The sequence below is a fragment of the Lepisma saccharinum genome, chromosome 20 (genome assembly GCF_977018435.1).
Source record: "Lepisma saccharinum chromosome 20, izLepSacc3.1, whole genome shotgun sequence".
Taxonomy (NCBI): Eukaryota; Metazoa; Arthropoda; class Insecta; order Zygentoma; family Lepismatidae; genus Lepisma; species Lepisma saccharinum.
The window spans coordinates 38,392,913-38,465,001 of record NC_139248.1 but is presented as its reverse complement, the minus strand read 5'-3'; positions in this window follow the sequence as shown (position 1 = coordinate 38,465,001).

The following is a 72,089-nucleotide window of genomic DNA, read 5'->3' as shown; positions in this document are numbered from 1 at the left end:
CATGGTGGTATTAGTCCTTCTCCACATAGTCACCATGCTTGGTGACACATTTCTGCCAGCGGTCTTTAACCGTGCGTAAGCTGTTTTTATAGAACACTGCATTTCAGGCCTGAATCCATTGTTCCACCTCAGAAATGACATCATCCCTCGTGTCAAAGTGGCGTCCTTTGAGTGGACGCTTCATTTCCGGAAAGAGGAAGAAGTCACTCGGTGCTAGGTCTGGGGAATGTGGAGGGTGGGGCAAAATTTCGTATCCTAATTGAACTGTTTTCGAAATGGATGCATGGGCAGAATGGACTGGTGCGTTGTCTGCCAATAGCAGCACTTTGTGAGCTTTCCTCGCCTTTTCACCGTCAATTTTAACGTAACCGAGCTAGGAGATCACAATAATAGTCACTTGTGATTGTGTGAGCCTGTGGCAGGTAGTCCGTCACGATGACTCCCTCACAGTCCCAGAAAACGGACAGCATCACCTTAGAGGCTGACTTTTGCACTCTTGCCTTTTTGGAGGGTGGTGAGGAGCTGTGTTTCCACTGCTTGCTCATCTCCATTGTTTCTGGGTCATAAAGGTAGATCCAGCTTTCGTCCATTGTAACCAGTCTGCTGAGAAAATCCTCTTCATCCAGCTCAAAGCGGCCTAACATCTCTAGTGCTGCTTCCTCTCTAGTCCTCTTCTGGAAAAGAGTGAGCAATCGTGGCATCCACCGTGCTGACACTTGATGAAGGTGCAGCTGGTGATGGATAATATTCCAGATGGACCCATAACTAACACCGATTACAGACATCACACTTTCAATGGTGATCCTCCTGTCTTCCATTATCATCTTCTCCACTTTCTCCATCAATGTGGCATCATTTGTGAAGGACGGTCTCCCTGTACTAGGGGCATCGGAAATTAGCAAGTGACCGGTTCGGAACTGCCGTTTCCAGTTGAAAACCATCTCATAGGATGGGCTTTCTTACCCGTACACTGCTTTCATCTCATCGTAAATTTTCTTCGCTGCTTTACCCTGGAGATGCAGGAATTTGATGACGCTCCGTGCCTCAATTTTGTCAATCATGACACCTTCCTTTATTCACCTGTTAAAAAAGGATAGCAATGAACATCCAAAACAGAGAAAAATGTGTGTGCTTAACCTAGAAGTACCATTGTACAGTACACATATCCGAGAGGTTTCTAGTTTGTTTCCTTCCAGGAGATTGCACGAACTTTTTGATACCCCGTCGTACATACATCCATTTTTATATATATATAGATAACGTTAGAGCTCAAATGTTTCTTGTTACATGCAAAATGGTGTTGTAGTTAACATAAAATATTATTAAACTAACTTTCATTAACAAACACAAGCTCCTTTCATAAGTGGAAATTAAATCCAATCTATCTAATTATTTTCACCGAAAACACAAAACAGCTTACAGGAATTGATTTTTGTTTCTTAGGAATATTTGGATATTTGCTTACCCCAAACAGATATTTAAATACTGTAGCATCTAATTATTATTTCTACGTGCTCAAATGTATTTCAAACATTCATGATTATGAATAATGAATTAAACTTGAAGGAATATTTATTTACATATATTTTTACATATATTTACTTATATAGACAATAGAAACATCAACTTTACACCATGATTGTTAATACTTGTTACAATATATTATGTGATTATATATATTTGAACTTACCTTTTTAAAAATTTATAAGTTCGATGTCGAAACTGAGTTGAATGTCATTAACTTAACACAATCACCCCAAAATTATTATTAGATAGTAAGGTTCCTGATGACAAGGGACTATGATAACAAGAAGAAATGCGCTTCTAATATGTTCCTGAAATATACATGGAAATGTATCCATCGTTTAATCAAAAATTGATATCTCTCTGCTATACCTAAGTCAATGCAGTGATTATCTATTCGATATTGAAAATTGATATAGGAAATAGTAAGTTTCTATTCATAGAGATGTAGACATAATATTATGGGTAATTATCCTATATATACTTTGTACTACACGTTAACAACGATAGAAGTTATACCTCCCTCCCCGCACACACATACACATTTGTCGTTGTTGAATATAGTCGCAGGAAATGTTCGAATTTAAGTTCAGGATACGAGGAAATTTCTGTCTTGTGAATTTGCTTTCTCAGGTTCCAAATCAAATTCGTTACAAACTGGGAAATAAATTTTCTTCCTTTGATAATATATGCTCTCTTATTCTTATTTTCTAATGATTCATGAATAAAATGTAATTTTAAGCAGTAAACCTGTCAAGTGTACGACTGACATGGTAATTTTGAATCCTCGAACGTTAAGCACATTTCCTTAAATAGAGAAACTAGTTGCAGTTTAATTTATACTATTACCACAGAGAAGATAATTCTCTGTGCTATTACTAGTATCACAGTAAAATAAAACAATTGGTATGAATGTACAATACCGGAAGTATCTCCAATTGCTTTCAAATTCGGTATACTCACTAATTTTGACCTCGTAATCACGAATCTGCAGTTAAAAATTGGCGGTACATCTAGAAATTGCAAAATAAGCTTGTCAATTACCGCTATGAGTCTCCATACACTAGAAACCATGTTTTCTGATATGAGGACGTCTTCCTTTCCGCACAACGGTCTTGCTACCGTAGTCATAATACAACGTTTCTCAAGTGTTGTGCAATAAGTGAGACCCGTTTGCCCCACGAACCATACATGGTAAGGTTAGGTTAGGCAAGCATATTTAAAATTTAGGGTGATCGTAAACATAGTTATGAAACCTTCTCTTTGGTAGATTTTAACACTCAAGCCATTCGTAAATTATACAATAAGAAAGAAAACATGAAAGATCAGACGAAATATCAATTTTCTTGACTTCCAATTAACCGGCAAGAAAAAAAAATGTGTGAAAATCAGGATGTATCGAATAAGAACATTAGCGAAAACCTGAATATTTGGCGACAAAAGGTGTTTTTATTGTAGAATATACGTAGCTCATAATTACCAGATAAAAGTTTAATCCAACAACATGTACGTTATGGTGTGTAAAATAGTTTTCAGAATATTTTTCTTAAAATGAATGTAAATTTACGTCAAATGAGGAACTGTGGAATATTATAAACCAACAGCCTAATTGAAGAACGAGAAAAGGTGATAATATTTTTTTGGCCTGAACACACTTTAAGGAAACCCATTGTACTATTCGAAGAATAAAGGTATTATTCTGAAGCTCTCTTTCGATTTTGAAAATAACGAGACTGAAGAGAAGGACATCCTCTGAGCAGAGGTGGAAGGAATGGCCCTTGGCAATATCTGGGTTAGGCTTATAACAGTTACCCTATATCAGCACAGGCAAAGCCACCTCAAAATTAGAAATGTTCATATTGAATTGAATTGGTTTATCATACTTCGCGTTTCTGCCAGTTTGGGCTAGTTGCGAAAATGAGGATAATAATAATAATAATTATAATAATAATAAATTTTCTTTATTAAGCGGACGAGGTTCAACCTAGGGTTGTTCTGCCACCTAACCCTTGTCAATGTTGATACGCTTTGTTAATTTTGGCCATATGTAAGTAGAGTAGTGTCCCCGGTTCGCAAACCGAAAATGGGGCTCGGTGGGGCTCGCCTTAATGGATTTCTCTCGTAAGGCATGAGCCCCATTTTCTCGCAGTGTTGCCAGCTCACCCCAAGAATATTCCACCATGATATTTTACAAGCGAAGCTAACCTACGAATGGGAGTTGGCAACACTGGCAACATCAATTGCGGTTCAATATTGCCAACTCACCCTAAGAATATTTCACCATGATATTTTACAGGCGAAGCTAACCTACGAATGGGCAACACTGACTAGTGGAGGTGGCCGGGTTCTGCAATATTAATTGCGGTTCAACATTGCCAACTCACCTTAAGAATATTCCACTATATGATATTTTACAGGCGAAGCTAACCTACGAATAGGAGTTGGCAACACTGGCAACATCAATTGCGGCTCAATATTGCCAACTCACCTTAAGAATATTTCACCATATGATATTTTACAGACGAAACTAACCTACGAATGGGAGTTGGCAACACTGGCAACATCAATTGCGGTTCAATATTGCCAACTCACTCTAAGAATATTTTACCATGATATTTTACAGGCGAAGCTAACCTGCGAATGGACAACACTGACTAGTGGAGGTGGCCGGGTTCTGCAACATTAATTGCCAGTGTTGCCAACTCACTTTAAGAATATTTTACCATGATATTTTACAGGCGAAGCTAACCTACGAATGGGAGTTGGCAATACTGGCAACATCAATTACGGTTCAGTATTGCCAACTCACCTTAAGAATATTTTACCATGATATTTTACAAGCGAAGCTAACCTACGAATGGGCAACACTGATTAGTGGAGGTGCACGGGTTCAAGGACATCAATTGCCAGTGTTGCCAACTCACTCTAAGAATATTTTACCATGATATTTTACAGACGAAGCTAACCTACGAATGGGCAACACTGACTAGTGGAGGTGGCCGGGTTCTGCAACATCAATTGCCAGTGTTGCCAACTCACCCTAAGAATATTTTACCATGATATTTTACAAGCGAAGCTAACCTACGAATGGGCAACACTGACTAGTGGAGGTGGCCGGGGTTGCGTCCGAATCAGCAGCAGATGTCACCTGCACCGTTACATCCGGGGACTCAGCCAATCTCTGTTGTCCGAATTTGCGGTAGACGTGGAGTCGGAGGGAAGAGCAGAGAGGCGCGACAGATGCACGCTGGCGCTGTGACGCTGCGCTTGGCAGCCATATTCTAATTTTTATTTTGTACAGGCAATATTTACTGATTAGAGGATGTAAAACTCAGTTATATTTTAATATTTTATCGATAATGAATGCAGAAAAATTGTAAATGATGAAATAGCGTGTTATATTTTTAATATGAGTAGTTAGGTGGAAATTATTTGTTTGTTTGCGCCCCACGCGGTGGGTGAAGTTCGGGCTGTCACCTGGCGGGAAAAGTGACAGGCGTACTACAAGGGGGACATGCAGATTCGGACGACTTGGACGTGACTTTGACGGCACGCGAGAGCAATGGGGAGAGAACGGGATGGAGCGCTTGCCAATCCGGACACGGCTTTTGTAAACTTCTCTCGGGGGCGATGTGCTGCACATGCATACGTGCGCGTGCCTGTATTGTGACGCAAGCAAACAAACAAAATAATAATAATTGTTTTTTAGGATTCCTGGCCCCTAACCCCGCCAGGGTGCGTGGTGCCCAACCCAAAAAGGTTCTAACGGCTGCGGTTCTAGATAACCGCACCTCTGTAGAGTTTCACGTGTTTTTTTTTTCCCCCAAACTTCCATGAAACTCTACAGAGGACCTCCGTAATGCATGCAACGTGTACTAACGACTCTAGTGTTATTTGATGTTGTAATATTTTGGATATAGAGTTTTATTGTGTGATAGATAAAAATAATTATGTTTATTATAATATTTTCTTGATGAAGATGGAGAATATATGTGTGTGTGTTACAAATAAAGTTGCATGCTTATTTTTTAGTGTCTTTGTATGTGTATGTGTTTTTGATGTTTCGACAGCATCTAAAACGATAAAAAAGAATTTTATTGTTAATTTTCTCGTGTAAAAACAATAACAAATTTTTTTGTGCAAATTTTCTGATTTGTCTCTTGTGCTATAGTGCAAAAAAAGATATTGTAACTGATAAGTGATGAAATTGATATTGTAACTGATCTTGAACTAGTGAAATTTTTCGTATTGTGCCATTGAAACTGATTGTGCTAGTACAAAAATTTCTTATTGTGCAAGAAAAAATGTTAAAAACTTGTTAAAACTGCTCTGTGACCCTCTCGTTCTTCACGTCGTGGACGAAGGACTTCTCGGCGACCAGGATCACACTGCATACGGTGTCCTCGGGCAACGGGCTGTTGAACTCGCAGACGACCTTGATGTTGGTGCGATCGTTGACCACCACCTGCTTCCTCTTCGTGGTATTGATGACGGACATGGGTCTGTGGGTTATGAATTCGCTGGGCGTGTAGTACATGTCCACGTTTCCCTCGGTCACGCGTTTGAAAGAGGTGTAAGCTTCGTAAAGTTTTAGGTAATCGTTTTTGGTCATGTCGAGGTTGTAATTCTCGCGCGGGAACACTTCGTTTCTTCCATTCTTCAGATAAATATTCTTGATCTTGCAGTTGTCGAATTTGCTGGAATTTTTTTCCTGGTTGTTATCGCGCCCGGTCTGAAAAAGCACCACGACGAAATCTGGCATGTCGAACTGTATGTTGTTGAACTGCGTCGTCACGTCGAATTCCATGTGACTTCCCGACGCCATCTTTTGCACGCACTGGTAACCGTGAAAGTGAATCGGCACCTGCGGACTCTTCAAGATCTCCGCTTTGTACTTGAGGGCGTAGTTTGTTTCGTATTCCACGATCGGCATTCTCAACTCCATGCTCCGGATGACGCACTTGGCCGCTTCGGGTAAAGTGTTGGCTATCGGCGTGCCGTCGGCGTTCAAGTTGGTGTATCGCATCAGTGCGTCGTTGTCGTTGGCTGCTCTTCGAAACGTGACGCGCAATCCTCCCTTCCACATGATCTCCTTGTAGTCCGAGAAGAATCCCGGCAGCAGACGCATGGGAAAAAGCACCGTGTGACTTCTAGTCGATATTTTGGTCCCTGCTTCGAATCCTCCTGCTTGATAGTATGTTGCGTCTGTTTTGGATAATTTCAATGTTCCCACTGCCGTCGACGTGATGCCTGGATAGTCTATTCTGTCTATGACGGTGTTGTGTTTCCTCACCTCCACCTGCGAAAACAGGTGAGGCACGAAGTTGTCCACGAGTATCAAATTTGCATTGGGCGGAAACGCGTCTCCGCTTTCCTTCTTCACCACGTCGAATTGAAGGTAGAGGTCCGCTCTGTGAGGATGAACGAAGCCGTCGCCTACGTCCACGTCGTATTCAATCTCCCTGTTCGCTTCGTTGAGATTGGCGAACGTGCGACGGTTGGGAGGAAAAGATTGCAATTCGTAACTTTCGATTTGCTCCATTTTCACTATGCGTGTTATTTATTATACGTTGATCTCCACGATGGCCGTCGTAGTGGCACCTGCGAAATCCACCACGTCTCCTTTCTCGTTTGTCACCACCAACTCTATGTCGTCTATGCGGTTGCGGCATACTGGAAAATAGATCGGCGAAGAGGGTGTGTAGATGATCGGTTCCATGAATTCGGAACTTGGTTTAAACGTGGCTATGATTCCCGTCTGCTTGTGACTTCCTAACAATCTGTCCGAAGATTTTGTGATCATGCCTTCCGCCACGTTGCAGTGAACGTTTAGAGTCTCTATGGCCAGAAATTTAGGAATGTTTGCTGCCGTGTGCTTGATGCCAGCTTCGAGTTTGGTGTTGTTCTTGAAACCTAAAAGTTCTCCTATGGTACCCAGGTCAACGGTCTCCGTCGCCGACACGATTTCCACTCTGTGCGTGACCGAATTTTGAGAAAGGTACGTGCCCTTGGGTAATTGAGCTTGCAAAGTGGAAAGATTGTATTGGCCTGGCGTGACGACGATGTGTTCGCTTCCGACGCTAATTTTGTTGTTGTGCTGCGTGACGTTAGGTATGAGGTACATGCTGTACCTCATACCTAGAATGCACGCAGAGCTACGGATTTAGGATAGACGATGTCGTCGTGCAGCGTGAGTTTCAAGATTGAAGATTCGCTCGTGAGATGAAACACGCCCATCGTGTTTAAGATTCCACAATGCTTTCTGAAAATGTTCCACCGACGGGTTATTTATTTTAGACATGTATGCGAGAACGGAAAGGCATAGGTGGCCGCAGTTAACATCGGTGAAACCCTGGATGCGTTTGTCATTGTAGTAGAGGTTGGCAACACTGAGATACTTCACCAACCTGGCAGGTGGTGTGCCACCGAACGAATCGAAAACAAATGCATTGTTATCGTCAATTTTGAGGTAGCATATCCAATGTGTACCAGAATTTTTGTAACTATCCAGGTTGACCACGCCATACTCTTTTTTCTTCACAGCAGAGGGTAGAGAATCGGACATGAAAACACCCCTGAAGTTTTTTATTCCCAACAGTTCGATCAGAGATTCAATATCGAAGTTGGACAGGGCTTCTTCTTTTTTTTATATTTTTTCAAAGCATCGAGGTTGCTTTTTTGTTTTTTGGTTATACCTTTCCCCTTCTTCTCCATAGCCAGGTTGTGACGTTTCTGTTCTTCCAATTCTGCCTTGTTCTTCTTCGAGTCGATGACTGTTTTCGCGATGGCGCTACCGCCGGCCAAACTTCCAACGGCCCCCAATGCTGCCAGGATGGCTGGGATGCTGAATATGAAACCTCCGATTTTTTGCTGTTTCCGCGAACGCTGCAAGCGTCTCAATTGAGGTGTGCTGAGAAGTAATTTCATTCCGTGTCCTTTCGTCAAGCAAGAACGTTTCTTCTCGCGTTGTTTCTTGGTGAGTAAACCATCGAGGGCACCTAGATTTTTCAGATTGGAGTATGGTATCTGGTACACGACACCTTTGGGCTTCATGTTGATGCTCTATATGTTATTTTCACGGTATGTTATTTATATATATGTTTTGAGATTTTTTTTGTTTTGTGTAATTTTTTTTCGGTATGTTATTTATATATAAATGTTCTGAGATTTTTTTGTTCTGTGTAATTTTTTTTCAAGGATATACTCCGCGCAGAACCGTTACACAAATTCTATTACGTGCTTTGTTTTCTTACCAAGAAGTTCCTTTGTACCCTTGTACACGATTTGAGTTTTGTTCTCGATTAAAATAGCTAGCTTCTCGTCAGATAACATGTTAGCGTATCGATCTGGTAAAAATAGACTGTATTGTGCGTTGAGCAACAGACGCGCCTTGGGACCATACTGGGTAGAAACAATTGAACCGGAAGTTATCGTGTAAGGTTTGTCCACTTCCAATTCCTGAATTTTTACATATTCGACTGATGAATTTAGCATTTGTTTTAATGCTTGGGCGTCTAGTGATTGTTTACTCATTTTTATAAGATGACAAACACAATTGGAGTTTTTTTTTTATGTAGTGTTATTTATATGCCGAAGAAATTTTTTTCACGGTTCGAGAAATTTTTTTATTTCTACACACCCCATCCAAATTTTTGTTTTGTGTTCATGGCTATGGTGGTGCCCAGTGCTGCAACTCTTTCTCCCAGCGAAGCGTCTCTGCTAACGAATCTTTCGAAAGCTGCGTGCTCTAACTTTCTGTCTGCTTCGTGACGTGCATCCAGATCGGTGCGAGTGGTGTTGTAGGCAATGTCGTGATCTTTGCATGCGGCGTCCAACGGATTCACACCTTTGTCTCCTCTCTCCAATCTTTTCTTGAGTTTGGTACCCGGTCCGCAGAACTGGTAGCCGGGTAAATGCATCTCGAAAGGTAACTTGTTGATGATGTCGTTCACGAGTCCTTTTCCTTCGGCCACGTTCCAGAATCTCGGAGGCAGCGTGTTGATAATTTTAATGAGGTGACCTATGCCCTTGTCGTCGTTCACGATGAAGTTGGAAAGTTTGGTGCTGATCATGTCCACAATTCCTACCTTCTCGTTGTAGAAATTACGATTGCCTGCATTCTCCTCTCCTGCAATAACCAACAATCGGTCTATGAGCTTGCGCACATCGTCCACCCACACAAACTCTTTGGGCAGGGTGTTGTAGAGTTTGACGCCGCTGCCTGTTTTCACCTGGTTCCATATCGGTTTGATGAGATTTCTGTACTTCTCGCCGCTGCTCGATTTCACCCTATTCTGCGTAGCGTCGTTGTTCTGGTACAAGGCATCCGTCATGATCAAAATTTCCTTGTAACTCTGGTAATCTTCGTCGGTGTAATCTTTCGGCTGCTTTTTGGCAACGAGTTCCCACAGTCCCACCGTACCCGGATACCTGTTCCAACTATCCTTCTCGCCTAAATTAACTTTAATGTCGTTGCCTTCGAAGCTCACCTTCGATTTTCCAATCTTCCAAACCACACCGCCGCCTTCGTTGCTCTCCATGCTTGGATACAATCCGAACACTTCATCTTTGTCGAATTTCCCCGTGCTCAGGTAGTCTCGTGCCAAAGGTCCCAACTCGATCTTATCCAAAGACGACGGCGTGCTACCTATGGCTCGACGTCGTGGCGGTACGTCCTTCAGTTCGAACGGCGTGGAAGGAATGCTTGAAATGGGCGTGGGTACGGTGTAACTTTTAGCTGCAAGTGGTACGAGTTCGTTGATCAAATTTTTATTTTGTTCCGTCACGCCTTTAATTTCTTTACCTAGATCGCTGATGGCGTCGATCACAGGTTGATCTTGACGTTTCTTCTCTTCGTAGAATCCGCGATTCTCGGATTTCCAACCTTTGAAGCGTTTCGCGAGGTAATCACGAAGCTTGAGATTTTCGTCTTCAATTTTTCGTTTCGTCATAACGTTATTTATACACGTCGTTTCTCACAACGTTGCAACGTTTAGAAAGTCGTTGATTTTGTTTCTGTATTTTCCGTCGTTGGGTTTTCTCGTCATGTCGATCGTCGCGAATCCGAAATCGTCACTGTTCCAACAGTGGGAGCAGCAGCGTTCCGAAAATTGATTGTAGTTCATGTCTCCGCCTACGTAGTCATCATACGCGTGCTTGAGGTTGGTGTGATCTTGACGAAACAAACATATGAAATTAGCGTTGTCGCGTACTAACTGTTTTGGAATTTTGGAAAACGTTTGAGCTAGGAAGAAGCAATCTATTCCTTTGTGACGAGCTTGCGTGAAAAAATTGCGAATTTCATTTTGATTTTCCAGGATGACATCGTCGAACACAACGACTGAATTTTCACGACAATCGTCGAGTGGTTTTATTTCCGAAGAGAACGTTGCAATGTCCAGACCATCGTACAGTTTTATCAGTTGCTGGTATTTCGCTTGCTCCAAACTTTTCGAGAACACGTAGAGGTGCCTGTTCTTCCAATCTAACCAATTCGGTGCGAGGAGAAAATTGTCCACGAGCAGTGTTGTTTTCCCACACCCTGAAGGACCTACGATTAGACAGCGGATGCTGTCGGGAAGCAACTCGCCGTTCTTTTTTTTTGTTTGACTTTCCGAATCCGGTAGACGCTTCACCACGTTCCACGTACTCACAAGATCACTTCGTTCGCGTCGATCCAACTCTTTTCCGGAAGTCCCAGCCATTTGACAAACAGTTTGTCGCCTTTCCTACGCAATACTTTCTCGATGAGGTACGTGTCGGGATGTTTTGTTTTAGAGAGTTCCTCTTCGTAAAATCTTCCTTTCAAAATCTCACCGCTACTATCTTTTATTATATACGTGTGTCGGTTTCCGGGTAAAACTCGAACCACCGTAAAAAGTTCCGTGCTCCAATTTTTTGTGAACCCCTTCTCGAAGGTGCGTTTGAATTTGCTGATCCTCACCTGGTCTCCAATTTTGAATTTTGATTTCTTGGTAGTCGTGGGAGTATACTTTGGACAGTAAACTGTAGAAATTAAACGTTGCTCGTCAGATTTCGTAACATCAGCTGGCTTCATGCCTATCGTTCTGTGTACCGTATCATTATAGGTGTCGACGAGTTCCGGCAGTATGTCGACCCATTTGTAATTTCCTCGAAGCGTGAATCGTTTCCACATGTGTGTTTTCAAGGTTCGATTGAATCTTTCCACGATGCTGGCTTTGATGTGACTGAAGGTTGAATAATGTCGAATGTCATGTTTTTGAATAAACTTTTGGAATACGTCATTGTAAAATTCCTTCCCCTTGTCTGTTTGCAAAAACCGAGGTCGTCTGTTGCTTTCGCAAAAAATTGCCTTGAATGCTTCCGTGACGCATGTCCCCGTTTTGGCTTTCAAAGGTAGAGCCCATGCGAATTTCGAAAACGTGTCTATGACGGTGAGGAGATACTTGTTGCCTTTGTTCAATTTATGTACATTTTTTAGATTGCCGCTACTCATCTCCACGAGGTCACTTTGCCAGAGGTCATCGATTCCCTTGGTTACCACAGCTAAACGTTTGTAGTTGCGGCGTGCAGGTTTATGCAATTCTTCGACGATGGCTTGCCTAGACATTTTTTAGAGATTACGTTTGAAGAAAAGCACCAGCGTGATGGGATTCAAAGAGGGTGGCACTTCGCTCGTGTTTTGAATGATCAGCTTATCGCCGGCACTCACGTCAAAAACGGTGAGATCTTCGTCTTCGTGTATTTCATATATGTTGCGCGTTTCGTTCCAACGTGCCAGAGGAATGTTTCCTGCTTTCTGGACACCACGATTCGATATCAAGGTCATGGTGGGAACGCTAGCTTTTCTGCCGTGAGACCAGTACGAAAATTCATTTATCTGAATCGTGCCATCGAGGAGAAACTTGTAGTACGGATGATAAGGATGTAACATGTACAGTTTGTTACCTTCGACGAACGTGGAGATTCTCTGTTGATTGGGTACGCTGTTGATTTCGATGGCTTGCAGAGAATGCAGTTTAGCGAATTTAGTATCGACGCTAACGAGGTTGCTGTGAAGCTGTCCCAGTGTATTTTGTACGGGCAACAAATGTTCGACGATGGTATCCGTTACTGTAGAAAATGACGGCTTGATTTTCACTTCCACGTTCAACTGCTTGAAGTTTTCGTTGAGTTCTTGTAATTTGGCACCGAAAGAGGCCAGCGTCGATTCCTGCGTGGATTCCAGCACTCCAACTTGATCTCTGATGTTAACGACAATACTCTGAAGGTTCTCGACTTGATTCAATTTCGAGCTCTTCTCGGTAAGATCGTTCACGATGCTTCGCATCTCGGTAAACTGCGTGTGAAGGTCGGCGACGCTCTGCGAAGTGGGCAGCGTCGACACCAGCGAACTGATTTCGTCTCGAATCTGTTCCACGTTTGCCGTTTCCGTTTCCAGTCGTTTCAGCATACGTGATATGCTCCTTTTCAAAGCGTGTAATTCTTTTGAGGTGGGGAGATTGGCCACCCTACTCTCGAGATCGCTTAATGAACTTTTGATGTCGCTCGAATCGGATAGTGCCGTCACCGCCGTTTTCAATTTTTCCAAATCTTCGCTCGAAGGTACGCTCGTCCGTAACGATTCCAAGTCACCCTGTATGTTGTCCAGTACGTGATGAAAATGAGCAAGGTTCGATTCGACCTTCAAATTTTCTAAATATTCGATCTTCTGCTGAACCGTGCTCAACGTGTCTTGTATGCTCGTCAACGCACTTGCTTCAGCGTGAATATTTTTAATTTCTTCGTTGATCAACTCCAGAGACGCCTGAAGCGTAGCGATGGTGGTTTGAATGTGTTCGAAATCTTGATAAGCCTCCAATTGAATTTTTATGTTCGCGACGCTTTTGCCGATGACCTGCAGTTCGTCTGACGATGGTAGGTTCGTCATGGTATCTTCCAAAGTCTGTAACTTGGATTTAATTTCTTCCAACGTGCCGGCGAATTCTTCTTGTAATTTGGAAACAACAACATGCAAGCGTTCTACATCAATATCTTTCACGACGGTTTGAAGTTCAGAGAAATTCTTTTCGATTGCCGAAGTTCGTTCTTCGATTTCGAGTTTCAATTTTTCCAAATCTTCATTTTTCGATTGAAATTGCTGCAATTTGGCCAAATCATTTTGAAGCTTATCCACGCTCAACTGTATATTTTGAACGTTGTCGTAAGAAGGTACGTCGACATAATTTTTTATGAGCGTTTTCAGTTCGGAATCGATTTTCAGAATGGGGTCGAGACATTGCGTTTGGAGCGTAGCGATCTCCGACTCTAAACTTTTGTTTAAGGTCTCCTGCAAAGCGATCAAATCGCTCCTCAACTTTTTAATTCTGACGTCCAACATGAGAATCTCTTCTGCGTGGTCTACACGCTTAGTGTTGCCGAAAATGTCGTTAGGCATTTTGGTTAACGGTTATTTATAATAGGATAGACGATTCGTAATTCTACGAAGAGAGGAATGAGTTTGTCGTAATCTCCTAGGAGTTCCACGTATAAACAATCTCCTGCAGAAACATCGTACGTAATGTTAGAAAGCATCTTGTCATGCTTGATTCGAAAAATGTTCTTGCCGGTAGATATTTTGATTTCGCCTACGTTTTCCGGATTCACGGTGATTTGAAGTTTTCCATCGATCGGAATTTTGTAAAAATGTAAATTGTTGTTGAAGACGTAAAACATCTTGCCCACATCGTCATCCAATTTCGTCCAAATGCTGTTAAGGTGAAGAATCAGTAGACCATTGAGTTTAGTTAACATGGAAGGTAGAAATTCATGATCTGTCGTCGTGCGGTGTACAGTCTCCATGTTGGTTTGTTTTCGGAAACCAAAGAGATTCATAGGTATGCTGGTTATTTAAAATACGGTCAGAGTTTTTTTGTAATAACAGTCAGTGTTTTTTTTTGTAATAACTAACAAAATGATTTTTTTGTTTTTTTTTTTGTTTTGTTTTATGAATCTTCTGTTGAAGATGGGCATATGTTGCAGGTTTTGCTTTCTGCTAAGCGATAGTGCCCCCACGGCAGTGTGTGGATTCCACATTGGAGAACGCACCTCTTGTCGTCGTTGGGATCCAGGGCAATCTTCCTCACTTTGTTGGTGGTCAACACATGGTCGACGCTCTGGATGCGCTGTTCTGCTCTTAGAACCGACGACCTGGTCTTGAGGCAATCCACGAAGTCCTCGAATGTGAGATGCCCCCGAACCACCTGTCTGCCGACACCCTTGGCCTTCTTGGTAACGCCGCCCTCGGCTTTGATGGTATAGGCCTTGGCGCGAAGACCTGCAAACTCGAGAATCACGTCTCCGTCCTTCTCATCTTTGAGTTTGCCAGGCACCTTCTTGTTGCTGGCCAGGATATCGTACTGGTTCGGCTGGGGATAGCCCGAGGTGTCAAAGAGGTTAACCAAAGATGGAACTGTGGCTATATCCCCGTATGCGTCGGCTGTGCGAACGTGGTACACCAAGCTGTCCGTGTCCGTGTAGAGAAGCGAGATGTTGTGGCCGTAGTGTGGGCGTAATATGCCGTAGTACGTCTCGAACATGTGGAGCTTGCTCAGATCCAGAACTGTGGCTCCAACGTAGATGGGCTTGGTGAGCCTCACCACACCTTGCCTCATGTGAATCAGAGCCAGCTGCTCGTTATAGATTGTTCGAGACTTGAACAATGGACTCGCGACAAGCTGACGACATCGCTCTTTCCTCGTCACCAATTTTATGTCCACGCGATTCCGTACATTCTCCATGGTCTTGCCAAACACTGCATTATTCATGAGCTTGAAGAAATCCTTATCAAGCTCGGACGTGGCTGCGGTACGGTGTTCAGTGTTGACTTTAATATATGGACACAACCATGGAGAATGCTCGAACTTGAGGATGCGGTGAACTGCGTGGACCGTGACCCCTTGCTGCATCAACCACCGGAGATTCTGGTAGTGTAGGACGTAATTCTTCTTGGGTTCGAAATCCATGACGAGCTTCTTCTGGTTGGAATCGGGTGGACACTTGAACTCGGGTGCAGGGGGAAGATCGCAGAACAAATCCTGCAGCTTCTCGGAGAACTCAAGGTCCACCTCGGCAAAAAACCCATGTTTCGAATCGTCGAAGCTTTCGATGTCGAATTTGGAAGGATCAGCCCACTCAAACCCTCTAAAGGGGAGTTTTTGCATCATGGAGTGCCCGTACAAGTTATTCACGTCCGTGTGCATGATGTAGCTCGACGGTTGGGTGGAGTCGTAGCCAGTAGCCATGTGATGGTTGTTGGCGCGCGCGTGCCGTTGCGACACCTGGACCATGCCACCCCGCACGGCACGTTCCACAAACAGCATCATGTCCACGTCCGAAAGAAGCTCCAGCTTGATTTTCGTCACCAGAAGCATGGCTGACCACGCCAGTCCGGGGGGACTATAGAAGTAGGCGGGATCCAGGTGGTAGATGTTCATTGCAGTCGCCCGGAACGTCTGGAACACGTCGGCGAGGAGCGTCACATCAAGTCTGAGGTAGGCGTCGTGGTAGTCTCCGAGAGTTCGACAACCTAGCTCGCGCCACATGGACTGGGCGTGATGATATTCTTCGTCGGTGATGTTCGAGCCTCGTAGCTGACTGTAGAACTTCGCCTGGGGAGGTAGCGACGTCTCCGCAAACTTGGTAGAGTCGGTGACGTATTCGTAGGGGTAGACCCCCTTACGCCTGAAGAGACCGGCGTCCAAGTTTGGAAAGTTTGTAGAGGTAATGAGCATTTGTTCGTTGCTCAGCTTCCCTGCAAGAGCATCGAGGCTGGCCGGGAGGAACCTCAGGGAGTCGAGGAAGCGAAGCTCGATGCTCCTGCTTTTTGAGTTGGGGATCGGCACCCACTTGCTGACGCTAATATAACGCTCCTCGTTTTGTGCCAGGACATTGATTCTTGCATTGTCGTATCCAAGATGCTTGATCAGGTGGTGAAAGTCGTACCCCGAGCCATTGTGAAAAAACACAGGGATGAAGCGCGGGTCCCGGGCCAAGCGGTTGCAGTCGTTGCACCAAGAACCAACGTACCTACCGTTAAAGTGATCGTGGTGATGGACTTTACGGTTGTCGATGCTAAACTCACAGGTGCACACAGGACAGGTAGTAGCCTCCTCGTGTCTATGTTGATCGTCGGTGGACAGTGGGAGCATAGACTTGGGGGTCAACAGAAACTTCCCTATCTCGATGGCCTCGTCAACCATTTTCTCGAGGAAGTGTTTGGCTGCGTCGGGACCACGGTACACGTAGGGCTCGGGGGCGATGTGTTGATCTCGTCGCACCACAACATATGCAAAACTGGATGCCTCGTGGAGTTGGTAAGGGGTGGTGGAAGAAACTTCAGGATTGGGATCGCAAGTGGACAGGGGTTTGAGGAAGGCCTCGAAATCCGCGATGATGATAGCAGGGTGTTTCACCGTGGCACCGTGCATGTGGAAACGCTCCACGGTGCCAGGTTTGGGCAAGTCTGCCACCCCCGGTTCGTTGGCATTGCAGTAGAGCTTGTGGTTAGCGAGCTTCTCGGCAGCGATGTTGGGACCTCTGATGCGTTGATAATCCTGCCGTTCTCGATTACGAAATATAGACAAGCACCTGGGACAAACTTCTATGTGGTGACTGTCTTTGCTTGTTTGGCTCGAAACAAGCCGAGAGAGGGAACGGATGAGGGCGTAATGGTGATGGGTCTCGTTCTTGATGAGCAGAAGATGAATTTCCTGCACACCATCGTCGTCTACGTCGCTCACCCGGATAGGGTACACCACATTTTCGCCAGTGAGGCCATAAACATTGATGGCCAACCGGGGGTTATGTGTACGGGCCTCGAACTTGCGAATATTCGAGACCTCCACCGGGTAGTCAATCCCAGCAATGGCATCTTCCAGCTCTGGCTCGTAGGGTAGGTAGTGGTTAACTCGGCGTGGTTGTTTTTTCCAGTGAACAGGGTGCAACGCTGCAAGCACCGACCAGAGAAAGCACTTGGCGTCACTGTTTTGAATGTTCAGGACGGCCATCTTTGCCGCGATGGCAGATGGTAGGGGGACGTAGCTGGAGGCGGAGAGAGGCACAAACTTGCAAAGTTTGACGCGCAGTTCGTGAGGCTCGCCACACAGCGAACCCCCCGAGCCCTTGGCTTGATGTTCTTCTTGCTTTGTCAGCAGCTCCTCGACAAACTTGTTGTAGATGACCTCGAGGTTGTCGACATCCGCCAGATGCAGCGTCTTCGCCTTGGTGTTGTGGCAGAAGCTGTAAATTTCATCAGACGGCTTCTTGTACCAGCAACGTAGCGATGCGTAGAATTTAGTGGAGGAGTGCGTAGCCAGTGCATTACTAAAAATAGAAACTATCTCTGCTCGCTTCTCCTCTAAAAAGCTACGCACGTCGCAAGAGCCATCCGACAATTGAACGTAATCTCCTAATATTCCCCCGAAAGCAGACCGGTCTGCTTTTATCGCAGGCTTGACGCGTTTAGCGGGTGGTGCATTGATGGAGGCTGCTTCTGCCTTCCTCTTGGTGGAGGTCGAAGGCTGGGACCCAGATGTATTTTTGCTTAGACAAGTAAGCTTATGCTTCTTGACATACGCAATTGTAATGTGTTTATTGCATCCCGAACACAGTTCGGTGGCAGCCAAATGCTTGCCTGGCACGCAGGTGCGATAATGTCTTGCAAAATGTTTGCTTGATATAGTTTTTTTGCACACAGGGCAACTTTTCATGGAGCGCATTTTTTCGGGGTATGTTTATTTATATGTGATCTGTTGGTGGTAGAGTGTTTACAAAACAAAAAATGCCTTATGAGAAAAATTTTGTAAGCTAATTCTAATTGGTGTTAGTTTGAGGGGTTTATTTATATATGGGTAGTGTTGTCTTCCTCAAATATGTGCTTTAATCAACCCTATAAAAAAAATTTTAAAAAATATATAAGAAAAATATGATTGTAGATAGAAAAATAAATAAATATTGTATGCATGTGTAATTCTATTTAGCTTATTTTTTGCTAGACACAAATCTTCTTCAGATTTTATTGCCCACTAATATATTTTTCTACCAATCTAGTAGATTGCACAAAAAAAAATTGTTGTTGTTTTTACACGAGAAAATTAACAATAAAATTCTTTTTTATCGTTTCACACACTAGAAAAAAAAAACATGCAACTTTATTTGTAACACACACATACATTCTCCATCTTCATCAAAAAAATATTATAATAAACATAATATTTTTATCTATCACACAATAAAACTCTATATCCAAAATATTACAACATCAAATAACACTAGAGTCGTTAGTACACGTTGCATGCATTACGGAGGTCCTCTGTAGAGTTTCATGGAAGTTTGGGGGAAAAAAAAACACGTGAAACTCTACAGAGGTGCGGTTATCTAGAACCGCAGTCGTTAGAACCTTTTTGGGTTGGGCACCACGCACCCTGGCGGGGTTAGGGGCCAGGAATCCTAAAAAACAATTATTATTATTTTGTTTGTTTGCTTGCGTCACAATACAGGCACGCGCACGCGCACGTATGCATGTGCAGCACATCGCCCCCGAGAGAGGTTTACAAAAGCCGTGTCCGGATTGGCAAGCGCTCCATCCCGTTCTCTCCCCATTGCTCTCGCGTGCCGTCGAAGTCACGTCCAAGTCGTCCGAATCTGCATGTCCCCCTTGTAGAACGCCTGTCACTTTTCCCGCCAGGTGACAGCCCGAACTTCACCCACCGCGTGGGGCGCAAACAAACAAATAATTTCCACCTAACTACTCATATTAAAAATATAACACGCTATTTCATCATTTACAATTTTTCTGCATTCATTATCGATAAAATATTAAAATATAACTGAGTTTTACATCCTCTAATCAGTAAATATTGCCTGTACAAAATAAAAATTAGAATATGGCTGCCAAGCGCAGCGTCACAGCGCCAGCGTGCATCTGTCGCGCCTCTCTGCTCTTCCCTCCGACTCCACGTCTACCGCAAATTCGGACAACAGAGATTGGCTGAGTCCCCGGATGTAACGGTGCAGGTGACATCTGCTGCTGATTCGGACGCAACCCCGGCCACCTCCACTAGTCAGTGTTGCCCATTCGTAGGTTAGCTTCGCTTGTAAAATATCATGGTAAAATATTCTTAGGGTGAGTTGGCAACACTGGCAATTGATGTTGCAGAACCCGGCCACCTCCACTAGTCAGTGTTGCCCATTCGTAGGTTAGCTTCGTCTGTAAAATATCATGGTAAAATATTCTTAGAGTGAGTTGGCAACACTGGCAATTGATGTCCTTGAACCCGTGCACCTCCACTAATCAGTGTTGCCCATTCGTAGGTTAGTTTCGCTTGTAAAATATCATGGTAAAATATTCTTAAGGTGAGTTGGCAACACTGAACCGTAATTGATGTTGCCAGTATTGCCAACTCCCATTCGTAGGTTAGCTTCGCCTGTAAAATATCATGGTAAAATATTCTTAAAGTGAGTTGGCAACACTGGCAATTAATGTTGCAGAACCCGGCCACCTCCACTAGTCAGTGTTGTCCATTCGTAGGTTAGCTTCGCCTGTAAAATATCATGGTAAAATATTCTTAGAGTGAGTTGGCAATATTGAACCGCAATTGATGTTGCCAGTGTTGCCAACTCCCATTCGTAGGTTAGTTTCGTCTGTAAAATATCATATGGTGAAATATTCTTAAGGTGAGTTGGCAATATTGAGCCGCAATTGATGTTGCCAGTGTTGCCAACTCCTATTCGTAGGTTAGCTTCGCCTGTAAAATATCATATAGTGGAATATTCTTAAGGTGAGTTGGCAATATTGAACCGCAATTAATATTGCAGAACCCGGCCACCTCCACTAGTCAGTGTTGCCCATTCGTAGGTTAGCTTCGCCTGTAAAATATCATGGTGAAATATTCTTAGGGTGAGTTGGCAATATTGAACCGCAATTGATGTTGCCAGTGTTGCCAACTCCCATTCGTAGGTTAGCTTCGCTTGTAAAATATCATGGTGGAATATTCTTGGGGTGAGCTGGCAACACTGCGAGAAAATGGGGCTCATGCCTTACGAGAGAAATCCATTAAGGCGAGCCCCACCGAGTCCCATTTTCGGTTTGCGAACCGGGGACACTACTCTACTTATGTAATATTTTATTTGTTTTCTGTTAATTTCACAGAAATCTGTTTGATTTATTTATTGGCTGTAATATTGTGGTCTGTGTTATCAAATTTAGAGTTTTTTGGACTTATGTGTAATTAAAAGTGGCATCGAAAGCGGAAGTCATTTCCGGTTTATAAACATTTGTAGAACTGTCCAATATTTTATTGATTCCGTTGCCAGGACAACAGTTCGTGAAAAGACGAAAAGTAAGTTGAGTTGCGTGAGATGATGTTAATTTTGTGAAAAACACTGTTATAAAGGAAAAGCCGCAGCTTAATTGAAATGTGATTGTATTTGTGAATATCGTTGTTATTTTGCAGTGATTGTTTCAAGGTAAAATGTGTTATTAATCTTGTAAAATGGCAAGAAGCTATTTCTTTTTCTAATCGTACGTCCTGAGAATGCTCAGAGTGTAGCATAACACAGGAACATTGGGTAGCTACCGTGACGTAGTGAGCCAGTGGCGAACACCAAAAAGGAACGTCACAATGTAATGTTACATACATACAGGGTGTTTCTGTGACCGTGTTACAGACTTGCAGGGATGATGGAAGGGAAGAGACGCAACAAAATGAGATAGGGAACCCTGGTCCGGAAATGCCTCAGTCAAAAGTTACACATGCCAAAACCTTCGATGATAATAATAATAAAAAGAATAAGAATATTAACATACAATTCTACATAGTGAGTGACATGATCCTTCAGTATGTGTCGCGACTTTTCCATTGTTCCATTAACTATTGGATACTTACTAGGATGAAATGTGTCATGATGAGATGAAGTAAATGAAGGTATGATCACAAACACATATGGACAGCACACAACACAAGTCCCATAGAGGACATAGGTCCAGACGACAGGGTGTACAATGTGGAAGTGAGGTTGACATTGGGGTGTAATTCATGGAAGAGTCACCTCTTACATCCCAGATATGTTCATATTCCAGGTGGCCAGAATTAAAGTTACCCAACTCAGAGCCCTCTGTAGACTGTTTGAGGCATCGTAGAACTCTGAAATTTGGTGAATCCACTATGCAGACCATGGGGAAGAGGATGGCGATAAAAAATAGTTCAATTTTCCGCCACCAGGTTGAAATGTGGCGCTGTAATAATGAATATTGAAAAACATAAGTCAGATGTCTTAAGTTAAGTGATTTAGTTGAGTTATTAATTAGAAAGACATTTGTTAGTGGCTGGAAGTTGCGAGAAAAAAAATCTCTCGTTTATTGCTCCATAACCAATTGGAGCAGTTTACGTCATTATTACAACCCATCATGGAAGTACAGCGCCACATTTCAACCTGGTGGCGGAAATTGAACTTTTTATCGCCTTCCTCTTCCCCATGGTCTGCATAATGGATTCACCAAATTTCAGAGTTCTACGATGCCTCAAACAGTCTACAGAGGGCTCCGAGTTGGGTAACTTTAATTCTGGCCACCAGGTACTATTGAAATATGTGTATCTTACATGTATGTGCGATAGAGACGAAGATAGATACACACTTAAAGGTAAAGGTGAGAGGTGGTAGGTAATACGCAAGGTTGAAATAGAGAAAACATCTGCTTGAAGCTTTGAGATTTTTGAAAGTTCGCTTTGAAAACCGCGAATATGCAAGGAAAATTAAAACAACTAAAAAAACCAGTAGCCTAGCTAGGTGGGAGAGTGGGAATGCGATATGAATATAACCGTTTAGCGCCTCACAACTTCTTCTTGGCAGCCCGTGGTTCCACTTTATCAGTCTTCCACACGCAGAGCACTTATCAGCATAAGCTGAACATGTTTAATGGAATCAGCATGTGTATTATGCATTGTATCCAGTCTGCTGTGGACGTACAGTCGTAGGCACTCATTCATTTTCATCGTCGGTGAATGATTCGTTGCTGTCACAGAACATAAGCGAAGATGAGTTCGATACCGGATGGAGGCACGAGTGGTTCGGATACCAATTTAAACTGTAGGTCCAGTCCCAATTAGCTTTTCTGTGCATAACGTGGACCTAATACCAAAACTTAATCCCAATAAGCGAAGGTAAACATGAGCCGGTAGTCTCAAATCCTACAATTCCATAAGTTCTTGGAAATAAGTCGCCTTCGTAGGTAAACTCTGGTATCTGAAACTGTCGACTCGCTTCCCGCAATTTCATTTTCTCCTGAATCACAAGTTGTGCAGCATTCTGAAGGTCTTCTTCCTCCTTCGTCCATGATGCTCGTTCCGTTATTATCTGGCGCATTCTGGGCATATTTTTGTAAAAAAGTGGAAAGAGTATAGGCTGACGTAATGAAAATAGTATAACATTTGGTTTATGAGTGATAAAACGATAGTATCAGACATCGTAGCAGATTACTGATCTCGTAATTTTTTTGTAAATCAAAACTGTCCCACTCAACATTTCGCCATCTTACCCCACAACATCAAGATGAATGTTTCTATAAAACCTCACCAGGTATTCATGACCTGAATATACAAAACGACTATGCGAGTGGAACAGACAAGCTTCCAGGAAATGCGTTTGAAAATGTCTTAATTGCTTCCTATGTGAGATCTGTGATGGTTACAAAAGAGTAGTAATACATTTATTTCACTTACCAGCTATGTCCTGATCCTGCCCTGTCTCTGATCCATATATCTGCTATCTGATTTATCGGGAACACTTACACAATGCTAATTCATTCGTCCTGTCTTCTCTACTTCACTGCTGTGGAAGAGTGGCGTCAACAGCCTGCTTCTTCTCTGCTAGTCACGTGTTGCGCCATCTGTCCGCCCTTTATCCTACTACCTCGTATTCTTCTAATATGGCGTCTTATGTGACAGGACTAAGATAGGTAACCATAAAATGTACAAGGGAATGCGTATAATAATTTGCTGGCAGTCAAATGAAAACCGAACACCCGATACAAAGTGACAATGGAGTATGTTTTATTCAAAAGTAATTGCCACAAGTGTTAAGACATTTATCCCACTGGGAGACGAGACGATCATTTCCAGTCTTGTAGAAAGAGGTAGGTCGCTGCCGGATCCACAACCTAACCCACTGTTGCACTTCCTCGTCCGAATGAAACAGACGTCCACGAATGTCTCTCTTCAGGTCACCAAAAATGTGGAAGTCACAAGGGGAAAGATCGGGGCTGTACAGAGGATGTTTAAGCGTTTCTCAACCAAATGTCTGAAGCTTATCCCTCACCAGATTGGCAGTATGGGGACGGGCGTTATCATGCAAAAGGATGATTCCGTCCGACAGCATTCCAGGGGGTTTTGACCTTATGGCGCGTCGCAGTTTCTGCAACGTGTCTGCATAGCGCTGCGCATTGATTGTGGCTCCACGCTCTAGGAAGTCGACAAGCAGAGGACCCTTGCAGTCGAAGAAGAAGCTTATCATGACCTTACCGGAACTCGTATGGACAGCCTTGGATTTCTTTGGCGGCGGAGAATCGACGTGTTTCCATTGTTGGCTTTGCCGTTTGCTCTCGGGCTTAAAATGGTGGCACCACGTTTCGTCCCCTGTGACGATACGTGACAGAAGCGCATACTCTTCCTCGTGGTACCGCTGCAAATGACTCAGACATGCAGTCATTCTGTCAATCTTTTGTCCCTCCGTCAGTTGATGCGGAACCCACTGCGCGCAATTTTTTTTGGAACTGCAGGTGATCTTTGATAATGGCATGCACAGAGCCATGACTAATGCCAACCTGAACACGAATTTCTTCCTCTGTGATTCGTCGGTCTTCCCGGATCAGACCTCGCAATCACATCAGGCGTAATGGCTCGATGGGCCTGTACCGGGCGCGGATCGTCTTGCAGTGATGTGCGTCCTTCGCGGAATCTCTTGACAGGGACATACAGTGTTCGCCATACACTGCAGACATGCGACGATGAATTTCGCGTGTTCCAGCACCCTCAGCCACCAAGAAACGAACCACACCCCTCTGCTCTTCTTTGCTTGCCTCCATTTCCAATGCTGGACGAACACACTTTCCACTACGCTCACCTCCTGAGCAATGACGAAACAACTGTGTGGATCTGTGCGTTTTTACTATGCATTTTTCCTACCCTACTGATGGCTGTATCGATACGTAACAACAGTGTTGCCAACTTTTGCGAGGAATGTGTTTTATGGTGGGTGTTAGGTTTTCATTTGACTGCCCCTCATATGGGGTAATTATAAAAGTTAACTTAAAGGATAGAAACTGTTTCTGAAAGTTCTCACGTGTTCACTGCACAGAGATATATTTATTGTTCCCCCAGACCCTCCACTGTAAATATTAAGTTAATGTTTGTTATAATTTACACAAAGAAGATCTCTTATTTTGCATGATTGGTAAATATTGTTTGGGCACCATTAACAAAGTAATACCATTAGGCTTCTGTTAGCAATGTGATAACGTTAGACATTAATTTCAAATATTATAAACAAGCAAGCAATGAAAAAACAGAGAAGACATAGCCTAACAGTATTTAATCTTCACACTTAAGAGAGACATTCCCAACCTCCTTCCCAGCCCTAAGCGTCTCTTTCAGCATGACGTATGACAACAACCCTTTTACCAATGCAGACCTTGCAATTTCTGCAAAGACTCTAAAGCATGATCCCAACCCTGCCAAATTTCCCTGACCTCTCTTCCCAAACCCTTGTCTTATCTTGCAATTAGCGCCTGAGACGATGACCACATTCTAACCATATTGTGAAATTTTAGAGGTTAGAAAGTATATTCTGTCCACCCAGTTCAGTTCATTAGTAGAAAGATGATTGTTTCAATACTAATGGTGTACCAGAAGTCTCTCCCTGATTACAAACTTTATTCATATCCGCTATATGCAAGGTAGAGACGTGAAAGTGGTGCCAAAATGTTGAAAAACTAACCAAGTTTATTTGTTGCAGGTTTCAGTAATGTGGCTGTAGAGTAGCAGTGTCAGTGCCCAGAAAACCGGAAATGTTCGCAAATCAGGAAAAAACTCAGCATGTCCTCTGGTATCACGAGACCCGGTCACCAATAACAGTGCAGAGGAACTTTCAAACGTAGAGAATTCTTTCGTCTAGAATATCTGCCATCAATAAGTTGGTATTTAAAAAATGGAATTTATCTTCATTCCCAAATCTGCCAAGTCCAAGAAACATTGTATGGTTTGACTGATTGATTTAGTTTATTTTACTTCGCGTTTTGTGCCTCTTGGCTAATTTTCGAAGATAGGGATGAGTGATGAAATGATGAAATTGATGAATGGACATTCACAAACAACCAAGCCCGAGCGGGATTCGAACCCGGGACCCTTGGCGTCGCAGCGCGATGTGCTAACCACTCAGCCACAGGCAAAACATTGTATGGAAAGATGCCACCCGATGTCAAGAGCATTAATTCCGGATTCCTTGTCACTAACACAGCTACACTACAGCCACATTACTCAAACCTGCAACAAATAAACTTGGTTAGTTTCCCAACATTTTGGCACCACTTTCACATCTCTACATTGCATATAGAGGATATGAATAAAATTTGTAATCAGCGAAAGACTTCTGAGACACCCGGTGTATATATAATTAATTTCTCTGCACAAACAATCGGCTATATCACATTGCCTTTCTAAAGCATATATTTACTGAAAATGGGATATATAATCTGTATTAAATATGTATTAAAGTCTATAGAAAGGATACTCTTGACTGAGTCTGAATACCCGCATTGCAAAATAAGAGAACTTGCTCTATTAAGGCTGTGAATTGAGCAAAAGTTTAAGAGCGTTGTTTCTGCCATCCATCCCGCCACAAAGGGTTTAACATCTTAACTACAGTTTCTCCATGCAACGTACTACGTATTATATTTACTTAAGGACGCTCTCATTACAAAGTAGGTGCAAAACATAATTTTGTTATAACTTGCCTCATTTCCTTCCCAAGCATAAATATATGAGGCACAGCTTTTCTAATTCTCTTCATATCCCTAAGTAGACTGCACTTTAAACCAAATCAAACTAATTGTATTAATCGGAACCTTGTCACACTGGTTGGAATAACTCAACAATAAGCCAAGTTGTTTCATCGTTAAGGGTTATGTTGTTGGAGTAGGATATAAACAAATATGCACGATTATTTTCTCATTGTTAGGAAAATTAACATTAAAAGATAACTGGGTCTTGGCAATCACACTCGTATTAATAATTCATTTGGAATATAATTGGGTCATGTTTATTTGTGTATGATACTTACTTACTTACTTACTTACTCCTTGGCTGCTACAGCCCCTAAAGGGCCTTGGCCTCTCTCACAATGATAGCCCATTCTCTTGTGTCTTCTGCTCGACGTCTCCACCGTCTTACTCCCATCCTCCTAAGGTCCTCCTCAACATCCTCCAACCATCTTTTCCTTGGCCTTCCTCTTAATCGTCTCCCTCCTGGTGTCCCTTTATAGACCTTCTTAACCGCTCTGTCTTCAGGCATTCTTTCCACATGTCCTAGCCACCTCAGGCTCATGCTTCGTATATCGGAAACTATATCTGTTTTTTTTTTGTAGAGTGCTCTAATTTAATCGTTTCTCCTTATTCGGCATTGTCCATTCTCTTTTACTGGCCCGTATATTTTCCTCAGTATCCTTCTTTCCCATCTTCGCAAAAGTTCATCTGCTTGCACCAAAGTCCATGTCTCTGCTCCATATGTCACCACTGGCTTTACGACTAGCTGATATACTTTGATTTTCAAATTTCTACTCAGGCTGCGAGATTTGAAAACTCTTAACAGTGAGAAGTAGCTTCGATTACCAGCTGCAATTCTTGCTTTTATTTCCTCCTTAATATTATTATCCATGGTAACTAATGTTCCAAGATATTTAAAACTTTTGCATTTTTCATAGGTGCCTCCATTAAGTTGCATATGTTGGCCTTCCCTGAAATCCATATTTCGCGCTGAGAACATGTATTTAGTCTTGGGTTGGTTTATTTGGAGTCCCATCTCACTAGCTGTGTTTTCCAATCTTTCCAGTCCTTCCTCCACTTCTTGCAATCTTCGTGCCATCATATCATTGTCATCAGCATATGCTAGATTTTGGTTCACTCTGTTGAAGAGAGTTCCTCCTGGGTTACACCCTTGACCCACTCTTCTCATGATCTTTTCTAAAGCTATATTGAACAATATCGTAGATAGCACATCTCCTTGTCTCAAACCTTGGTTCACTGCAAATTCCCTTGTGAGCTCTCCTTCAATCTTCACCTTGCATTTAGTACCCCTAAGCGTCATTCTGGTTAATCTTATTAGCTTGCTTGGGATCCCCAGCTCCTCCATTGCCTCATACAATTTTCCTCGTATGATACTGTCATATGCCTGCTTAAAATCTATAAATAACTGATGAATATTAATGTTATGTTCATAACATTTCTCCATTATCTGCCTTACCATAAAGATTTGATCCGTAGTGGATCTGTTTGGTCTAAAACCACACTGATAATCCCCTATTATTCCCTCAGTCAGTGGTGACAATCTTCCTGCTAGGATCTGTGCAAGCACTTTGTATATTACGCTCAGTAGGGCTATACCTCTATAGTTTTCACAGCAAGTTTTATCGTTCTTTTTATGTATATGGCAGATTATTGCCATACTCCATTGATCGGGCATCTGTTCATGTTCCCATATATCAGATAACAATTTGTGTATATACTTTATTAGTTGATTTCCTCCGTTCTTAACCATTTCAGCAGTGATATTATCAATCCCTGGGGCTTTGTTATTCTTTTGAGACTTAATAGCTGTTCTAACTTCTTCTAGTGTTGGAGATGCTCCGGTTTCATCATCATCGTCCTCCTCTGGGTACTCCTCTCCATCAGTCAATTCTAGATCTTGGGACCCATCTTCCACATTAAGTATCTGACTGAAGTATTCTGCCCATCTATTTAAGATCTCATTTTTCCCGCCTATTAGGTTTCCTACTTGGTTTTACAGAAAGCTGTCTTCGGTTGGAAGCCTTTCCTTATATCCTTCACCCTCATATACATTTTCCTTACTTGCTGATTACTATTATATTCTTAAAGTTCCTCAATCCACTCTTTCTCAAAGCATCGTTTCTTTCTCCTGCACACACAGTCTGCTTCCTTTCTTCTAAGTCTGTATTGTTCTGTGTTATACCTGGTTTTCCTATTAAGCATTCTCTTTCGTGCCTCATTTCTTTCATTTATTGCTGTTCTACATTCCTCATAAAACCATTTACCTCTTCGGATCTTCGTCTTCTCTCCCAGCACTTCCTGTGCTGTTTCATGTAGTATCTCCTTTATTATACTCCATTTCCCTTCAACACTTTCGCTTTCCCACTTTTGACTTCTATGTTCAAGTTGGTTGCCTACCATTGAACGGAATTGTTTGGCAATGGCTTAATCTCTTTTTAACTTCTCATCATCATACCTTGAGGTCACTTTCGCTCTTCTTCCATCCCTATATGTAGCTATTCTCTGTCTGTATTTAATGCGTACTAAATAATGGTCCGAATCACTGTCTGCTCCTCGACAGCTATCTACTTGTAGTATATCAGAGGCATGGCTTCTGTCTATCAGCACATGGTCAATTTGGTTTTATGTTACACCATCGGGTGAACACCATGTCATTTTCCTCACGTTTTTCCTTTGATGCCAGGTGCTTCTAATGACCATTAAGTATGATAGTTAATATAGTTTAATAATAATTATGTTTATAACAATGGTAATGATATTAATATTATTTCTACTATTCACGTTTTATCAATGGCCTTATTTCACCTACAAAAATTTCTGGCAACGTGTGTGTCATTTTCTATGTCATTGTGTTTTTATCCAATAATTCGAAATTGCGCAACTTCAACCTTTCCATTTGCCTTTTCACCACTTACTTAGATTGGCAGTAGCTGTCTTGCAAACAATATGCCGTGCCCACGTTTATTTTGGCCACAGACATGACGTATAGATTGTGTTGGTTGATTGATTTGGTGTTTTAAGTCCACTTTATGCACAGTAACGCTAATCGGGACTGGACCTACAGTATAAAATGGGATCCGAACCACCAGGTGCCTCCATCGGGTATCGAACCCGGGACCCCTTGATTACAAGGCGACGACGCTTCCAATGAGACATCGTAAACATTATGATTGGTTTACTGATGGTTACAGTTGAATATGCAGGGATGTTGATATCGAAAATGAGAGAAAGTAACAAACACACTTGTATGTGGATCTTGGTGAATCTATAAACTAGGATAGTGACGATACGGACACCTGCGGTCACATTTTAGGCCACCAGTAGAAGGACGTTTCAGTTATCTAAGAAAAGGTTTTGTTCCCAATACAGAGTTAGTCAAAAGTCCGGTTACATGGGAAGATTTCCTTGTCTCGTTAATTGTCCGTGAACGGTTGAATGTCCAGTTTCCTGGTGAATGGATCAGTTGCCGTGCTCCAGTTGAGTGGCCCCACAGTCTCCAGATCAATGTGTTTTGTCCTCTGGGGTCATTTAAAGGCGCTCCTCCACTCAGTCAATATTCAGAACATCCAGCATCTGAAGGAACTCATTGTGTGATATGCAGACATGATTTTGCCGGACGTTCTGCAAGAGGTTCTGGAGAACTGGAAACGTCACGTGCACAAATGCATTGATGTTCAAGGTGTACATTGAAGATATTCTGCAAATTCCTATGTAACCTGACTTTTGACTCACCCTGTAGTATATATGCACATTAATTCACTTCCTCAACAATCTATTTTTTACTGGTGTCGATTGCTTCCAGTTCTCCTCTTTCGGAGTTACTAAACTTTCTTCCCGAAGAGAATGGCTGGCAATCCAACTTGAGCTTATGAATCGTCTGTCACGTAACCTGTGTCTTCTATTTTTATGATTCCCTCTCAGAAAGAGAATATCAAAACAAAGTAAAGGTCCCAAGGATAAAATTCTCACAAACAGTCCATGCAAAGTTGATGTTCAGTAAAAAGCACGTGAAAAGAATCCATAGATAGTGACGCTTATATTTGAGTTTGTGATATGAATAGTTTATGGTGCACGATTAGCATAAAACTCGATTCACTGAAGTTGGAATCAATAGAAAAGTTATTCAATATGAATGCACTGATGCACTGAAATAAACTGAAAAGGAACTGTGGAAAAGGATGGCTGTCAATTTTTGATGTAGAATGCAGCCACTTGGTTTTATAGTTTTTTTTTTAAATTTTATTTCGAAATTCTTTCTTTGACAGTCAATTTGATCACCATAGTCTTCAAACGATGTTGTCACAATTTGTTGTTTCAAGAGAAACTTTCGTTGATAAAATTTCCTTACCTTTTCCTTTACACGTTCGAAGCTAGCCGACATTACACGTTTTAGCTCCATGAAGATTTCTAAGAACAACCTACAAAACGTCGTGTGATTGTAGTCAAAATTTTCAATAAAACGCATAGTATCTCTGTATGTCTTTTCCATTATATTAAAAAAATGATATTGGGTGCATTTAGAAAGTAAGTACTTAGTTGATTATTTTGAGATAGAAAAAGAGAAAGCGAAAGCAATCCATGACTCTGTTCATTTCGTGATAGCCTCCCCGATGGCGCAGTGGTAGAATCGTCGCCTTGTAAACAAGGGGTCCAAGGTTCGATACCCGGTGGAGGCACATAGTGGTTCGGGTCCCACTTTAAACTGTAGGTCCAGTACCGATTAGCCTTACTATCCATAAAGTGAACTTAAAACAACAAATCAATCAATCATTTCGTAATTTATTGCAGATTTTACAGGTATTGCTTGAAAAGAAAACTGCCACATTCCTTTAGTTATGGCTGAAGTTCAGAGATCCATGCGGAGAGATAGGGGCTACAGATGAGAGGAAAATAATACAAGGGACTTTAAAGAAATTAACAAGAATGAATTTTACGGGATTATAATCGAAAATTGATTCCAAGGCGTGTATTACTTTGGTTTATTGGTTGATTAATTGATTGAATACTTTACTTTGAAATGTGTGTTACTTTTCTCTTCATAAACGTTTATCTTATCGTATAATATATAAGAAATCAAAAAGTTAAGACATACAAAATAGTAATTTTGCCTCTAATATTACATGGATGTGAAACTTGATCCCTTACATTGAAAGAGGAACATAAATTTAGAGTATTTTAAAAAAAAAATCCTTAGAGAAATACAGATTTGGAACTAAAAAGGAGGAGGAAACAGGTGAGTGGAGACGGTTACATAATTTAGAACTGCATAATTTGTATTCATGTCCAGATATTATTACAATAATTAAATAAGCAGACTTAGGTGAGCAGGTCATGTGGCACGAATGGGAGAGGAAAGAAGAGTTTACAGGATTCTTGTTGGGAGACCTGATGGTAAGAGACCTGTAGGAAGGCGAAGACGAAGATGGAGGCATAAAGTTGAGATGGACCTAAAGGAAATCGGTAAGGTGGAAAAGATAGGATTGATCTTGTGCAGGATAGGGACAGATGGAAGGCATGTGTTACTCCAGCCTTAAACCTTCGTGCTTGAGAAGGTTAGAGAGTGAGTGTGAACTTTGCTTTGCCTTTCTGGCACATTTTACCTAATCGCGAAGCTTGAGATGGGTGATGATATGACATTGATGAAGGACACTCACAAAGAACACCCATCTTCATGCCGGGAGAATATATCTCCCACTTTCATTATTCCATTGAAGTGGTTTATGAATATATGTTAAGACAATATGTTACACGACCCTGAAGTGCTTAGAATATGACACTGGGATACAGAATCTGTACTTTGCAATAGGAAGTACTATGATCAAACTCAATATAACTTGTGCTATTGAAACCTCAAAGGGAATTTTAAGGTTTCTCAGTTTCCTGAATGTATGAAGAGACTCACGAAATGGACCAGTGGACGTGGTTGTCATATTGAAATCATTGAATTCGGAATTCAAAATGACCACCGGAAGCTTGTTGTGGGGTAGGCATACGAACGACTCAAAAGGAATCCCAATGTGCTTTTCGTCTCGTAAAAGGAAAAGTTCTCTGCATGGATGGACTCACGTGGCGTTTTTGCCCTGTAGTTCCCGCATCGGCATTTTCCAGTTGCTGGTTTCACTTTGCCGGGCTTCCATTTATTGATGGTCAGGTATTGCTTTTTCCCGTCGCACGCTTTTTGAGGAAGAAGCAACGGGAGCAGTTTGGCTCTAAGGCCATTTCGTTCTGTTGGTTCGTTCGCTTAAGAGAAGGTCTTGAATGTAAACACTAGATTATAAGGAGGCTCGTGTATTTGAGAATATGCTTTGAACGTGTATGCGACAGACAGAAATGTGTTGTATTAATTGTCACACAACATGTAACAAATAAACTGCAGTGCGTAGTTAGAGATCGTTTAGTTCATTGAACTCTGCAGCCTAACTATTGCCTATTTATGTGGGAGCAGGAAGATATTTATTATCCATTTGCCTTGACTCATCTCACGCAACAGGTCGTTAGGTGCCGGTTCTTACCCCGAGTTGATAGCTTCCTGGAGATGAGACCTGCTCGAAAAGGTTTATTATCCACAAATTTGTCGAAAAGACATATCTATAATAACATGAAGCATCATCCAACATAATTGAACGATTGTAAAATTTGTATTTTTTTTATCTAATAATGCTCTGAATGTTAGTGACAATGACTATATTAGCATGCAATGTTAATTATTACATTATCCATTGTTTAGTACTTTAAACTTGTAGGGGAAGGAAGGGTAAAGTGGCCACTCTAAGGTTTGATGAATTCTTATCATACCTTTTTAATCAGCAAAGTTATAGAAACATAGACCAATAGTAAGTATAATAACTTTACTTCCAATTTCTATTTTCTTAATTCTTGTTGTTTAGAAATGTACACGTTACTTTTTTTAAAAAAAAAGTACGAAGTGGCCATTTTGCCTGCCTAGGTTGGGTAAAGTGGCCAGTCCCTTCCCATTTTACCTGCATAGGTAAATGAACAAATCACATTGATTCAGAGTGTGTATTTAATCAACACAAGTTGAAGTAATACACATTTAGAATAAGTATTATGTTTTTTAAGTATTATCTTAAGTATGAATTCTTTACAGGATAAAGTAAATAGCAATTCGTAATCAATAGTCTATCAATAAAGGATTAGGCGTAGGCCTATTTGCAAAATTCGCACTCAAACTCATCATCATCTCTTCATGTGCCCACTTCTTACATTTTAAACATCTAATCCATCCTTCATTGCCTTTCGAGTCTGTCTGTTTCGTGGCCACTTTGCCCGGAATGACGCCATTACAAAAACCGTGGTCTAACGTCTAACCTACATGACTTAGCGTTTTCAAACACACATCATTTAAAAGGTTATTTCACGCTGATCAAACAGCACAAGAGCATATAATTATAACACTTACTATTATTTAGCTATAATAAAAAAATTGTACCACTTAGCTAAAATCAGACTTGCGAAAAAACAGTAAAATAAGTTCACATCTAGAAAAGTGCAGCCTCCCGCTTCAAAGTCACAGACAACACTGACAGCATCCGTGCCGACTGTTTCGTCTGGTTCCCGCGTGGCGGAAGCGCTATACAGCGAAGAAAACACACATGGCCACTTTGCCCGCACTGGCCACTTTACCCTTCCTTCCCCTACTTATTCTAACACTGCATTTCGAGGGAGCACCTCTTCTATCGTCCTCAGGTGAATAAATTTCTTCTGCCGGTGGTGGGAATCGAACCTACGACAGATGAGTGATTTTACTAGAAATCCGGTGCGTTAACCAACTACTCCACGACATCCTCCAGAATTATGTACTAATTTTTGCCTCATTTATGGTACTATATTTGTATTTTTTGAGGCGATAGGACCATATGTGCTTGAATTCTACACTGGGATGACTTAGAGGTTGTTGTACAGTCACGGACACTGCCGGCTTGTAATGAATACATTGACTTTCAATGGAAGCATTACAAGCCGGCAGTGTCCATGACTGTACCATCGCTAAGAAGACTGCTTCTTTGATGTTCCTTAGCTTCCAATTTCGTTCTTTGAGTAGTACTGTCACGTTGCTTCACTGAATTCTGTGAGGTTCACTCCATGCATGTTCGAATATTTTTGACCCATCTGTTTCGCCTCTTTTTTTACATAGGTCGTGTCCGAAAGGTGCAAGACCGTACTTGAAGCGAGAATCCTCCGAGAATGGTCTTGCAGTGCGGTCTTGAAGTCGTGGACTGGAAGTACACGTCTTTCGAACTGCACTTCGACTGCATCGCCAAATACGATCAGTAGATATAACCGAGGATACGTTGGTTTTCCACGTTTTAAACACTTGTTTTTCACCAGAGAAATCACATAGCATTTGGAAATGTCCTTATACATACATTTCCACACATTTGAAGAACTACAACAAACAACTTGCTGGCTTTATACCTCCGCGATTTCAAACAAATGCACAACAAGTCGTCACGTGACCGAGCTTGTAACCTTGGCGTTCTCTGAACTGTGGTCTTGATACCTCGCGAACTTGACGCTTTCGAACTGTACTAGGTGACGTCACTTCCGCCAAGACCATACTTCGAGTATGTTCTTTATACCTTTCGGACAGAGCCATAAAGAAAGGTAGGTTAGGTTTTTGTACGAAAAATTTCAAATCCTTTAGCATTGGTTGAACAACACAGCCACACACATGTCGGGCACACCTGGTACTGCTCTCTGACACCTTTTATGTTGCCAGTAGTCCTCGTAATTAAAATAATGAAGATATTCTTTAACGATTGTCATAATTAACTCCATAAATTGTCGGTAATGCATAAAATGTCCACAGAGACCATCGATACATATTTCAAAATTTATTGCAAGCGGCTCAACAGCTGTCTTTCATTCGTGTTGGGGTTTAATCCGTACAACTTTCTACACCTTTGTAACATTTTTCGCACACTGAACGTTCATGTTGAGCATGATTTTCTTGTTTAATGATTCAAAAATATCCACATAGACAAAGTTAATACCCAGTGTAAACTTAAAGTCTCTACCGCATTTTCTACAAAAGTACGTACTTTGAAAATCTCGGTTGCTTGACTTTTTGGACACCCGTTATTACAAATAAGCGACTTGAACGACAACGTATAATCGCGACCGAATCCACTGTAAAGTGACACCTCATTCACTGCGCTGAGAATTGAATCAGAGACAACTTAATTGTAAGTCTAATAGTTGTATTATGTTCACAAAGTTTCTGCACAGATTAAACATGATTCTTGTTAGGTAAGGATGCAGGTAAAGACTAAATTTCCTGTGCATAGAATACTGACTAATTCCTTCTCGTTCCATAGACTGGAAGCCTTAACAAACATTTAGACCAAACTTCTCAGACTGCGAGAAAGCAGTCTTCTCGGTTACGGAAAGTCAATTCAACAGGTGGAAGTTGGCTGAGTACATTGAAGCCCAAATTATAGAGATAGGAGGTGTAAACACTAGTCGAGTGGCTGTGGGCAATTGGGGAAGTTTCGACAAATTAGAACATGGTATAATTATCAAGAGCAGGTACTGTTCAATGAAATTTCAACCAAACTTGGTACACGTATCACTTGCAATCTGAAAAGAATACTTTGGGGGTAAGAAACCCCTGGCACCCCCTATGGGTGGGGTGGGAAACTGGTGACATGTAAAAATAATCGAAAACCACGCATATTAAATTCCGCACAAACAGACATCCGTGACTCTATGCAATCCGCACAACGATAGTGTTTCTCGGGTTGTCTAACATTCAGGCTGTGTTGCGAAAACGACCTATATTAGCGTGGAATTCATAGTTTTCGTGACACTCCCAATGCGGTTCAACTTCAAGTTCATCACCTATCGGCATGGGGGGTGAGAGGGAGTGAAAAATATAATGCCATAAATGACCTAGATTAGTGTCGAATCCATAATTTTTGGAGTCGCTAAGCTAATTGGTGACAATCACGATCATATTTAAAATTAGTTACATTTTACACTATAGTTAGAATTTATTATTTTCCTGTCTAATACAAGATTGGGATAAATAAACACCCGGGCAACGCCGGGTAATCAGCTAGTACTAAATATTATTTCGGAACTGCGACGAGACCGAGAAACGAGAGAGGAACAAGGTTGTTAAAATTAAAGTTTTAAAAAATAGTTCAGATTTTAACCACCAGGTGGAAAAGTGGCACTGAAATCATCTGATTTTTTTTTTTTAATTCGCTTTGGCTCACAGCGAAGATGAGAATGAATGTTGGCATAAAGGGACAATCACAAACATATAGGGACGATACAAAATGAGCTATACATAGGATTTTCCTGGTCGCAAATCCAGGCGCCAGAGCCTTGTTAGCCTGCAAAATGCCTTCCTGGGTGTACCACGTGGAAATGAGGTTGACTTTTTGTGTCACCCCTTACATCCTGTGCGGTTTCAAGTAGTCACTCACGTTGACGGTGCGGATGTTTAACACTTGTGTGCTGACATAAACCAAAAAAGAAGGATTTCATGGCCGATTTCTAGTTGTTGTTGTTATTTCACCGGCACATTTACACCTGGTGGTGAAGAGTCGAACAATGTTTGCGTCATCATTCGTTTACCCATGGTATCTATAGCCTCTATAACAAGTTCCACCGTAATCTCATGCTTCGAACTGGCTACAGAGGACTCTGAGCAGAGGAATTGTAACTATAAGCGCCACATTTCCACCTGGTGGAAAATTTTTTGACTTCTTTTTTCGTCAGCATTCGCTTCCCCATGGTCTCCATAGCCTCTGTACCAAGTTCCACCGTAATCCAATGCTTCGAACGAGCTACAAAGGACTCTAGCAGGGGAACTTTAACTATAAGCGCCACATTTCCGCCTGGTGGAAAATTTTTGAACTTTTCTTTTTTCATCAGCAATCACTTCCCCATGGTCTCCACAGCCTCTATACAAAGTTTCGCCGCAATGCGATGGTTCCATCAGGCTCCAGAAGGCTCTGAGCAGGAGAACTTTAATTCGGATCACCTGGTGTTTACAATTCGACACTAGAACGACTCAGACTCTACAGAGTGACCCACAATAGTTTTTACACTCTTTGAATGTTAATAGCAGAGATAACTTTACTGGGCATTTTGTATTTGAAGCTGCAATGTCTACGTTGAGTGTTCTCTGATCGTTAGTGACAATGCTTCTACATTAGCATGCAATGATAAATTAGACATTATCCATTGTTCAGTGCTTTGAACTCTGTATATTGCGTACCTCAACGAAAACAAGTGTCTGCGCAAGTACTGACGCGAGACGGCTCCACCAATGAACACGTGATAGTTATGGAATTGCATGAAGGGAGGGAACGCGGGATCACAACATTGGTAATTAGTAAAATCACGGGTTTACCGTAGATTCGATTTCCATTATCGGCAAAATAAATTACACCTGAAGACGAGGGAAGAGGTGCTGTCTTGAAACGTAGTGATAGAATAAGTATAGTTTAAAGCACTAGACAATGGATAATGTCCAATTGACACTGCGTGTTTACGTTGAGTAGGAATTTTGTTGTTTTTATTCCGTCATAGCCCGCCAGGCGGTAGGCATTGGTGAACACAAAATGACAGAAATGAGAAATTTTTCTTTGATGCAACGTAAGAAGTGGCAAATATCCACTCAGATGTCCCAAATTAACACTGTTAGATTTCTAACTATGAGAAACGATGTGTGAGCCATGTACTCTAGATAAAATGTGACATGCGATTGAGACTCAATGTGCATCCCTTCATGTGGAAACATGTGGAAACCATATATGCTGTGTGTATATCTGTTGATCTTTTCAATAGCGTTGCAGACGAGGTATTGCTGCCACTGAACATATGTAACTTTAAGGTATGTGATGCAAACAAAGTTCATACTTGCTGCTACATATGTTCCTGTTATTGGCGTTCAAAAGAAATACATTTCTGAGACACTCTGTACAGGGGTGCTCTTCCCCCTCATGGCCAATGACGCATCCCACCAAAATCATGTAATGCGTCCCCCCAAATTATATCATATTTCCATCCCAAATCATATAATTCGTGCCCTCAAACTATATTGTAATCCCTACAAAGTATTTAATTACGACAGCGTGACTACTACAGAGAGCAAGAACATTTTTCATCCATTTCTTTGCAGGCTTTCAAGAGTATTAATTTAATGGTGTGTCAATACTTTTTTATGATCCCCAGATATTTAGTCTTTCCCAGCTTACCTTTTGGCACGTTCGGGATCGAAAACGTGTGGATACCATATCGCAAAATACAGTCTCCAAATGTAGTGTTCGAACTCTCTCTCCACTACAGAAATCCCTTCACAATCTAATATTTAACACTTTATCAAGAGCTTCATATCTCTCCATTTATATTTAATACTCAATTCTACCACCATAATCTAAGACCTAGAGTTGGATACTGCCCCCCTCCCCAAAGTTTAATTCAGAATCCCCTCCAGAACCCACGACTCAATTAAGTCGTAATATGTAAGTTAGATATTTCTGCCCTTCCCCTCCTTCGATAATGCCCTTAAACACTTTCTTTTATTTATGTAATTGATTAAATATGGTGCATTTAAGGTGCAAAAGTTTTACATATATTTTGGAAAAATATATTAATGTTGAATTTTACATTATTTGAAGGGAGAAAATCCCCCCCCCCAAATCTCCATGGCGCAGCCTACACCATAATCCCCCCCCCCCTGTGGGCACCCCTGACTCTGTATATCTTGCTGTACTACGAAACCGCCATATTGTGATCCTCATTTGAAGGGATCTTCTTGGTGACCTTGACTACATAAAAAATCATGGGGAGGCAAAAATCGGAGACAGGAGATTCTGAGTGATCGGTTCGCACCATCTCCTCTCGCATCCCATGAAGCCTGCCGCAGACATCTCAATGGCAAAGGAAGTTTCTTAGTCGTTGTCTCGATTGATATCGCCGACTCTTCAGAGCTGTCTTCTCTGAACCAGTTTCCTGAACTTCGACATATCTATTCGTCTCTTCCTTTCAAACAAAGCTTATCTTTTGTCGTGATTTCTCTCTACCATTCCTTATATATTTCCATTCAATTTACTTCACCACGAAACTTTTTTTCCCGGTGAATTAGGTGTACGTGCACTTATAGGAAACAACAAATTGTCCTATACTTTTTAAAAATTCAATCTATTCTAGTATTGTTTTGTTAAAAGTTGATGTGCAAAATGTAGTTTACGAGCGATTTTAATCTAATACAAAAATAAATTCATGACATAACCAAAAGCAATTTATCGCAGATTTTTTGTAAAGAAAAGCTTATCTCCTTAGAAAATGTACAGTTAATTTCCTATAGACGGCAGCAGGTGGCACTACTACGTAATGACCCTGGATAATGTCTGACGTCATGTTAGAATACTCCCGCCCGCCATATTGTAGGTCAAGCAGCTTCCTCGCGGCTTAAAATGACAGAGTTTCTTATGGAGAGCGCGGCTTCAGGAAACTCTCAGTTTTGAAATTTATTTGCATTCAATTACCGCAGTTAGAATATCATTTAATAAACGAAGTATTGGAGTTCTTAAACATTTTAAAGTTAAAGAAAATAAATCTGCAGAATCATTCGTTAAAAGTTCAGTAGAACAGTTTTTCCTTTTTAAACATAAATGTTACCAGCTGTACTCATTTGAAAGTAAAATTAAAAGTGTGTTAAGAATAACAAAATACTGTATTGTGCATTTAAGACTTTTGAAATTACTATGAAACACTTCTTAAATTATTGCGTTAAAAGATGGTGGGCAACAAATAAAATCTTGAATACATTTTAAACTATCTTGATCAAGTTTGTCCACATCTATTATAAAATTATATCTTAGAATCAGTAATAAATATGTTATTCTGCTCATAATAGCAAAAGGACCAGCTCAGTACATCAATTCAAGACTAGTAACTGGGCACAACACAGATCGGCATCATCCAATGCACGTGTGCAAACAGCTGTTGGTGGTTTTGTCTGGTGTTGTGGTGTAGTTATACGTATGGATTTGTTATCCACGATCTACCCTTCATATGGTAAGACCGAAAACTTGACAAAATTTCTACTGCCAAGTTCAAACCACAGATGTATAAGCAGATCTTCATCTAAGGCAGGAAACCCTGTGCACGGACCTTCCACTGGGAATCGCCATTCGCAAGAAATTTTGTAATAATCCGCTAAGAGGCGCTGAGAGCACCACTCGCACTTTTGCTTCCACTCTTCTTCTACCAAACAGAATAAGAGATGGCGCTGCTGAATTTCACCGCTGTCTAGGTCAAAACCTGACGTCACCAAACTCCCCCCTCTTTATCTGTGTTCAAACTTATAATGTCGATTTAACCTACCTACAAATTTCTTGGGAATACTTTATTTAATACTGTACATGCGAAATATCAGCACTGTGTCATGAAAACTCAAGTGGGAAACACTATACTGTTGTCTCGACTCTGTGAGGTTGGTCAGTTGCAGAATGGTGTATTTTTAATATACAAGGGTGCGTACTTTTTTGAGGGGAAATCTTTGATGACTTGGACACGAATGATTTTCAATTCTGTTTGTTACATTGTTTTAAGAAATGGTATACTATACTCTGTTCAGAGTATCTTTGGAACAAGGGAGCGAAAACAAGACTCTGCGCAAGTAGTGACGCGAGACAGCTCCACCAATGAACACGTGAGAGGTAATGGGATTGAGTGGATGGAGAAAACGACTGCAGTATCCAGCCTCCGCAGCGGCGTATACTGCTTCGCTCCTCCCCCTCGTTTCCCCCTTCTCTTCTCTGCCGTTTTGCGCGGCCTTGCTCCAGAGATAACTGCGACAGAGTATAGCAGCAGTAGCTACTAGAGAGGAGTATGAAATTTGTCATTTGTTTCCTCGTAAATGACAAACGATTGAAATGCTTCGTTCAGGAAGCTATAACTTCCCTAAGATACGGACAGATAACACTTGGGAACCACACTTCAGAAATAACTGCAACAATTCATTCCGAGGTCACAAAACTATACTCTATCCCGGGAATCTATGGAGAAAGGCCGCGCATATAGGCAGAGTAGGGGAGAAAGCGAGTGGAAAGGCTGGTAACTGCAGTCGCTCTTCCCCCTCCACGCAATCCCGTTCCCTCACAGTTGTTCATTGTTCGAGCCCCCTCGAGTCACTAATTGCGCAGAGACTTGCTTTCGTTCGCTCGCTCCAGAGTTTCCCGGGACAGAGTATATGTACACGTATCGCTTGCGGGTAGCTCGGAGTGAACAGTTTTCTCAATAGCGTGAATCGTATCGCCTCGGTCACTTGGTGGCTTGTGCGCAATGAATGCTTTTCTACATAATGGATCGCCACGACATCGCTTGTTGCTTTTCACTTCGGTGTGAAATCCCTGTGTCGTTTGTCGCGTGTTGCCTGTCGCTATCAAAGCTCACATAGGAAGCTTTCAAACGGAAGCGACACGCGACAAGTTAGGCAGCTTTTCAACATTTCACATTGACTAGAATGTGAATAATATCAAATGAATTGCATGTGAACCTATATATTACGAACGTCTTGACGCTAATATCAATATAATATGATCTCTTACTTTCTTAAAACCTTTAGCAAATAAGCACGCGATCAATTTTATCACTCGTTGTAAATTTACTCCCCGTAACAAATAATTGCATGAGGGTTAATGGGTGTCGAAAAATTAGATTGTTCCGTGTCGCAAGTAGATGGTATCTGAGATAGTGGATGTTTGTGCCCTCGGGCGTTTAATATTCGCAATTTAATTTGCACGTACTTATAACTAATGTGCACGGGTTTTAATTAATTTGCATGTACTTAGAATTCATTTGCAAGTACTTAGAGTACTTTACATTTATGTATTTGCATGTTTATAACTTTTATGAATATATATTTATTTATTTTATGAAAAATATGTATATAGAAGGTAATTAGAGGTACTAAATGCTATGCATATGGTTTTATATTTATTACTGCAAAGTACGTAATGTATAAATCGATAATATTAATGTTTATAATATTGAAAATAAGTTTTCTATGGTTTATGAACCGCTATGAAAGGTGGTAATGGGTGTAGGTACAGGTCCAATTACGAAAAGAAGACGGTCCCGGTACTCGAACCCGCGATATGCAATATTATTAATTAGTACTATGCAATTATTTCATCATGTTATGAAACACGATGGTACGAGATGCTAGACAGGAGACCGGTGAGCTCCGCTCTGATGCCAGACAGAGAGAATGAATTAATATTCCGCGCAGGTAGAGGAGAAAGGAATTTGGGGAGTGTGCGTTCAAGGTCAAATGACGTCAGAACGTCAGGACAAAGAAGGAATCTGATTGACCAATCAGAGAACGCGTCGGTAGGTTTTCAGAACCGGTTTTTTCCAAGGTTAACCAGTACGCAAGAACAGGGGAAAGCTATGCAATGCCGTAGGGCATGGGAAGGGTTTGAACCAGACAACAAAGGATGTCTGGAAATGAAATGCGCAGCAAAGGTCAAATCTCTGAAGCTATGCGTCGCTTGTAGAACTGGTTTCAGCCGCCAATTAATATTCCGCTCAGGGTTGCCCCAAGGCACAGGACGCTTTAGCGAAGGTTTTAGGGTAGAAAGCTTGCATGTTAGAACAGGTTTCTGTCTAACTAAGCCAAGGTTACCGAGAACACAAGAAAAAAGGATTTTGGATACCGAATTAGATTGGAGCGAGAACTTTATTTTGAACAAGGAGAACGAAGCGTAAGGGTTTATTATCTGTACTAGGAAGAAGGGAGAGCTATCAGGGACTGGGCCTTCAGTTTTCACTATTTGCTTTTATAACGGGGTAACGAACCTAGGACCTTTTGATTATTGATTTAGGTAGTAAATTTATGTTACTGTGTGCTATTTAACTTAATTTTGAGTTTATTTTTTACCAAACTTTGACTTTATGTCAAACATTTTCACAGCTTATCCTTATTTTTACAAAAATAACACTATTTATACTATTCAGGCAACACTTTTTTCATTAAATTTTGGATTCACAAAGACATTTTTTCAACTTTTAACTTATTATTTTACAATTTTATGTTAATTTTTACCAAAATAACACTATTTATACTATTCAGGCAACATTTTTTATTAAATTTTGGACTCACAAAGATATTTTTACAACTTTTTAACTTATTATTTTACAATTTTATGTTAATTTTTTACCAAAATAACACTATTTATACTATTCAGGCAACATTTTTTATTAAATTTTGGACTCACAAAGATATTTTTACAACTTTTTAACTTATTATTTTACAATTTTATACCTATTTTTAACCTAAATAACACTATTTGTACTATTCAGGCAACATTTTTTATTAAATTTTGGACTCACAAAGACATTTTTACAACTTTTTAATTTATTATTTTACAATTTTATACCTATTTTTACCAAAATTTTGAAATTTTGATCTCAGATAACCCACAACTATTTGTCAGAGTATTTTAAAGGATATTTTATATTTATTATGTGCCACTAGAATATCAAAGCTTGCTTAATTTTTATGTCTGTAACGCTGTTATTGTATTTCTAGCTAAGGCTTACTGGATAAAGTACACGAAATGTTTATCATTTCGACTATTTACTTTTATACGAGGCCAATTTTTTAGTGTAACGAAAATTATTGTGTGTCTATAAAGACTGAAATCTCTTTACCGATGGGTCCATAACTGAACGCTTACCAACATTGTTCCTTTTTAAAAAAATATATATATAACCATTTATCAATATATTCTCAATTCACAGGACAAGACGAAGTTCACAGACGACTGACTATATGGACCATAGTTCCACTTGCTAAACTTTTTTCTATGCTAGAAGAATAATTTAGCCTTATAGCCTTTTTCAAGGTATTTTTGAAGTATTACTGGTTTTTTGGGTGCATCAACACTTGGGTTATTTCCATTTGGTTTATTATACGAGGCTACAATCACTATCTGGACACTGAAATCCTCTGATTGAAACTAAAACCTTAGGCTGTAACTAGGGATTTAGTATGTATATCGACAATTTATAGGACAACAGGAACTTTACAAAGATTTGTAGGTGATGTAGGCCCACACGCCAGAGCTTTGTTAACCTGCAAGAAGCATTTACAGCTAATGCTACGAGGAAATGAGGTTGATTTTTTACTGTTTCACAAGAATGCTACTTTTTTATGCACCAAATATTTGCTTTTTCAAGTAACTACATGTACCAGAAGCACTTACAGGCCAAATCTAACTAGACTTCGACTTATTCTATATCAGGTGCTAAATTTATAAAGAACTATGATTGTGTATATTTCTGAGGAAGTACGCAAAAGCAGATTACCCGATTAAAGTATCTGAAAAACAGATTTTTCTATGCAAGTATATTTTTATTGACTGGATTATTTAACAGATCAAACAGGAAGACTGCAAAATTCATTAAATGTAGTTCTATCGTATAGGTGGTTTCAGAGATATGAAAAGAACAAATATAAGATTTCGCTTTTTTTGTTTCTGAGGCTAATCGCGACGCTAAGGGTAAATGGCGAGGAAATGTAACGGAGGAGAAACAGTCCCAAAAGTTATGGGCTGCATGTAAGTTAATACCACAGAGATATTACAGTAGATGTAGGTTCTACCACCAGAACATTTCTATCATAATAATACTGGTTATGCTGTACTGTTAGCTAAAGATGCTGATATTTGAGAAACTTAAAAGCTTATTTGCAAAATTTTAGATAAATAATAATCTGTTAGACTGTAAACATATTTTATATCCATTCTGCAAAAGATCCGATGACAAAATTTAAAAATTGTTATCGCCCAGACAGAGACTCGAACCTGGACAGATAGGTTAAAAGCCTAACGCTATACCAACTAAGCTATCTGGTCACAAGGTATTCTTTTCTTGAAAAGTTAGTTATGTTAAGAAATATATTGAAACACTTGAGAACACTCTTGGTCTGGTTCGACAGAGAAGGAGACAACATTTCCAAATTTTTACAGACTGGGTGTATTTTTCCACTATAGAGGCCTTCACTAATTCGAAACGCTAAAGTTCAGCTAGCTTCCAAAATTGAGGTAAAGATTGTGTTCGGCGAGATTAACAAGTTACAATTATATCCAGCTAAAACTCTCAGATTTACTGTACTAGCCAAGGTTTAGTAACATTTTCTTCACTTTAGTACAAATACCAAAGAAATAGGTATATTTTATTTATAATTTGACAAAATGTACTAGTATTTAATTCACAAAGTTAGGTAAAAAGCAGTATTTTTAAAAATATTGTTACTGCCTTCAAACTTTGTTATTTAGCCACTAACAACTGGTTTACACTGTTTGGCATCCTTTAAATAGGAAAAGAAGGAATTATTTGTTTAGTATTTTTACTAGTTTATATTTATTTAAGAAAACAATTCTACAGTTTAACTTAATTTTAACAAATTGTTACTAATTTATATATCAAAGTTATGTTATTTAGAGTGTATGAAGGCGTATAAAGTTAATATTTGTACTTATCAGTTCAACTAACAATTATATTTTACACACAAAAGATAATGTTTACAGTTAAATTACTTGAATCAGAGAATAATATTTTACAGTAATTGATTCATTCAGCACTAGTCAGTACTTTTATGCATCAGAAAGTTTTCTTAATTTTCTATTACGCATGCTATTTTGGGCTATTCTTAAAATGTATTTCTAGGGCAAACTGCTTTAATTTTCTGCTTATAATGCAAAGTTGACAGTTTTCGCACAATGCATTGTACATTTGTTATATTCTCTACTTACAATCCAAATATTATGCTTATTTAATGTATAACTAACTAACTCTCTAGCCTTCTTAAACCCGAATGTTCATGGCTGCAGCAACTCATGCCTTTCATCTGTCCCTGTCCTGAGCAAGATCTATATACTTCTTTCCTTCCCTACCAATTTCCTTTAGGTCCATCTCTACATTATCCCTCCATCTTTGTTTTGGTCTTTCTATTGGTCTCTTACCATCAGGTTTCCCAACAAGAATCCTGTATACTCTTCTTTCCTCTCCCATTTGTACCACATGATCTACACACCTAAGTCTTTTTGATTTAATCATTCTAATACTATCTGGACATGAATACAAATTATGTACTTCTAAATTATGTAACCTTCTCCACTCATCTATCTCCTCATCTGTTTTAGGCCCAAGTATTTTCCTAAGGATTTTATTTTCAAATATTCTCAATTTATGTTCCTTTCTCAATGTAAGGGACCAAGTTTATTTACTGTATTTAACTTTTATTTTTTTGTAATTAACAAAAATTAAAAGCTTATACTGTAGTTATTATATCTTTTTCTATCAGCTTATTTTGAAATCAATATTATTAGATATAGTCTTTGATTTATAACTATATTGCTTTTTTTTATCAATTTATCTAAGAGTACACACAGACAAACACATCTGTTCACACTTTTATGTACATAGATATGCCTTTTTTCAATATTTTAGTATGAAGATTGCACTTTAGCTATTTAAGCAAGTGTAGGAAAGGTAGGATTTCTGAGAATTTCTTGCAGGATTTTGTTGTCCAAGTATAGATGAGAACTGAGCTGGGAGACTGTTTTGAACCTTTTCATGAGAGTTTGCATGTGAACTGTATGCAAATTGAGCACTATTGACTGTGCATGCTTCTAAATTTTGATGTTATTTTACATCAACCCTGTGAGACTGTAGAGAGTTTTCCCTTTTCAAGTAGTTTTTACTGATTGTATTTGTATATGTTTTGGGGAGTTAGCAGTTTTATGTTATGAGCCAGTTTATTGTAGAATATTTTTACCTGATGGTATGATATATTGAGTGTCTGCTGTTTTACTTGTAATTATTTTTCTTTTTGTGTTGTGTATTTGACTATATTTTGTCCAAGTTCGTAGTATTTAGAATAATTGTTATTGACTTGTAGATGTAGGGAGTAATAATCCTTTGCAAGATGCCCTATACTTTAGTCTGAACATTATTCTTAGTGTTCACTTTTGAAGCCTTAGTATTCTGGTAGTATTATTAATGTAGAGGTAAATTAGGCTAAAATGTAGGCATTTTTTTGATAAATTATACTCACTTAGTTGTTTCAGCAGGTAGAAGTTGCATGATGGTTTACTGCTGATGATGTTAATTTGCTCTTCTTATGTACTACGTATGATGTAGCTTACTTGAGTAATTGGAATTTTCTACTGAAAAAAGGATTGCTTGTCTATTTTATTCCTATGTTGTTAAGTTCGTCCATAAGCAAGCCATGTTTTTACTCTATCCTATGCCTTGGAAGAATCTAGATATATTGTGTTTGCAGTTTTATGTTTCTCTAAGGTTTCAGCTATGTAGTTTTTTAAACTGTGCTATGGGTGTGACTATTGATTTCTCTTTCTGGATGCCATGTTGGTTTCTGTGTATTCCTCTTGCTGCTTGAATTTGACTTAGGTTGTTGCTTTTTTTCTTAGATCTTTATTCAGTATTTTGTTCAGTATTTTTATTTTTTGAATTTTAATTACTTTAATTTTACATTAACTAACACATTTTTCTTTAACAAAAAAATTTACTCTAGTATAAAATCTTCTACTAATAAAAATGTACTATTATAACTTTTAATTTTAGAAAATTGTATTTTTAAAACTTTAACTTTGAAAAATTGATTTTTAATTACTTTAATTTTACATTAACTAACAAATTTTACATTAACAACAAAATAATTTGCCCTAGTATAAAAACTTCTACTAACAAAAATATACTATTATAACTTTTAATTTTAGAAAATTGTATTTTTAAAACTTTAACTTTGAAAAATTGAATTTTAACACACATTGACTTTAACAATGTACTTTGATTTTTTATGTAAAAGAATATTAAAAAATAAAAATACTGAACAAAATACTGAATAAAGATCTAAGAAAAAAAGCAACAACCTAAGTCAAATTCAAGCAGCAAGAGGAATACACAGAAACCAACATGGCATCCAGAAAGAGAAATCAATAGTCACACCCATAGCACAGTTTAAAAAACTACATAGCTGAAACCTTAGAGAAACATAAAACTGCAAACACAATATATCTAGATTCTTCCAAGGCATAGGATAGAGTAAAAACATGGCTTGCTTATGGACGAACTTAACAACATAGGAATAAAATAGACAAGCAATCCTTTTTTCAGTAGAAAATTCCAATTACTCAAGTAAGCTACATCATACGTAGTACATAAGAAGAGCAAATTAACATCATCAGCAGTAAACCATCATGCAACTTCTACCTGCTGAAACAACTAAGTGAGTATAATTTATCAAAAAAATGCCTACATTTTAGCCTAATTTACCTCTACATTAATAATACTACCAGAATACTAAGGCTTCAAAAGTGAACACTAAGAATAATGTTCAGACTAAAGTATAGGGCATCTTGCAAAGGATTATTACTCCCTACATCTACAAGTCAATAACAATTATTCTAAATACTACGAACTTGGACAAAATATAGTCAAATACACAACACAAAAAGAAAAATAATTACAAGTAAAACAGCAGACACTCAATATATCATACCATCAGGTAAAAATATTCTACAATAAACTGGCTCATAACATAAAACTGCTAACTCCCCAAAACATATACAAATACAATCAGTAAAAACTACTTGAAAAGGGAAAACTCTCTACAGTCTCACAGGGTTGATGTAAAATAACATCAAAATTTAGAAGCATGCACAGTCAATAGTGCTCAATTTGCATACAGTTCACATGCAAACTCTCATGAAAAGGTTCAAAACAGTCTCCCAGCTCAGTTCTCATCTATACTTGGACAACAAAATCCTGCAAGAAATTCTCAGAAATCCTACCTTTCCTACACTTGCTTAAATAGCTAAAGTGCAATCTTCATACTAAAATATTGAAAAAAGGCATATCTATGTACATAAAAGTGTGAACAGATGTGTTTGTCTGTGTGTACTCTTAGATAAATTGATAAAAAAAAGCAATATAGTTATAAATCAAAGACTATATCTAATAATATTGATTTCAAAATAAGCTGATAGAAAAAGATATAATAACTACAGTATAAGCTTTTAATTTTTGTTAATTACAAAAAAATAAAAGTTAAATACAGTAAATAAACTTGGTCCCTTACATTGAGAAAGGAACATAAATTGAGAATATTTGAAAATAAAATCCTTAGGAAAATACTTGGGCCTAAAACAGATGAGGAGATAGATGAGTGGAGAAGGTTACATAATTTAGAAGTACATAATTTGTATTCATGTCCAGATAGTATTAGAATGATTAAATCAAAAAGACTTAGGTGTGTAGATCATGTGGTACAAATGGGAGAGGAAAGAAGAGTATACAGGATTCTTGTTGGGAAACCTGATGGTAAGAGACCAATAGAAAGACCAAAACAAAGATGGAGGGATAATGTAGAGATGGACCTAAAGGAAATTGGTAGGGAAGGAAAGAAGTATATAGATCTTGCTCAGGACAGGGACAGATGAAAGGCATGAGTTGCTGCAGCCATGAACATTCGGGTTTAAGAAGGCTAGAGAGTTAGTTAGTTATACATTAAATAAGCATAATATTTGGATTGTAAGTAGAGAATATAACAAATGTACAATGCATTGTGCGAAAACTGTCAACTTTGCATTATAAGCAGAAAATTAAAGCAGTTTGCCCTAGAAATACATTTTAAGAATAGCCCAAAATAGCATGCGTAATAGAAAATTAAGAAAACTTTCTGATGCATAAAAGTACTGACTAGTGCTGAATGAATCAATTACTGTAAAATATTATTCTCTGATTCAAGTAATTTAACTGTAAACATTATCTTTTGTGTGTAAAATATAATTGTTAGTTGAACTGATAAGTACAAATATTAACTTTATACGCCTTCATACACTCTAAATAACATAACTTTGATATATAAATTAGTAACAATTTGTTAAAATTAAGTTAAACTGTAGAATTGTTTTCTTAAATAAATATAAACTAGTAAAAATACTAAACAAATAATTCCTTCTTTTCCTATTTAAAGGATGCCAAACAGTGTAAACCAGTTGTTAGTGGCTAAATAACAAAGTTTGAAGGCAGTAACAATATTTTTAAAAATACTGCTTTTTACCTAACTTTGTGAATTAAATACTAGTACATTTTGTCAAATTATAAATAAAATATACCTATTTCTTTGGTATTTGTACTAAAGTGAAGAAAATGTTACTAAACCTTGGCTAGTACAGTAAATCTGAGAGTTTTAGCTGGATATAATTGTAACTTGTTAATCTCGCCGAACACAATCTTTACCTCAATTTTGGAAGCTAGCTGAACTTTAGCGTTTCGAATTAGTGAAGGCCTCTATAGTGGAAAAATACACCCAGTCTGTAAAAATTTGGAAATGTTGTCTCCTTCTCTGTCGAACCAGACCAAGAGTGTTCTCAAGTGTTTCAATATATTTCTTAACATAACTAACTTTTCAAGAAAAGAATACCTTGTGACCAGATAGCTTAGTTGGTATAGCGTTAGGCTTTTAACCTATCTGTCCAGGTTCGAGTCTCTGTCTGGGCGATAACAATTTTTAAATTTTGTCATCGGATCTTTTGCAGAATGGATATAAAATATGTTTACAGTCTAACAGATTATTATTTATCTAAAATTTTGCAAATAAGCTTTTAAGTTTCTCAAATATCAGCATCTTTAGCTAACAGTACAGCATAACCAGTATTATTATGATAGAAATGTTCTGGTGGTAGAACCTACATCTACTGTAATATCTCTGTGGTATTAACTTACATGCAGCCCATAACTTTTGGGACTGTTTCTCCTCCGTTACATTTCCTCGCCATTTACCCTTAGCGTCGCGATTAGCCTCAGAAACAAAAAAAGCGAAATCTTATATTTGTTCTTTTCATATCTCTGAAACCACCTATACGATAGAACTACATTTAATGAATTTTGCAGTCTTCCTGTTTGATCTGTTAAATAATCCAGTCAATAAAAATATACTTGCATAGAAAAATCTGTTTTTCAGATACTTTAATCGGGTAATCTGCTTTTGCGTACTTCCTCAGAAATATACACAATCATAGTTCTTTATAAATTTAGCACCTGATATAGAATAAGTCGAAGTCTAGTTAGATTTGGCCTGTAAGTGCTTCTGGTACATGTAGTTACTTGAAAAAGCAAATATTTGGTGCATAAAAAAGTAGCATTCTTGTGAAACAGTAAAAAATCAACCTCATTTCCTCGTAGCATTAGCTGTAAATGCTTCTTGCAGGTTAACAAAGCTCTGGCGTGTGGGCCTACATCACCTACAAATCTTTGTAAAGTTCCTGTTGTCCTATAAATTGTCGATATACATACTAAATCCCTAGTTACAGCCTAAGGTTTTAGTTTCAATCAGAGGATTTCAGTGTCCAGATAGTGATTGTAGCCTCGTATAATAAACCAAATGGAAATAACCCAAGTGTTGATGCACCCAAAAAACCAGTAATACTTCAAAAATACCTTGAAAAAGGCTATAAGGCTAAATTATTCTTCTAGCATAGAAAAAAGTTTAGCAAGTGGAACTATGGTCCATATAGTCAGTCGTCTGTGAACTTCGTCTTGTCCTGTGAATTGAGAATATATTGATAAATGGTTATATATATATTTTTTTAAAAAGGAACAATGTTGGTAAGCGTTCAGTTATGGACCCATCGGTAAAGAGATTTCAGTCTTTATAGACACACAATAATTTTCGTTACACTAAAAAATTGGCCTCGTATAAAAGTAAATAGTCGAAATGATAAACATTTCGTGTACTTTATCCAGTAAGCCTTAGCTAGAAATACAATAACAGCGTTACAGACATAAAAATTAAGCAAGCTTTGATATTCTAGTGGCACATAATAAATATAAAATATCCTTTAAAATACTCTGACAAATAGTTGTGGGTTATCTGAGATCAAAATTTTCAAGCCCCCTCTCCTGCATAAATAGGCTCTAGAATTCACTAAGCCTCAAAATAATATTGGGTACATAAAATAAAAAGCAGATGGAGAGTGATGCTGATCGCATCATCTCCAAACAGCAAAAACAAAAGTATATGGATGGAGCCCTACCTGATATATTTAGAAAACTTTACCTAGTATAAAAGTAACAAAATACTCAGCAAACTCTAAAATAAACAAACTTTCCTACGTAGCAGGCGTAACCTGACCTAAATAAATACATATAGAAATACAGAACCAAAAATAGCATAGTGGAAATCAGTAAACCTTAATAATAATAATAATAATAATAATAATATATTCTGTGGCTTACATTTTAGCTAAAAGTACTTTTTCTTTAGTGTTTTTGAAAAGATTTAAATAAATACTAAACTCTAAGTTAAAAATTTGTAAATGTATATATGATACAAAACAAAATAAATACAAATTAATACATACCCTGCAAAAAATCAGTAAAAAAGTTGAAAACATCTCTTTGTGCATCCAAAATATAATAACAAATCCTTCCTGACTGGATTAAATTGTGTTATTTGAGTAATATTAAGCCTAAACTTGTAAAATAAAAGGGTAAAACTTGACGAAACACACTTCATGTATACAAAATTTAATTCAAAACACATCTAAATTGTGTTATTTGAGTAAACTAGAGAATAATCCTGTAAACTTGGAAAATATATCTGTGTGTGAGTGCGTGTGTGTCCAAAATGTAATAAAAAAACACGTTCAAATCGTGTTATTTGAGTAAATATTAGGCTAAACTTGTGAAATAAACAAATAAAAGTTGAGAACACACACTTTGTGTGTCGAAAATATAACTAAAAATCTTTCCTGAACAGATTGAATTGTGTTATTTTGGTAATAATAAGCCTAAACTTGTGAAATAAACAGATAGAAGTTGAGAACACACACTTTGTGTGTCGAAAATTTAATAAAAAATGTTGCCTGAATAGTATAAATGTGTTATTTTGGTAAAAATTAACATAAAGTTGTAAAATAATTAGTTAAAAGTTGAAAAAATATCTTTGTGAGTCCAAAATTTAATAAAAAATGTTGCCTGAATAGTATAAATAGTGTTATTTTGGTAAATATTAGGCTAAACTTGTGAAATAAACAAATAAAAGTTGAGAACACACACTTTGTGTGTCGAAAATATAACTAAAAATCTTTCCTGAACAGATTGAATTGTGTTATTTTGGTAATAATAAGCCTAAACTTGTGAAATAAACAGATAGAAGTTGAGAACACACACTTTGTGTGTCGAAAATTTAATAACAAATGTTGCCTGAATAGTATAAATGTGTTATTTGGTAAAAATTAACATAAAGTTGTAAAATAATTAGTTAAAAGTTGTAAAAATATCTTTGTGAGTCCAAAATTTAATAAAAAATGTTGCCTGAATAGTATAAATAGTGTTATTTTGGTAAAAAATTAACATAAAGTTGTAAAATAATAAGTTAAAAGTTTAGAAAATGTCTTTTTGTGAGTCCAAAATTTAATAAAAAATGTTGCCTGAACAGCTGAAATTGTGTTATTTGAGTAATAATAAGCCTAATAAACAGATAGAAGTTGAAAAAACACACTTAGTGTGTCGAAAATATAATTAAAAAGTCTTTCCTGAATAGTATAAATAGTGTTATTTTGGTAAAAATAGGTATAAAATTGTAAAATAATAAATTAAAAAGTTGTAAAAATGTCTTTGTGAGTCCAAAATTTAATAAAAAATGTTGCCTGAATAGTACAAATAGTGTTATTTAGGTTAAAAATAGGTATAAAATTGTAAAATAATAAGTTAAAAAGTTGTAAAAATATCTTTGTGAGTCCAAAATTTAATAAAAAATGTTGCCTGAATAGTATAAATAGTGTTATTTTGGTAAAAATTAACATAAAATTGTAAAATAATAAGTTAAAAGTTGAAAAAATGTCTATGTGAATCCAAAATTTAATGAAAAAAGTGTTGCCTGAATAGTATAAATAGTGTTATTTTTGTAAAAATAAGGATAAGCTGTGAAAATGTTTGACATAAAGTCAAAGTTTGGTAAAAAATAAACTCAAAATTAAGTTAAATAGCACACAGTAACATAAATTTACTACCTAAATCAATAATCAAAAGGTCCTAGGTTCGTTACCCCGTTATAAAAGCAAATAGTGAAAACTGTAGGCCCAGTCCCTGATAGCTCTCCCTTCTTCCTAGTACAGATAATAAACCCTTACGCTTCGTTCTCCTTGTTCAAAATAAAGTTCTCGCTCCAATCTAATTCGGTATCCAAAATCCTTTTTTCTTGTGTTCTCGGTAACCTTGGCTTAGTTAGACAGAAACCTGTTCTAACATGCAAGCTTTCTACCCTAAAACCTTCGCTAAAGCGTCCTGTGCCTTGGGGCAACCCTGAGCGGAATATTAATTGGCGGCTGAAACCAGTTCTACAAGCGACGCATAGCTTCAGAGATTTGACCTTTGCTGCGCATTTCATTTCCAGACATCCTTTGTTGTCTGGTTCAAACCCTTCCCATGCCCTACGGCATTGCATAGCTTTCCCCTGTTCTTGCGTACTGGTTAACCTTGGAAAAAACCGGTTCTGAAAACCTACCGACGCGTTCTCTGATTGGTCAATCAGATTCCTTCTTTGTCCTGACGTTCTGACGTCATTTGACCTTGAACGCACACTCCCCAAATTCCTTTCTCCTCTACCTGCGCGGAATATTAATTCATTCTCTCTGTCTGGCATCAGAGCGGAGCTCACCGGTCTCCTGTCTAGCATCTCGTACCATCGTGTTTCATAACATGATGAAATAATTGCATAGTACTAATTAATAATATTGCATATCGCGGGTTCGAGTACCGGGACCGTCTTCTTTTCGTAATTGGACCTGTACCTACACCCATTACCACCTTTCATAGCGGTTCATAAACCATAGAAAACTTATTTTCAATATTATAAACATTAATATTATCGATTTATACATTACGTACTTTGCAGTAATAAATATAAAACCATATGCATAGCATTTAGTACCTCTAATTACCTTCTATATACATATTTTTCATAAAATAAATAAATATATATTCATAAAAGTTATAAACATGCAAATACATAAATGTAAAGTACTCTAAGTACTTGCAAATGAATTCTAAGTACATGCAAATTAATTAAAACCCGTGCACATTAGTTATAAGTACGTGCAAATTAAATTGCGAATATTAAACGCCCGAGGGCACAAACATCCACTATCTCAGATACCATCTACTGTCGCAATCAGAATTATGAAACTAATTTCCCTATTTCAAGTGTGACACACTATTTTCTTCCTTACTTCTAATGTGGTATAATCTAGTTTATGCTAGTTCTAACTAACAGTTGGTTACCAAGTTATCCTGAGTGCAGAACGCAAGTGATGTTTGAAGAGGATGATGGGGGGAATTTCCCCATCTAGTTTCTGCATCCCCTCTCTGCTTGCCAATGTTTGGGTCTTGAGGGAGACTATATAGTCGTTGCCCAGGTATTTATTTATTCCAATCTTGTATTAGACAGGAAAATAATGAATTCTAACTATAATGTAAAATGTAACTAAAATTAAATGTGATCGTGAATGTCACCAATTAGCTTAGCGACTTCGAAAACTATTGATTCGACACTAATCTAGGTCATTTGTGGCATTTTATTTTTCATCCCCTCTCATGCCCCATGCCGATAGGTGAGTTGGAGTTGAACCGCATTGGTAGTTTCACGAAAACTATGAATTTCACACTAATATCGGTCGTTTTCGCAACACAGCCTGAATGTTAGACAACCCGAGAAACACTATCGTTGTGCGGATTCCATAGAATCACGGATGTCTGTTTGTACGGAATTTAATATCGGTGGTTCTCGATTATTTTTACATGTCATCCCTTCCCACCCCACCCCTAAGGATGCCAGAGGTGTCTTACCCCCCACAGTATTTATTTCCAGATTGCAAGTGATACGTGTACCAAGTTTGGTTGAAATTGCTCCAGGCGTTCGAGAGTTGTGCCGGAACAAACAAATATACACACCCACACACACACATACATTCATTTTTATATAGATAAATTCATTATCCCGTGTTTCAATTTCTCCTACACTGGAAATTGTTTAAATATCACACTGGTTACGATCTTCATCTTTGTAGTTCCACCACTAAGGTACTTTCCAGCATTGATTGATTGATTGATTGAATCGAAAATGTTGGGTGCGTCAGCATTTTGCAATTTTGCCCCTGTCACATTATACAGGGCCCCTTACCGTAATTGAAACTAACACTTGTCTCCAGTGTAAGCGATTAGGGGGAGCGTGGGGGGTAATTGCCCGCCCCCTTTTCGCAACTTTTGGCCCCACACTATGCTAAACCTTATCTACAAAGGGGAAAGTAAAATTGTTCTTGTCTCCCCCCTCAGTTTTTGCACCTTTTCCCACTAGTTTTCGAACCAAATCGTCGCCACTGCTCGTCTCTGAGGACTAATATAACCCTACCTAAAATAAAGCTGAGGCTGTAAAGGGTAGCTCAGCACATAGTATGTGGGCAAATCACAGGACAACACAGCCCTACGGAGGATATACTGGCCGTAAGTCCAGACGCCAGAGCCTCGTCGGCCCTCAACATTATACTACATGGAAGTGAGATTGACTTTTGGGTGCCTGACCAGGGGGTCACAAGACCAGTAGTTTCTGACATTAGTGTAAACGTAATCAAGCATTGATTGAAACCGTTAAAAGCATAAAACTATCCATAATCCCTGTTAATCTTATGACAGTATTCCCTTGTTTGATTTATATATGTGGAACCAGTGGCAACGATTATGGGAAAGGGTGTGTTGAGTATTAAATACTATTAAATAACACCTTTTCAATAGTTGTCTAATGAATACAGTAAAACCTCGTTAATCCGGACTAATGGGGGTGATAAGTTGACCGGTTTAACGAAAGTCCGGATTAACTGAAATAACCTAAAATAACAGTAGAAAGTGCTTTAAACCTCTGTTTATAGTAACAAAACATGTTTATTATTATGGTGTATTTAAAGGAAATAGGCCTAAATACACTATACAGTACAGTACAAAGTCTGCGAGAAACAGAATTTCATCAGTGGTTGACTGCCTTGTTGATTGATTGATTTAGTTTATTTTACTTCGCGTTTTGTGCCTCTTGGCTAATTTGCGAAGATGGGGATGAGTGATGAAGTGATGGAATTGATGAATGGACATTCACAAACAACCAAGCCCGAGCGGGATTCGAACCCGGGGTTGACTGCCTTGTCTTGTCTTTGGGAAGTTCTCTTGTTCTAGCTACATTTAAAACCTTGCATTTTGCTTTATTTTCTTTTTTTTTGGCTTTTTGCCTGTCCGGATTAAGCCAAGTCCAGCTTATCGGGGTCCGGATTAACGAGGTTTTACTGTATAACTGACATAGCTGCAAATTATGTTGAAAACAGAAAACGGTAATAATTATGCACGAATCTTATAAATAAATTCTTACATTATCTATGTTACTACAAGAAACTCATGTTAATTGTAATGGTATGCAAATCGTTTGGAAGTATAGGTTTCATTTAACAAGATATTTGACCTGATGGTATGTACAATATGGTGTTCTTCACACGAAAGCTTGCACAAGCATTGTTCGCGCTTTTATCAGTGGAATAGAGTACATTAACCCAGGCATTTGGGATCGAAGTGTATTGTTAATTGCGTAATGTGGCTGCGGTTTCGAACGATGCCATCAAGGATTAAAGAGTCGGTAACATTTTGACGTTCAGCGAGATATTATCGATGCATATATTGAGCGATTGGAGCGATATGCTGTCTGGTGAATAACACCCACGAAACAAAAGAGCATTATGCATGTAATAGGCTTGAGTTACTCTAGTGGTATCAAAGCATTATTCCAAACAACAAGCTAGTGAGAATACGATGAATTAATGTTCTCTGGGAACTTCCAGTTCTAAGTGATTACATTTGCTAAGAATCAAGCACTGTATTTGGAAACCATTACTCATTTTTTGATGTGATTGTTTTTATTTTGTAATGACAATTTAAACATGTTATTCCATATGAAATCAACCAGAAAGATCGAATGTTATGGATTGGAATTGTATAATATTTTATGCATAAGTACTTTAATGAGATAAGTAAAAGTTGATAGTTTCAACTTTTTAGACCATCCGTTATTAAATATTTGAATTTGAGCATTTGGTAAAAAAAACAACAGAATGGTGACTGAGAAATTTAATTTTTTCAGTTTCCAGGGTAACTAAATACTTTGAATTAGTCTCGTTTTTAAATTCATATAAAAATATTTCCAATATGCAAATTGTCTCTTTTTGAGAGGAGAATGAAATTGGTTATTCTTGAAATCTTTGCTCTTAGATATTTCGAAAATTCTTGCTTTCTGGTTTCTAAATATGCAGTGCAAAATTTTAAATTTGATCTTAACGGCATCAATTTTGCATTTCTAAATTAACATATCATGCAGTATACATGGAAAAGTTTCAAAAACTAACGTCCATCTTTCTTTTGATATTTTTGATTTTATTGATGTTTTGGGATACCTATCACACACGCATCACTCTTGTAGTACATATCATATGGCGTGTAATTGTAATCTGTATTGTTATCTAAATTCCTATACAGGGTGTCCCCGTGACCACTTTAAAAACTTTCAGGGATGATGGAGGAAACAAAAGCATCAAAATGAGAGCAGGAACCTCTTTTCAGAAACATATTTTGCAGAAGTTACAGTTAAAACCATCGTGACATCCAGCAAGTTCGCCTGATGTGGTCCCTTTGGGGACGGGGGCACGTAAAAAGGGCTGTGTATGAGACATCTGTGGATAATGAAGAAGAACTCCTGACAAGAATCCTTGCTGCCTGTGATATCATCAGAACGACCCCAGGGACATTCGTGCAGATGCGACACGACATACCTTATTGTGACGCTGTCATACGTGCAACAAACTGCTATAAATGCATTAATCTTGGCTAGTTATGTATGATGATGTAATGACAGAAGATAATAATTTACTTATTAAAACTACAAGCAGAGATCATTCTATTATTCCACTTCCACAACCATCTCAAATTTTAGTTAAACTTTGGTTCTGTTTATACTATTTTATTCCTAGATGAGCTAATCGGGACGAGACGTGCAGGTAAAGTGGGACCAGTGCTAATTTCGCATCCAAAAGATTGCGTACAACAATCTACCATAAAAAAACATCATTCTCAAGGTCACGTAACTTTTCGCAATGAGACGTTTCGAACAGGGGTTCTTTATCTGATATTGATTTCTTTGTCTCCCTCCATCATCCCTGAAAATTTGTAACGTGGTCAAGTAGAAACCCTGTACAGACAACTTACTATATTATCCTTTATGTACGTACATTACCACCTTTACATACACACGCGCGCAGACACACCCCATCAGACAAGCACACACAGACTCATACACACGCCATCACACACGCAATAAGGTGTCATCATATGATGAGGCCTCGCATCAACTCTTCGAGCACTCGACACACTGCGACTACCACTTTGGCTAATCGCAACGATGAGACATTGATGATATGATGAAATTGGTGAATGCACACTAACAAACAACATCTATGCCCAGGCCGGGATTCGCACCCGAGACCCCTGACGTCGTAGCGCGCTGTGCTCGCCATTTGTCACTTAGAGTCCAGGCAAGCTAAATTCTAGCGCGAGACCCGCCTTTATGGCAGTGACCTTCTGTTGGCGTGTTAACCTACGAAGAAACTTGCGGTCAAGCAACCAATTAGGCCTACCGTTTCCTTCCTCTTTGGCCAGCAGAAAATTAGGATTTTGTCCAAATTACCATTCTGCTCTGTGAACGGGGGGCCGGGAGTTAGCGTGGCCCAGGTATAGTTGTATTTCTATTGGAAAAGACAATTAAAAAGGTTAAGTCATTAATGCAAGGACGAACCTCTTGAGTGTGTGAACGCACCTGGGCACAACTGTACTGACTTTTTTCAAATGTAAAAAATGAAATAGAATGTCCTATATGTGCATTAAAAGAAGAGGAAGGGTTGAACTCTCGACCCTCTGATTAAGGGGGTCAAAGGTCTTGATGAGAGTTCAGTCGGAGTTCAGTCTCACTGTTTAATTGAACTGATGGGGTACTAAACATTGGTGTATACAGTGTGTGTCCGTATCCACCGAAAATTACTCTATTAGAAGAACTTCAGTTTCAGTGATACAAGAGTTCTTTGTTGCCCTTTATTTATTTTCATTTTCTGTGGTTAACACTAATTTAAATACAAACATGATTTCGTACGGCAGATTCAAAACAACTACACGTAACTTATACATTCCTGTGACCACTTTATTCTGCGACCACGTAGGTGTAACACAACTGGGCTATTGAATAAAATGAGTGAGTCTCAATAACAAGTAGGTAATTTGCTTTAGATGGAAGTGAGATAGTCCATTTACATAGGAAATACACCCGCCGACGTTGGTGGGAACTTTCATCGGCTTCAAAATACTATTTTTTAAAAAAAAGAGAGAATAATATTGTTTTTTAACGGTAATAATATATATCTACACTAAATTTCTAAGTTAGAGTATTAGGAGGGGCAACAACACCCCCTTGCCCCTCCGTGCGCACGCCTATGCTGTCCTCGTCTCTGTTGGTAAGATAATGCTTGCATAGCGTACTCTACCTTTTACAAAGTTGTCCGACAGAGAAGTTAAATTGCAGTGGCAACGTCGTCACCCTATAACCAAGGGTTCAGGGTTCAATACCTGGGCACTGAGCCATCATGAAGACCCTGTTGCGCCATGAAGACACCTTCGAAGCAACGGGTTGCTGTGAAACGTTGTATAGAAGCTATGGAGATCATGCGGAAGCGAATGCTGACAGGGAAAAAGTCCCCATTTTCAACACCTGGTTGGAATCTGGCGCTGAACTAACAACAATCAGTAATTCGAGTTTATATCGGAACAGCAGAGTTCAATATGAACCCTGTCAATGTGAATGACTCTTTGGAAGCGTAAGTTTGATCAATGGTCGCACGAAGTATTTCCCCGGACGTTGTTCACTGTGCACCAGATTTCATAGGAATATTTGCAGCTGGTGGTAAAAAATATGAACTCTGTTTTTCGTGATCTCCATAGCATCTCTACCAAGTTTCAGCGCAATCCATTGCTTCGAACGGACTCCAAAAGACTCTAGGGAAGGATATTTAATTTTGAGCGCCATATTTGCATCTGGTGGTGAAAATTTGAACATTTTTTTCCCGTCAGTCGCTTTCCCATGGTCTTCATAGCGTTTATACCAAGCAGCGCAATCCGTTGCTTCGAACGGACGTCAGAGGGCTCTAGGGAGGGATATTTAATCTTGCGCGTCATATTTGCATCTGGTGGTGAAAATTTGAACATGTTTTCCCGTCAATATTAGCTTTCCAGTGATCTCCATAGCATCTCTACCAAGTTTCAGCGCAATCCATTGCTTCGAACGGACTCCAGAAGACTCTAGGGAAGGATATTTAATTTTGAGCGCCATATTTGCATCTGGTGGTGAAAATTTGAACATTTTTTTCCCGTCAGTCGCTTTCCCATGGTCTTCATAGCGTTTATACCAAGCAGCGCAATCCGTTGCTTCGAACGGACGTCAGAGGGCTCTAGGGAGGGATATTTAATCTTGAGCGTCATATTTGCATCTGGTGGTGAAAATGTGAACATGTTTTCCCGTCAATATTCGCTTTCCAGTGATCTCCATAGCATCTCTACCAAGTTTCAGCGCAATCCATTGCTTCGAACGGACTCCAGAAGGCTCTAGAGATGAACATTTAATTTTGAGCGCCATATTTGCACCTAGTGGTGAAAATTTGAACATTTTTTTCCCGTCAGTATTCGCTTTCCCATGGTCTTCATAGCGTTTATACCAAGCAGCGCAATCCATTGCTTCGAACGGACTCCAGAAGGCTCTAGAGATGAACATTTAATTTTGAGCGCCATATTTGCACCTAGTGGTGAAAATTTGAACATTTTTTCCCCGTCAGTATTCGCTTTCCCATGGTCTTCATAGCGTTTATACCAAGCAGCGCAATCCGTTGCTTCGAACGGACTCCAAAGGACTCTGATAGTAGGGCAACTTTAATTCTAAGCGACATGTAAACACCTGATGTTGAAAATTGGAACATATTTTCCCCGTCAGTATTCCCTTTCCTGTGATGTCCATATCCTCTCTACCAAGTTTCAACGCAATCCGTTGTTTCGAACGGACTCCAGAGGTCTGTCCACAGTGATTCTGATCTCACTTTAATTTGCAGGTCCAGTTCTAATCTCTCTGAGCTCAAAGTGACTTAAAAACAAAACTTCGCTTACTCGCACGGGCGCCAACATGACCTTGTGAATATGCGAACGGAACTTACCATGCCACCGAAGAAGAGCAAGGTCTTAATATTTTTAACTTCCGTCGCCGGCGTCCGTGCATCGCAAAACAAGTTACTCGTTCGTTGCCATTCCGGAGAGCACCTGTTCGCGTCAACAGCCCACACACACGCACCTTCCTTCCCCCCACGCAAGGCGATTTACGGCCTCGCTGCCGATGTCGTCACCTCTTTACTCTTGAACGGAGCGAGAAATGTAGTTGGCGCCACGGTGAGTAAATCGATTATCGCTGCGAGTGAGAGGAAGGATGCGACGCACCGGGGGCCATCCTGGTGCAACTGAGGCAACGTTAACCTTGGAAGAAACTGAGAGAAGATCATAACCACAGAAATAAACAAAACTTTCGAAAGACCGAGGAGAAAGCAGAGAGAGGAAAGAAAACAACGGAGTAAATAAACAAAAGGAAAGCTATAAATGAAAAGGAAGTGAGAATTTCCTACATAAGTGCTAGTCTTCGTCCTCAGTACGAAAGCGTTTCTTCATTGGCGGTCTCCGTTTCCAGTAGTGCCAGAAGAGGATGACCGCGGCCAATTCGCCAACTACACTCTGTCTAGGGAATATGTGGAGTCAGGCCGCGCATTACGGTAGAGGAGGGGAGAAAGCTAGTGGGCGGAGCAACGCAGTGAGCGCTGCTGCAAACGGCTCGTAGCTGCAGTCGCGTTTACCCCTCCATGCGATCCGTTTCCCTCTCACACGTTCGTTGGTCCAGCCCTCTCGAGTCCTACTTGCACACAGGACTTGTTTTCGTTCGCTTGCTCCACACATTACTGGAACAGAGTATAAAGTGAACAACTTCGTCTCGCGGTCAACTTGTGTCCGAGTGCTGTGCTGCCTTATATACACGCCCTCCGCTTCGTTATCAAACAATTCTCTGCTTTCGCTGTTTTCCCAATCATAATGGTAGTGCTACAATCGCTTGGCACTGAATAAAGGTGACGACGATATATTCAAGAGTGTTTTTGCAACGCATTACCAGTATTTTATGGCAAGCAGCTGATTGCATCACCCACACCTTCTGAAAGAAATTCGTGGAGGGGGATGTTACATCTTGACTTTCAATAAATAAACTTGTGAAGAAATGTCATATCTCCTGTATATCTACTACATTCTAGGGTATTAATATGTACGTTTTAAAGCAGATCTGTCTTGGGTACGTTGGAGGCACATGGTGGTTCGGATCACACTTTAAACGTAGGTCCAGTCCCGATTAGCCTTACTGTACACAAAGTGAACTTAAACCACCAACTGAATCAATCGTCTCTTTTGGGTACGTGTCTCGTATAAAAAGATGGAGAAGACATGTGCCATAAAAGCATCAGGGGAAAGTATATGGTAAGAATAGTTCGGTGCAGTGACGGCGATTAGAGGGTCGAGGGTGGGCAGTTGTCCTCACACTGCTTGCAACTTTTGCCCCCGCACTATATAAGCCTTATCTACTAAGGGAGAGTAAACTGTCCTTGGCCCCCTTTTCAGAAACCTAATCGCTGCCACTGGTTTGGTGTAATCTGTGAGTAGTGGAAGGAGGCCTTCTTCCAGTATTCAGTTGGCAAATGAAATCCAACCGATACCGGCTGATACTTTCCTGGCGTTTTGATTATTCAGAAGATCTGGAAAAATACCAAACGATACTTACGCTGAGCCTAATTATTCTGAAAGATATGTACAGTCACGGACACTGCCGGCTTGTAACGATTCCATTGAAAGTGAATTATAACACCATTAAGCCTTGTTTCCATGATATAAAAACTAAATATGCTAACCAAGGCAGAAATTTATTTTATTATAAAACATAAACTAAACGTAACGTTTCAACCTTCTAGCAAGGTCTTCTTCAGACTCTGTACCAAGTACAAATGTAACCAGGTACACAGGAGTAAACAGATGTACGTAGGAGAAACGAAAAAGAGGCTGAAAGACAGGTTGAAACAACATAGGGATGATGTACGACTTAAGAGAGAGAGAGAAATGCGGTATTAAAACACATGAGAGAAACAGGACATGACATAGAGTGAGATGAGGCTAAGCAGATAGGAAGGGAGAAGAGAATACTAGTGAGAAAATGGAAGGAGTCCAAGGAAATAGAGAAGAAAGTGAAGAAGACACAATGAACTGGAATGGGGGACTGAAGTTAAACAAAGAATGGAAGAAGGTGAAAGAAAGAGTGGAAAGGACAAGAGAGAAAGAGGAGAGAAGAAGGATGAAGAATGAAGGAAATAGAGCGTGAGATAAAGAGTCCAGCGACATTCTCTTTCAGGTGAAAGTACAGTTGACAAGGGAAAGCCATCTGCTAGATTGTTCCAGAACTACTTTCTAATAGTCTGGAGGGGAGTATTTTTGTGTATACATATATCGTCCTGTTGTGTACCTGGTTACATTTGTACTTGGTACAGAGTCCGAAGACCTTGCTAGAAGGTTGAAACGTTACGTTTAGTTTATGTTTTATAATAAAATAAATTTCTGCAGTAGTGGAAGTGTCCGGGTTCTACGCCCTCATTTGAGGCTCGAATCATCATTTGAGGCTCAGTGTTGCCAACTCACCCCACGAAAATTTCACCAACTGATATTTTGAAGTTTTTCACGGTGTATGTTAACCTCACAAGCAGTGTTGCCAACTCGGGCGAGGCGTAGCCTTTTATGGTGTATGTTAACCTCACCAGCAGTGTTTCCAACTCGGCGTAGCTTTTCACGGTGTATAATTTTTTAGCTTTTTTTGTGTGTGTGAGTGTACATGTGTTCGGGCGAGGCGTAGCCTTTTACGGTGTATGTTAACCCCACGAGCCTCAGCGTACATGAGAGTTCTGAATTTTTTTTTGAGGCTCGAATCATCATTTGAGGCTCGTCGTAGCTTTTTATGATGTATATTTTGAGGGCACAGAGTTGGCAACACTGTGGCCTATTACTGTAGCTTTTTATGAGGGGCCTATGTGCGCCCAGTGTTGCAAACTCTGTGGGCCCTTGTCGTAGTTTTTTATGATGTATATTTTGAGGACAGAGTTGGCAACACTGTGGGCCCACTGTAACCTTTTATGATCTGGCAACACTGCCGTGTGACAGTGTTGTCAACCTACTGGGTTTTTCACTGTAAATTTTCAAAGGGCCCGAGGGGCCCATGTACCCTGTCTGGCAACACTGTTGAGGGCACAGAGTTGGCAACACTGTGGGCCCACTGTAGCCTTTTATGAGAGGGGTCTATGGCCCTCTGTTTATTTTTTCTTTCAAATGTCACCAATTTCATTTAAATACGGTTATCCAAAGCGACGTAATACTAATCTGCGAGAAGGGTTAGAAATCACGTAGAGGCTCTCGTGTAGTTTAGCACGTAATAAAAAAAAATGCAAAATACCCCGACAACGTTTCAGCTACTAGGACCTCATTACCATGAGCCTAATCCTAGTAAGCCACATACACACCTGTTCTTCGTATCGCATATGCTAGTAAGTCAGATGACATCATGGGAGAATCACATTTCCCCCAATGATCCCACCACAACAAACGTCGCACATGCTAGAAGAAACAGGATCAGGATATTTTATGCTAAATTTACGGCTGCCTGTATGCAGTTATAGGCAAATCATTAAAAGAGCGCTCTAATATACAATGATTTCTCCTACCATGTACCCTAACATACAATTTAACATAACAAGTAAAATTTCGATTCGTCTATATATACCCAACAAAACTCAGAAACTGTCATACGCGAGAGCTAATATTTTGCAACAACTATAATTACCCAACACTAGCAACAAGAACAAAAAAAATATATCAATTAATTGTATAATATTAATTAGTAACTTTAGATAATATTAATTATTAGTTTTCAGTTGTAATTAATTTTAAAAAACAATTAATAACATGTTAGGTGATGATAACCAAGTGCAAAAAGCATTGTACACACAAACAAAGCACCACTTAGTTCACAAAACCTCTAACAGATGGCAGATAGTTACATGGTTCTAGTTAGGATGATGATTTTTTGGTTTCTTGGATAGGGGTTGAAGAAGACTATTTGTTGTAATGACCACAGTATTGTTTTTTTTTTTTGTTTTTTTTTTGTTTTCTGTTCTCTTACGAGAATTAATATAGGTTTTCATAGACCCTCCAATTCATGACTTAGGAAAAATCTGTTTGGTGATTCATCACGTACGCCTATATGTGAGAAAAAGTATGAATAGAACCTATGCTCGGAAATCCAAAATGGCGACCGGAAGTGGGGTTATTTTGGAAACGGTAAGACTTAGGAAAAATCTGTTTGAAGATTCATCACGTACGCCTATACATGAATAAAATGTAAATAGAACCTATGTTCGGAAATCCAAAATGGCGACCGGAAGTGGGGTTATCTTGGAAACGGTAAGACTTAGAAAAAATCTGTTTGCGGATTCGTCATGTACACATATACGTGAGAAAAAGTATGAATAGAACCTATGATCGGAAATCCAAAATGGCGACCGGAAGTGGGGTTATCTTGGAAACGGTAAGACTTAAGAAAAATCTGTTTGCGGATTCATCATGTACACCTATATGTGAGTAAAATGTGAATAGAACCTATGCTCGGAAATCCAAAATGGCGACCGGAAGTGGGGTTATCTTGGAAACGGTAAGACTTAGGTAAAATCTGTTTGCGGATTCGTCACGTACACCTATATGTGAGAAAAAGTATGAATAGAACCTATGCTCGGAAATCCAAAATGGCGACCGGAAGTGGGGTTATCTTGGAAACGGTAAGACTTAGGTAAAATCTGTTTGCGAATTCGTCACGTACACCTATATGTGAGAAAAAGTATGAATAGAACCTATGCTCGGAAATCCAAAATGGCGACCGGAAGTGGGGTTATCTTGGAAACGGTAAGACTTAGGAAAAATCTGTTTGGTGATTCATCATGTACACCTATACGTAAGAAAAAATATGAATAGAACCAATAGTGTCCGGAATTCATGCGGGTTTGGACGTGACGACGCAGTTCAATAACATAGGTTAGACCAAGAAAAAACCTTGGTGATTTTATTTCGAGTAAGGTGTTGGCAACACTGAAAATTATATATAAATAAGACTTAAGTGTATTATCTGCCTTCATACCAGATTTTACCAACCTGTCAGCTGTAGTGTTTAGGTGACAAGCGACATGCCCAAATATGACGCTCTTAACAATATTGTACACCCGTAAAAATTATATATAAATAAGACTTAAGTATATTATCTGCTTTGATGTCAGATTTTACCAACCTGTCAGCTGTAGTGTTTAGGTGACAAGCAACATGCCCAAATATGACGCTCTTAACAATATTGTACACCCGTAAAAATTATATATAAATAAGACTTAAGTGTATTATCTGCCTTCATGCCAGATTTTATCAACCTGTCAGCTGTAGTGTTTAGGTGACAAGCGACATGCTCAAATATGACGCTCTTGACAATATTGTACACCCGTAAAAATTACATATAAATAAGACTTAAGTGTATTATCTGCCTTCATGCCAGATTTTACCAACCTGTCAGCTGTAGTGTTTAGGTGACAAGCGACATGCTCAAATATGACGCTTTTGACAATATTGTACACCCGTAAAAATTATATATAAATAAGACTTAAGTGTATTATCTGCGTTGATGTGAAATTTTACCAACCTGTCAGCTGTAGTGTTTAGGTGACAAGCGACATGCTCAAATATGACGCTTTTGACAATATTGTACGTATATTGTATTGTATAGGAGACTAGAAGCATATAATTTGGCGAAAAAAACAACCCAAGTAAGGTCATAGAGAATAGTTAAAAAAATAAACAATTATATTTTGCATTGCACACCATTGGATATTAAATAACATACCCCCAAAAAATCTCTGCATTATGCGTTCTGTAAAAAATTGCCCTTCGTGCCAAATTGCTGTGTCAAGTAAAAATTTTCAAAGGCACTGTCGTACTTGTGTGCCGGAAAAGCGAATATGTGCAACCAAACTGTGCTCTAAGTGTGGAAAAAATATTTCTATTGCCAACTTCAAGCGACACCAGCTTACTTGCAAGAGCACTGGAACATCTCTACCGCAACCTTCCAAGCGAAAGGTAGAAGTAACCTGGCTCGATGCATCGCCACCTGCCAAACGCGTCAAGCTGGCGAAGAAAGCAGACCGGTTTGCGTTTGAGCATTTATTAGAAGACTTTAACATAACATCAGACAGCTTCTGCGATGTGCGTAGTTTTCTGGAGAGCGAGCGAGCTAAGATAATATCCATCCTCAACGATGCATTGGCTACACACTCCACTAAATTCTATGCTGTGCTATGCTGCAAGTATAAGAAACCGTCTGATGAAATATATAAATTCTTCCATGCCACAAAAGCAAAAACACTGCATCAGGCAGATGTCACTGACCTCGACAGCATCTATGACAAGTTTGTCGAGGAGCTTGTGGCAAAGCACGAGGAGCATCAGGCTGAAGGCTCGGGCGGTTCGCTGTGTGGCGAGCCCCACAAACTTCGTCTGAAACTTAACAAATTCCTGCCACTGGCAGGGTCTAGCTATATTGACCTGCCACCCGAGGTTGAAGCAAGGAAAGCTGTTCTCAATATTTGGAACAAAGACACCAAATGCTTCCTCTGGTCGGTGCTGGCAGCATTGCACCCTGTTCACTGGAAAAACCACCCGTACCGTGTTAACCACTACACGCAGTATGAGTCGGAACTGGAGGATGCAATGGCCGGGATTGCCTACCCTGTAGAAGTCTCGCATATTGGCAAGTTTGAGGTTCGTGCTCGTGACTTGTTGGGCCTGCAATTAGCCATCAATGTTTACGGTCTCACCGAGAACAAACATGAGGTCCACCCCATCCGGGTGAGCAACGTGAGCAACAACAACGAGGCACGAGAAATCAACCTTCTGCTCATCAAGGACGAAACCCATCACCACTACACCCTCATTCGCTCGCTCTCTCGGCTTGTTTCAAGTCAACAGAGCAAAGACAAAACCCACGTCGAGGTGTGTCGCAGGTGCTTGTCTACATTTCATAATCGAGAACAGCAGGATTACCGGCGCATCAGAGGTCCCAACATTGCTGCTGAGAAGCTAGCTCGCCACATGCTCTACTGTGGTACCAACAAGCCTGCACGAACTATCCTGCCCGAACCTGGTGCAGTAGAGTGCTTTCGCATGCACAGTGCTATGGTGAAGCATCCTGCCTATATTGTAGCAGACTTCGAGGCCTTTCTTCAACCTCTGTCTAACTGCGAGCCCAACCCCGAAACATCCTCTACCATTCCTTTCCAAATCCACGAGGCCTCGAGTTACTCCTATGTTGTGGTGTGGCGAGACCATATTGCCTCCGAGCCCTATGTGTATCGCGGTCGCGACCCGGTCAAACACTTCCTGCAGAGAATGCAACAGGAAGCCATCAAGATAGCGAAGGTGCTGTTGGCCCCCAAGCCCATGCTGCCTCTGTCTCCGGAAGACAAGCATCAGCACGAAATAGCTCTAAATTGTCCTGTTTGCAACTCGGTCTTCACTGACGATAACAAAAAGGTCCACCACCATGACCATTATGGGACCGGAAGCTACATTGGCCCGTGGTGCAACAGGTGTAACTTGAGAGCCTGGGACCCGCGCTTCATACCGGTCTTTTTTCACAATGGCTCGGGATATGATTTCCATCACTTGGTCACACATCTAGGGTACGACGATGCGAGAATCAATGTCCTGGCACAGAACGAGGAGCGTTATATTAGCATCAGCAAGCGGGTGCCGATCCCCGACTCAAGCAGGAGCATCGAGCTTCGGTTCCTCGACTCTCTGAGGTTCCTCCAGGCAAGCCTGGATGCTCTTGCTGGGAAGCTCAGAGACGACCAACTAGCCATTACCACATCAAGTTTCCCGAACTTAGATGTCGCACTCATCAGACGTAAAGGGGTCTACCCTACGAATACGTCACCGACCGTTCCAAGTTCGAAGAAGAGTTGCTGCCTCCCCAGGATAAGTTCTACAGCCAGCTGAGAGGTTCAGGTATTACCGACGAGGAGTACAAGCATGCTCAGTTTATGTGGGTCGAGTTGGGTTGCCGAACTTTCGGTGATTACCACGATGCATACCTGAAGCTTGATGTGACGCTTCTTGCCGATGTGTTCCAGGCGTTTCGGGCGACTGCGATAAACATTTACAACCTGGACCCAGTATATTTTTACACCCTTCCTGGACTGGCATGGTCGGCCATGCTTCTGCTGACTAAAGTTAAACTTTCACTTATCTCTGATGTTGATATCATGCTTTTCATCGAGAGAGCTATCCGGGGCGGCATGGTCCAAGTGTCGCAACGCTTCGCACACGCCAACAATCACCACATGGCCACTGGTTACGACCCCTCCCAACCATCAAGCTACATCATGTACACTGACGTGAATAATCTTTACGGGCACTCCATGATGCAGCCACTCCCAACAGGACAGTTTGAGTGGGTTGATCCTTCCAACTTCGACGTTAAAGGTTTTGACGATTCGGAACATGGGTTTTTTGCCGAGGTGGACCTTGACTTCCCCGAGGAGCTGCAGGATACATTCTGTGACCTTTCGCCTGCTCCGGAATTCAAGTGTCCACCTGGCTCGGATCAACCGAAGCTCGTCATGGACTTGGAGCCCAAAAAGCGTTATGTGCTACACTACCGGAACCTCCAGTGGTTAATACAGCAAGGGGTCTCGGTCAAAGCAGTTTACCACGTGCTCTTGTTCAGGCAGTCTCCATGGTTGAAGCCGTACATCGAACTGAACACCAACCATCGCACTGATGCCACTTCGGAACTTGATCGCGATTTTTTCAAATTAATGAACAATGCGGTATTTGGGAAGACCATGGAGAATGTGCGAAATCGCGTTGATGTGAGGTTGGTGACAAAGAAAACAGAGTGTCGTCGACTTGTTGCAAGCCCGCTGTTCAGATCTCGAACAATTTACAACGAACAGATGTCTCTGGTTCACATGAACCGGCGCGAGGTGCTACTCAGCAAGCCCATCTATGTGGGAGCTGCAGTTTTGGATCTGAGCAAGTTGTGCATGTTCGAGACATATTACGACATATTACGTGCACA